A 57,360-nucleotide genomic window follows, 5' to 3' on the forward strand; every position below is an offset into this window, starting at 1 on the left:
TACTTTACAGTTGCACAGCCAAAGTACTCACACAATCGAGATTGAGAAATGAAAACTGGTAGGAATCCTACTACTGCTAGAGATGGAGACGTTACGTTCACTAACCTCAGCTCACTCACGACTCCAGAGCCTAGCTAGAGGGACAATCAGCTTGGGTTTTTGAAAAAGAAAAGGAAATATTTGCATGGTAGCATGTACTAGGGGTGTGTTTGGTTGGTTGTATCATTTGATTCATGTATGAAATGATTCAAAATAATAATGATCCTTTTGTTTGGTTGGGTGAATTGGACCAACTCATTCAGGATGAGACCATCCCACTTAATACATTATTCTATTAATTAGAGTGAACCATATGGTACAAGCAAATTGTTTGAACCACCCCATCCAGGATCATCCATACATGCATCATGTGGTGCATGCAACCAAACGCACCTAGGTGTCCCCTGGAGCCCAGACACTCCATCTCCAGTTGTCGAGCACGTTCGCGCACGCAGCTGGGAATCACACTGGCTGCCCTGCTGGCTGGTTGATCTGACCCTGACCGTGGTGGTCTCTGGCCGTAGCATCTAGGGCCATGTTTAGTTACTCCCAACTCCCAACTTTGACACTATGCAAAAAGAAGATTCCCCATCACATCAAACTTGCGGTACATGCATGGAGTACTAAATGTAGATGAAATTAAAAACTAATTGCACAGTTTTGTTGTACTTTGCGAGACGAATCTTTTGAGCCTAATTAGTCAATATTTGGACAATAATTCACAAATACAAACGAAACGCTACAGTGTGCTACAGTGCTGTAACAGTAATTTTGCACCTCCCAAATTCCCCAACTAAACACGGCCTAGCATGCATGCAATTCCACCTATCAACCTACCGATAGGACTAGGCATCTTTTCCTGCGGACGATATCCAGGCAGTCATTGGCCACGTCTCCCAGAATTTCCAGCCGTCGGATCTTGCATCTAAGGTGAAAACTGAAAAGGCCACCTTCTCCATGCTTCGGGCCGCGCGGCGGCGGCGTCCTCGTCGCGACTTCTTACCTCGCGGCGCGGCCGTTTCAGTTTCTCCTCGACGAAGATAGCTGCTGGTGTTGTGGTTGCTTGGCGTCGAGGAAGCCTGCTGACGTGATGCGTGCGCATGGCTATGGTTTGATGCTGTGGCTTTGACGGAGAAGGAAGGAGCGCTGCTGATCATGTACGTTAACGCTGGCGCCGCCGCCATAGCACCTTATGCTGCCGGCAGCCGTGCGCCCATTGAGAAATGAGAAGTCACGCATAAAAAGGACACATGGTGAACATCCAGTTCCAGAAGAAGGTGCAGCACTGCAGCTGCAGGTGCTTCCTTCACTACATATGCTGTTCACATTGGCTTGTTTGATTAGCTGGGTTCGAGATAAATTCACTCTGTTTTGCGCGGCAAGCCTTCAAACCAAAGCCCATAAAGAACAAATGGGATTCTCTCTATATTTATAAGGGTCACAAAAATGTTTCCAACTCCAGCAATAGTCCACATGGATATAAGGCTCCCTAGAGACCTCCCAGGAATGGAATGTGGAGGGAGAAATTTGGAGGCCTCCTCAAAATAGGGAGTCAAGTAGAGGGTCCGCTGGAGTACGTTTTTTTTACTTGACCCTCTAAATTTAGAGTAGGGGACTGTTTAGAGGGTCTGCTGGAGTTGCGAGAGCTAACCCCTTTTTGTTGACCGTGCAAAGCATGGCATCCCCTCTGCACCTCCGAAAGCTCTGATTGGGAATTCTCGGTTAAGCAGTGTTGTTAGTTGTTACACTTTGAATTGGTATGGTTATTTTCCTGACGTGCAAAATTCAGTTCTTTTCCCCAAATTGATTAAATATACATGAAAATACAAAAGTAATATCAGATGATATGCAACAGGGAAAGTTATTTTCAAGTGGATATAAAAACTGCGATCTTTAGTTATTTTAGCAAAACTTAATCCACATTATCCACATCTGACTTCAGATATTGCCCTAGGCATGACAATGACATAAGTTTGATTAATCTATTTTTCATTTCTTTTAGCTTATTCCGTACAAATGACAGTGTATCTACTTATACTGAGGATAAGCCACTCGTTCTTGCATACACCGGGATGGCCAAAATCTCTGAAGCAATCAGCCCTCTAGGAGCATATGGATGGGACATAGTTTCATAGTATAAACATAGGAGTCATCTGTTGGGAAATCAGTTCAATGCGTGTAGCAGCATACTCTAATTGCATATATCCTTTAAACGGCACAATGGAGCTCATCAACCTGGACGTGCTACTAGGCCGTGTTTGGCGCGGCAACGCCGCGCCCCCTATTTCTAGTACCATTCCATTTCCATGCGTGTATAGAGTACTCCAGTAAACGATCAAGGGAGAGGCCGGAACTGATGAGGAGGTGACAACCTACTACCATTTTTTTTTTCAAACGACGGATGAGATTCGAGTCTTTAATTTACCAATTTCCTGGAGTAGTTAACGCCACACAATTATATATTACCTAGGAATAATAAGAATAATCTAATAGGAGCATTACTAATCTTTATTTCTTCCGAGGCTCTTCTTCCTCGTCATGCATGTCGACCGGAGGAGGGAGCAGTTGATGATCTGATTGGTGAAATAGCTAGATATAATCTTGATTGAGCGCAATTAATATAGATTATAGATAATCTCCCCATCTCGATGTCTCAAATTCAAGTGGTTGCCCCGTCGCTATCGCAATTTTGCGCAGTTGCATCATCACATGGGGCGATTTTGCGGCCGTGCCAAAAAAGCTCTGTTTTGTCCATAGTACACACCACGCACATCTCGCTCTCTTCTTTCTCGGACGCTAATGACCTTAGGCCATGTTTAGTTCACCCCAAATTCCAACTTTGACACTATCACATCAAACTTGCCGTACATGCATGGAGTACTGAATATAGACGAAATCAAAAACTAATTGCACAATTTTGTTGTACTTTGCGAGACGAATCTTTTGAGCCTAATTAGTCAATATTTGGACAATAATTCACAATACAAACAAAACACTACAGTTGCGCTACAGTAATTTTAGTTGTCCAAAGTTGGACAACTAAACAAGTCCCTAGCTAGTTACTCCCATTCAAACATCAGCAATGGCTAGCGCGAGGTTATCATCAGCAACGTCCAGCTATTATTATAGGTAAAATAATTCTACCATCACCTACTCCTGGTTTGATTTCGTACTCGCTCGAAACTTTGCCCACGGGAAAACGGTATGGTTGTGTGTGAACATGTGCGTGGCCTTTGGGATTTGAGACGACCTTGTCCCTGCTGGCGGTTGAGAACAAACAAAACGAAACAAATTTAAATAGCACTACTACTAGTATACGGTGATAAAGACGGCGGCTGATCCCCTGATCCCTCCGATTATTCAAAAAGGCGAGATGGACGCCGGGGGGGAACCCGATTCACACGACGTCGTACGGACGTCTCTCCTCGGCGTCGCAGGCCATAAACGTCAGACCCGGTGACCCAAAAACAAATTTGAATTCAACTCGTTTTCGAATAAACAAACGCTTCGTTGAAAAAACCAGCAAGTTGCGCCCCTCTGGACTCCGTAGAGCCGTACGGTGGTGCGTGCGGCCGGGGGGATTTTTAAAAGGAGACGGATCGCGTGCCCACCTTGGACAACGTCGCGTCCGTCCGATGCCGCATCGGATGGCCACGCGGCACCTGAGACCGGGCCCCGCATGCCGAGGTAGGGACCCCACCTGTCATGGGGCGTGCACGCGGAGGTGGGCGCGAATAAAAGCCGGCTCGGTTGGCTGGGCTGCAACGAGGCCAAACCGGCAACGGGCCCCGCCTGGCTGACCCAACCACTGCCCGCCCCCCCCCTCGCTGCCTTTCCCCGCCCCGGCATTAATGGCTGCCTCTCTCCCTCCCTCCTCCCCTATCTCCCCTTCTAGAAGCGGAGCGGCGGCGGCGGCGGCAGGCAGTATCTGATCCCCACCCCACCCCACCCCCATCTCTACTACCTTTCTCGCCGCCTGCCTGTCTGTATCTCTCTCGCGCTCTCTCTCTCTGGAAACCGGCCGGGCGGGTGAGAAAGTTGAGCCCCCTTGGTTCGAGGCCAACGCGGGGGGCGTGAGCCGGAAAGGGATAGCCAGCTGCTGTCCATCCCCTTGCTTCGGTTGGTTGCTTCATCCGTCCGCGCAAAGCCGTCGCCTTTTCTGCCGGACACCCACCTCTCTCCTCTATCCCCTCCCTCTTTCTCTCTCTTCTCCCCCTCCCTCCTCTTGCGAGCTCAGTTAGGAGAGAGGGGACTGCGACTGCGAGCTCTGATTTGGTGCCGCCGATTCTTGGAGCCCGCCTGCAGTTTCCCGTTCCTCGGAGCGGCGCTTCCTCCGGCTCCGCGGCAGCTCCATCCATTTCCGAGCTCCGGGATCCGATCCGATTCCAGCCGGAAGCCGGCGCCTTCTCCACCGAGGCGATTGATTCCGCGTCGCCATGGGGAACTGCTGGGGCGCCAAGATCAGCTCCGACAGCCCTTCGCGCAGCGCCTTCTCCCCATCAGGTCAGCTCCCTCTCGACTACCTTCTCTAATCCTCTTCTTCTTCTTCTTCGGATCACTTATTTTTCTTCTTCAATCAATCATGGCTTCGTGTCGATCTTTTGCTCTTTCTTTTGTCCTCCACTGTTCTGTTCAATTGGAAACTAGCTAGCTACTGTCCCTGCTAGCTGATGCCGATCCCCTTCCACTAATTTTTTTTATTGTCTTAAGGCAGGAAGCAGGCTACATCGTTGTGTAGGATCGATCGATCGTGATCGCGTAGTTTGGCACCTAGCGCTGCCCCCCGCGTGCTCAAAAGAAAACCGCCAGTTTATTTTCAGCTTGGATCTTCCTCCTGGATCCTTCCACCTACAAAGGCCAAACCTTTCGTTTTCCATTTTAGGAGATGATTTTGTATCCAGTGTAAATGCTATTGCTAGTACAACCAACTTTATATGACTTGTCAAATGGTGAGCGCCAACTTCAATTTTGATGCAACTTTTTAGCTAAATCCCAGCGCCTTTTCAATGTTCTTGACTGCCGCGCTGAAAGTTCAGTTGTTCCTACGCCAAACTTAAAGGAAGTAAAGAGGAAAGCTCCCTTTTTGTGCGACCTTTGAACTGCAATTTCGCCCATGAACTTTTCTTTGCACCCTAAAACGTGGAAAGAAAACCAAATACTCCTAAATACTTAGTAATAAGATGCTTGGAACTTAATTACACACAGAAGTCTGAAACTCTTCTTCTTTTTTTTGAAAGAGGCTGAAACTCTATTCTTTCTTGATGATGAGCAGGGGCAACTTCCAAGTTTGCTAGTAGGAATGGGGTAGCCCTGAGCAGCTCCAGCAGCCATGCGTCGTCAGCATCAATGCTTCCAACCCCACGTAGCGAGGATGAAATCCTGGAGTCGGCAAACGTCAAGGCCTTCACCTTCAACGAGCTCAGGACTGCCACCAGAAACTTCAGACCGGACAGTGTGCTCGGCGAGGGTGGGTTTGGGTCGGTCTTCAAGGGATGGATCGATGAGAAGACACTCGCCCCAACTAGGCCAGGCACAGGGATGGTCATTGCTGTCAAGAGGCTGAACCAGGAAGGTTACCAGGGTCACAAGGAATGGCTGGTTAGTATCTACATTGAATTATTGTTTGGTGGGCAAAAGCCTCCTGTTGTTCCTTGCCATTTTTGCATCCTGTATGACATGCTGTTCCTTGATGTTCAGGCTGAAGTGAATTACCTTGGAACGTTATCGGACCCGTATCTAGTAAAGCTCGTTGGCTACTGTCTAGAAGATGAACAGCGTCTCCTTGTCTATGAGTTCATGCCGCGTGGGAGTTTAGAAAATCATCTGTTCAGAAGTAAGCATGTGGCCTTTTCTTCTCCTAGCTTCAAAATGCTATTTTCCAATTCTGAAGGAATCATGCTGTAATGTCGCAATATGCAGGGAGCTCCCATTTCCAGCCGCTGTCATGGAACCTACGAATGAAAATTGCCCTTGGAGCAGCTAAAGGTCTTGCCTTTCTCCACAGTGATAAGGCTAAAGTGATCTATCGTGATTTCAAGACCTCAAATATTCTTCTAGATGCGGTATGCAATATTCAATAGTCTTATCCTTTTGGACCAACATAATAGTTTACTTGTTGAGCTCATAGTGATAAATTTTCTGCAGAACTTCAATGCAAAGCTCTCTGATTTCGGGCTGGCGAAGGATGGTCCAACTGGTGACAAGAGTCATGTCTCCACCAGAGTGATGGGGACTCATGGGTATGCAGCTCCGGAATACCTTGCGACAGGTACTGCGGTTGTTCCAGTTTCCAAATCATCATATGCAACTTGTATCATGAGTTATCAATCACACTCAAATGGTTGAAATTGTATTGCCAAAATTTAAGCACACCTATCTGAAATATAATTGAATTGTGAGGATTGTAGAACGAATTTTACGGTCTCATTTCACACTTTGTCCACCGTTATACTGCTGCCATTCCCTATGGAGTATTCTAAAGCCAATCTTAGAGTAATTTGGAATCTAATTATAGAACCTTACTAACCAATTTCGTTTAACCTTGTGAAGGTCATCTGACAACCAAGAGTGACGTCTACAGCTTTGGAGTAGTACTCCTAGAAATGCTGTCAGGACGCCGCGCACTGGACAAGAATCGCCCAAACGGGGAGCACAACTTGGTGGAGTGGGCTAGGCCATACCTGAGAAGCAAGCGGCGCATATTTCGCATCCTGGACCCCCGTCTGGGCGGCCAGTATTCCCTTGCTAGGGCCCAGAAGGCTGCAGCACTGGCACTGCAATGCCTCTCAGTGGAGTCCAGGCAAAGGCCCAGCATGGATGAGGTGGTAACAGCGTTGGAACAGCTCCAGGACACCAAGGAGGGAGGGCACCATCACCTACAGAAGAGGCCAAGCAGTCGGAGCTTGGACAGCAATGGCGTGAAAGTGGCCATGAAGGGGAAGCCTGCCCCTTCTCCAAAACCAGTTTGAGTGGCTAGAGTATTTTATTTTTCTTTTGCAGGTGTAGGTGACATAATAGGCTCATAGAGGGATTTGTAAAGAGGCAAGAGTTCTGAATGTTTTGTGTTTATCATATAGTTTTTACATCTTTTCAAGTCTTTGTAAAGTACACTATGTAAATACATAATTACATCCAGTTCGGAGTTTTATGAAATTTTGTTCAAGCCAAAAGCTCAGTCACCGTTAAAACTCTGCGAGCTGCTTTGGTTCATCTTATTAATGTCAAATTCCAGCGTAAAACAGATGCTGTTGATCAAGTAAAGTGCTATCAGGCATCAACACAGGTTCCAGATTTGTCCTGTACAAATTAAGCTGAGAGCCCAATGACTAACCCTGAAAACTTCATATATGTACTTTTATAACGCTGATTGCATCTGAACAAGTATGCGTACATGTTGCGCTATCCAGAACAGATTAATTAACACACATCTTTGGTCAAATGATTAAACATGTTTGGTGCAGAGTTTCAGCCTTTCAGTGACCCTTCGTCCTGATAGCAAGGACAACTTCGTAGCCTCCTGAGTGGTGTTTATCATTGCAAAATGGGTTCATCTAAAACAGAAAAAAAGAAAAGAATACAATGCAACATGGGTTCATCTGCAGCATTTGGAAATCTCAGAAAGGAATGTATATGCTTTACAAAAATATTTGGCTTGATCAATCTTTCAATGGATTCGTACACAATAAGCCCTTCTGATCAAGAAGAGTGGCATCTGAAAAATGATTCAATTGATCAGAAGAGTGCTATCTCACAAGATGATCTTAACTTTCTTCAGCAGCTGCCATTGGAACTTTAGTCGTTTATCCACTTCCGTTTCCTAGGATGCCCTTGCTTCACTAGATAAACTCGGCCGTAGACCCAGGTTCTTCTAGGCCCTGACAACGATTTCTGCACAGCAACACCGCAAGGAAAACATATATATATATATTTGTTCTGTGATGCCAAAAAAATATAGGTCCACTAAATAGTTCAACTCCCAAACCTTAAGGAAATCTGGAACCAAAGCTCCTACACTAAGTTAAAGTTTTTATTGTATCTTCATTAGTGATTTAGTGTACCCATTTATCCATGTTAAATGTGCCAGAGAATTAAGGACCTGAAACCTCAGTACAGGAAGTATAAAAAGGAACAACATAATTTTGTGATGCTGCAAGAACTTGGTGCAGATTTCACAGTATTGTACCCTGACAAAGAATACTGTATTGTTTTGCATGCCATTGCACCCACATAACATAAATTCGTTCCCAAAGTTTCAAAGGTACACGACTATACATTTCAACACTGCAAAGCGGTATGGAAATGACCGGTCTTTGACATACCTCAATTTTGGTGCGGTACTCCAATGGGCATTCACAGACATGACATTCTGCTCTATGAGGTGCTCGAATGGATTTATCTGTCTTAACAAATGCAAATACCTGACAGCAACATGCTCAAGTTTCTCAGATTGCCAGACGATTATAGATAGATGATAAGCAGAATGATAATTGATTACTATCATTACTAGAACTAAAGCTGACCTGCTCACCACAATTCGGGCAGGAGCCTTTCAGTGCAACCAAATTGTTAGACAGTAAGCCTCGCAGTGCACCAACTGAAAAAACCAATCAGATGGTTCACCCATGTGTGGAAATTAAGATATCACATATGAAAGATGCCATATATCAGCATTCTCACCGGACGCAGATGCAATGGGATAACCAACCAGATAGCCCAATCCAACTAAAGCCAAGTCGTTAACTCTTGTTATCGCATCAAGGGACTCTGCACCGTACAAGAGGTGCCTTGCTCCGAATGCATCTCCAAACGCAAGGTTCAGGGTGTAGAGACTGGGAACAAGGAAGGCTGAGGTGCCAAACAGGAGTAGCAACATCCAGATGCTTGATAATGCCATAAACATTGATTGGTCCTCCTGCCCTATACCCAAAGGCCGAGCGAAACATCAAAGTGTAAGCCAATAGCCTTAGTTCTGACGGAACGGGAACACATTTTAAGCGTCAAAAAAATGTGAAAGTTTACCTCAGCATCGGCATACGTTGACTGCCTTATGAGGCTGCAACGGGGGTACTTTACAACGGATTTGGAGCCATAAAGCCGGAGCTTCAGCTGCAGGGTTCATTGGTTTGTCAGAACATAAGCTGAAGGCTTATTCGTGGAGAGGTAGCTATCACTTTAGCACAGGTGATTCGGACGGCTAAATTGATTTAGTGAGCTGAAGGTCTGAATTTACCTCAACTTTGTCAAACATGTCATCGACGATCAATGGCTGACCGCTGTAGTAGGAATCCCTGGCCTGCACAGTGTTGAAGATCTCGACATGTTAATGGAGACGGCTAATCCAATCCAATTGCGGAAGAACAATTGACATGTTGGGCTGGATGTTGTGATAATGAATGGGAAAAAAAATCTTCCTTTTCCTCTAGAATCCGACAGGCGAAATGACTAATCAAACGGAGCAATAATAACGAAGTAGTAACGCACCTGGTGGTAGAGCGCCTCGAGCTTCTCCTGGCTGGCGGTCTCGATTGGCCCCACGTAGAGGCAGGACGGCCCCTCCGCCGCCGCCACCACCGCCCCCGCGCCGCGCAGCCCCACCCGGGTCGGGCGCGGGCGCAGGCGGCTGACGCGACCGCTCCCGGGTGCCACCGGGGCGGCGGCGGCCATAGATCGAAGCTGAACGGCAGCGCCCGCTCTCTTCGTGGGCCTCTCCTGCTGGTGCTGGGGTGGGACGACGGGGGGAATGCGTGGGAAGGGAGCGCGGCGCAGAGTGAGCAGGAAGGCAAGCAAATCAGGCATCAACTGGCGGTCGTGTTCCGAGCAAGAAACCGAGGGAGTGGCGGTTGCGTGGAGGGCACATACCGGCCGCGCGCCGCGACGGAGAACTGGGGAAGGAACGTGTGGCTCCGCTCAACGGGACGACAGCGTCACACGGGCCAGATCTTTTGTGCAGCAGCAGGCGGTGGATGGCTGTCACCGCACAAGCCCGGGGTAGTAGCGGCCGATACGAGATTACGGGCGGGGGAGGGATCCTGGTGTGGCGAGTAGAGTGGCTTTCGTGTCCGTTTCTACGTGAAGTGATGACTAGTTGCCTACACCGGTGGCCATCAGTGGCTATGGCTGGTGTTGCTGCTCCTTGCAAACAACTGTTCTGCTCGTCTTGCTGTGTGTTTCCACTTTCCGTCTTTCCGCTATGGAAGATCAGTCATTCGATCTTATCTCATCCAAGTTCCAGTCTTTACCATCTGTTTAGCGACGGATATGGAAACTAGTGGTAGAAGTTGGCAGAGAAATTTCACTCGAATTTTGATTTGTAGTATCATTTTCTTGTTTGACTTAAGGAGAGAATTTTTCTTTCGAATCACAAAGCACAAAGACGCGGACACTCCTATATACGCACGTATACTCATCCCTATGAATACACGCGTGCAACCTTACCTCTACCTAGAGTACCTCCGAAAGAACGAGCTAAATTATAAAATAAATAAAAAAATAGCATCAGTGTCGAGTCCAGCGCTCGAATCCTGATAGATACATCCACTGCGAGAACTTCACCAGCCGAGACACGTTCGGCTCGCGACCTTAAGAGAGAACTCTGTGTGGTCAGTGCGGTGGCCTGGTGTATCCGGAGTTATGGACCTTAAACATGGGCCATCAGCCCATAAGTATAGGCCAACCATTGAGCCCAGCTCAATCAACTTCGGATCTCCTTGCCCCGGCCCGGCCCGACTCGCAAACCCCAATTCCAAAACTAAACCAAGAATTCCCTCTCTCTTCGCTCGCCGCCGCAAAGGCGCAAATCCGGAGGCACCGACCGGCCGCTGTCGTCGTCGGAGTGCGGGGCCCGGTTGAGTCGAGCAGCGGATGGCGTCGTCGGCCGAGCAGCAGCTGGCAGCCTCCCGCGAGCGGGTGGCCCCCATCGCCGCCGGGCCTGGAGGAGGCGAGGCGGGAGCGCTGGATCCGCGGTGGAAGAAGATGGCGGCGGCGCTGCGGGGGCGGATGGCGGCGAACCGCGAGTGGAAGGCGGAGTCCGCTGCCGTATCGTCGGCCCTCTCGCTCGCCCTCAAGACCTTCCCGCGCCAAGGCACCCGAGGTAACTGCCGCGTCGCCCTTCCTTCCCTCCCCGCTGCCCCTCATCCCCACCTCAGGCCCGCGAAAACCCCATTTCGAGTGATTCCTTTGTATGGTGCAGAGCAGCTAAAAGGACTCAAGGATCAGTTGCGCGACCTCCAATCTCAGCTCAGCGAAACTCTCTCCAGTACGTGAAGGCTTCTAGCTCCTTTCTCCGACACATTTTGGGCAGTTGATGCCCAAATGTAGTGTATTTCAGGACTGTACAGTTCAGTTCCTTCCCCTTCGGTTGCAATACTTAATTTCACGGCTGGGGGCCTGAAAATGCATACACACAACCCCCTATGTTATTCTGATGATGCGCACTATTTATGTCTTGTGTTGACCCCAAAACTGCTCCCATTGCATCATTAATCTTCATAGATGATTGTGCAATTGGTTGGTTCATGAGACCATGCTATGAAGACTGAAATCTGGTGTTTGTAAACTCCACTGGCCCTTTGCAGTTAAATCGTGCAAGGAATCAAAGGGCAAACTCACCACCGAGTCGATTTCAGATGCCACTGCTATGGTCGAGGGGCTCGGTAACTTGGTTGCAGATCTGAGGGACAAGAGGGATAAACGCACCGCAGTCATATCTGAGCAACTTCAAGGTACACCTTCTCTAGTCTTCCCATGCTACGTTCATCTTTTTGGTGGGGTTGTTGTGGCTGATCCTTCACAGAAGTCAACACAACTCACAAATACGTCAAGTAATATGCCAGTCCAGTGATATTCTTTATTTATGGCCTATGGCAGCACTTGAACCACTTGAAGCAAAGAGTAATGAAGATGCGGCACTGTGGGAGAAGATAGAAGAAGCTGTTCTATGGTATGGGAAGTTTCTTGGCTTCCAGATTGTTGGACGAGATGAAGGTAAGCAATAGACAAATTTCATGCTGCGCTTGGCTTCCAGGATTGTATAACAAGCATCTTGTTTTCTTCCTCAAGGTGTGAAGTTTGTTTTCAACAAGATTGACCCGCAAAGTCCAGAGAAGGAATACTCATTTTGCATAAATTTTGACAAAGATAGATATAACTGTGAGTTGAAGCTCCTTATGAGATTTGGTCAAGTGCCTTTGTTGATACCCGATTCTCCATTTTTCACATTTACAGTTTTCTTAAAGTTATTTTTTCTGTCACAGCAGTGCTTGAATGTGATCCGCACATCAAGGATGTTGAGGAACTGGTGAAGGATTTGAATTTGAGTGATCATGTAGTCAAGTTTCTAAGGATCATCAGAGAGAAATTCCAGTCTTCTGCCATGAATGGTACCAATAATTTATAGGAAAAAGTCCATTTTACTCCCCTCACCTATCCACTTTGTCCGCTTAACCCCCTGAACAAAGTTTTGGCTCACTTTACTCCCCTGAACTATTTCATTTGGCCCAATCTACCCCCTAATTAGATTTCTCTTTTTTGTTTCTTCGTGTATGAGTTGAATTTTGAGTTCAAATTTGGTGAGCATATACAAAACATGATGCCTTATGTTAGAAAATTATACTAAGAATTTTTCATGGTTATTTTCATAGGTTGGGAATATTTAATGTGAAATTGATCTTAGATATACAAAACTGTACGAAAAGTAATCATGAAAAAATTCTAATATATTTTTTTAACATGGAGCATCATGTTATAAGTCAACTGACAAAATCTGAAATTAAAATTCAATTTGTACGCGAAGAAACAAAAAAGAGAAATCTAATTAGGGGGTAGATTGGACCAAATGAAATAGTTTGGGGGAGTAAAATGTGCCTAAATTTTTCTTAGGGGGTTAAGTGGTCAAAATAAATAGGTGAGGGTAGTAAAATAGACTTTTTCCTAATTTATATCCTTGGTACAATAATGTGAACAAGTGTCAGATTCATAAACATCTTCTACAAGTACAATAAGTAGCATGAATTTCTGCCTTTTTTTTTTAACCAAATGCTAGTAAGGGGCAATGGGGTTAAGCAGAGCAGACCTGTTTTCTTCCCAAGTAAACATGTGACTTTGTCTCAAATACACCATTTATATGTACATAAATGAAACACTGCACTGTTAATTGCAGATATTCTATGGGTTGGTTTTTATGTAGTTTTGGTTCTGGTGGAATTTCCAAAGTATACTTTAATGTTACAAATAATACAGTGCATGATTTCCAATTTAAAAACCAGGTCTCACTTTTCTTTCCCATTATGGAATGAACTTCTGTACAACCCCAGATTAAAGTGCACGATTCTGTACTTTTTTCAAATTTATCTTTTAATTTCTGTCACTGCATTCCTCAGGGACTCTTCCTACATCTCCCATGGTGACTTCAGTTGACGGCAGAAGTGAGGATGTTCCCAATCAAAGCCATTCCCGAAGCAAGAACAAGAGGCAGTCTCTTCCCGCTAAGAGAGAAGCCACAGCCCTATCAGCAGCATCTCCTGGCAGTTTGCGCCGTTCCCTACGTTCCAGGGCAAATTGACTGTCTATCTCTAGACCGGCTAGTGAATATCCAGAGGTAAGCCAAAGCAGTATTGAGGCTTATGTTATGCGTTTGACATAAATTTCCCAAAAGGAAAAGGCATTTTGCCATTCTATTCTTGATCATTGATACTAGAGGGTAAAGGAAACCGCAGCTGTGTAGCCATTTCACGGTTTTTGCATTGTTTGTGCAGGGAGTGTGGTGAGCTGGCAAACGAAGCAGATTCTGACCTGGACAAGCTGATGAATCCTCCTCATCTTCTGCCTGTGATTTGGTACAAGCCTAGAAGGAACCGAGTGATTAGCTGATACCTGATATAGTGTGGTGATTCTGCCGTAGTGGATGAGTGGCTTGGTTGGCTGGGCAGAGTGGCTAACTCGGCCTGTAAATGTTTTCTTATACTCTGCTCTAGTGGATGAGTTCATGAGTTGTGTTCTGGTTAATGCTGTTTGTATATGGTAAATGTCATTGAGATTTACACAACCATGAGTAGAAAGCTACTCCTTGGTTTTCTGAATTTGCATGTGGGCGTTTCCTTGATTGTTTGATGATACTATAATAGTGTATCCCCAAGTACAACAGAGGGGCCTACTACTCATGCATGCCTAATTGCCCTAGTATGTGTTTGGGTGAGTATACACTTTGGCCACTCTATGTATAAGTGTGTTGCTCTAATCTACTATATTGAATGCACCAATGTGCTCTTCTTGTGCAAGGTTTATCTTATATAAGTAAGAGGTTGGTACCTTTTTTTAAAGTTAAAAAGGTTGGTACATAACATGTTCTTTTTTATGCTTTGATGATGACGTCAAACAAGCATCACCCAGTGAAAAGTAAACCCAATCAGTGTCTCCACCTCCAGCTAACTGTAGTACTGATTTTCGTTTTCACTCCCTCCAGGGGCATAAATGTAAATACAAAACGTTGCGGGGGGCGCAGCCGTAGAGAAAAAGAGGGAAAGGAAGGGAGCGCCGCCGCCCACCTCCAGCTTAACTGCCCAGCCTCGATTTGGAAGGGACTGCCCCGTGCACGTGCGCCGCCGCGATCCCATCTCCCACCTCGCCTCGGGCATCCCGCCGCCGCTCCATCTGCTTCCAGCGGAGAGAGCGATGGCCAAGGCCAGGTCGTCGGCGAAGCAGTCGCGCGCGCAGGCGCAGGCGCAGCAGCAGAACGGCGGCCACGCGCTCTCCTCTAAGCTCGCCAGGTACCTCGACCCGGAGGCCTCCTGGGACAAGGTACGCCCCGCCGCCCTGGCTCCCGATCTTGGCTCCTGCGTAGCTGCCCGCTGATGCTCTCGGCTCGGCTTTGCCAGGACCAACTGCTGGACGCGGTGCACTGGATCCGCCAGGCGGTGGGGCTCATCTGCGGCCTGCTCTGGGGAGCCGTCCCCCTCGTCGGCGCCGTCTGGATCGCGCTGTGAGTACCCCCCAACCTCTCCCTTATCTTCCCAAAGCTCCAGTCTTACACTGTAGATCTGTTAGCTTTCCCTCGGTTAATCTTAGATGCAATTCATGTACAATGGAGCGAACACGCGTGGATATGTGAAGTTAAGCTCTTTGTACGGTAGAATTATATATCAGGGGATGACTACCCTTGCTGGGGATTAAAATCAGATCAGTTTTAGATGTGTCAAGGACATTGCGACCGAGCACAATTAATGTTAAGCTGGCAGTGCTAAGACAATTGGAGTTTAGGAGAGTAATAATCCTCGGTTCCTCATGTTATTACTTCAGGGAGGGATGATTTCACCACCATCAGCAGTCATATGTGGGGTCAGATCTGTTGTTACCTCTTGTGTTTACTTGCCAATTGGGTTCTGATTGTCTGTACACTAGCAGAATTTGCCATTTACCTCTGTAGGATGCAGGGCCTTGGCTATTTTTCGCTTCTAATTCCTAAACGGCACTGACAAACAACTGTGTCTTTTCAGTCTGACCTTTTTTTGTACTTGGATACATATTCTTTGGCTCTTGACTATTTTCGGGTTGTAAATGCATGAGTTTTGATCAAGGGAGTCGTATGATACTTTTAATATGGCTTTAGCAACGGGAAAAGACACGCAGGACAGAGCAATGGTTGATTACCTGCTTTTAGTGTCGGATGCATGCTAAGCAATCAGAGTTGCTGATTGCCATAGCAAATGACTTTATTTCCATTACCTAAATGCAGTTATCTGTTGCTACTGTTTTTCACGCCTCTGTAAAAGTACGATGACTTTAGGGCTGATCTTTATTTGACACCAGCACGTGAGCTGTTACTATGGTTTTATCATAACATATTATGTGGCCTTTTACAGATTTATGGCTATTTCTACGGGCATTATTTATTGGTACTATGCATACGTGTTGAAGATTGATGAGGAAGAATATGGAGGCCATGGGGCACTACTTCAGGAGGGACTTTTTGCTTCTTTCACCCTTTTCCTGGTAACTATTCTACTTCATCAAAAGAAAAGGAACTAATCTCAATTTAGTCATTGACACCTCATTTTCCTTTTTGTTGCTTGCAGCTTTCATGGACTCTAGTATACAGTTTGGCTCACTTTTGAGAAGCTCCTTTGCTGCACATAGCATTCGACCTTTGCTCACCGTGCCAGCCAGAAGAGACTCACCAGAACAGTGTAGATTAAGGAGCATTTTAGAACAAGCATTGTATCAGTTCAGAGTTGTAATGTTATTTCCCAAACCCTAATTTTGGTACTATGGGTTTAGCTCAGTGCGAGGTAGAACACTGCCTATGGAATCTTTGATCGGAGGGGAAAATGAATTGATCTGAGTTTGCAGTAAAAAATATTCAATTGCATCAAGCTGTGAATTCGATGTACAACTTTTAATACATCAATTGTTCTGCGAACTGTCAGGCAGCTTATTTTGTCAAATGAATCATACTGTCTTGCAGAAATCTAAAGACACTGTATCGATTGGTGACATGCAGAATCTATACTGACGTATGTTTGAAACAATTGTGGAGGAAGCTTGAAATCATTAACTGCATGTTTCGACTGTATCAATATGCTTTTCCACTGGAGTTGGTGATAAGAGGACGTTTTGCCTTTGCATAGGTTCCAATCTGTTTGGTCAGAAGCATCATTCCTCAAACCCAATGCAAGAGCTCTGGTCTAATACATCCTGGGCTTCTTTTCCAAAGCGATGTTGAAGACTGCTGCATGATGAATATCTCCAATAAGGTAAGAATTGTAAAAGGAAAAATCTTCCGTGGAAAAGATTGCACCAGATGATGGAGGTATGCCTGGCTAACAGAGTGGCCAGCACCAAATGAAAATGTCTTTACAAAAGCCCCGATGGAGCACCAGGTTTGAACAACCTTGCAACATGATGAACAATTGAGAAGTGAATCTGCTTAGACAATTATGTAGATAGCATATACATCTGCATCTGTTTCATCGATGCCATTTCCAGTTTTTTTTTAAACTCTTTTGCTTTAGTAAAATCGATTGATTCTTCTTTCTTTGGAAGAAAAGGATGAGATATGATTTTTTATTGGTTCAACCGTCCCAACCTGGATGCATCTGTTTCTACTCTGCTTTTGGCACCATTAGCTGTACTTGCATCTTGTACCTATTGTCGCCGACAGTCGCTGCCAGTCCATCACTCTAGTTTTCATCATCATCGTAAGGAAAAGTTCATTTCTTCATGGTTTATGGACGCTGTTACGTAATATGTTGCGACTTCGTCTACTTTATCAAATATATATTTGTCTAGATGCCGAGTGCCTTGTAGTTTGCTACAGGTTGGTTGAAATCTGGAGGTCGCACAAAAGGTATATGCATCCGCTGTCCATCTACTGCACAGGGGAAAGTAGGCTGGTATCGTTAATCTTGGGCCATTATCTGATATTTCCTATATCCCACGAGTTGCAACTTAATTTCTACTTCTTTTTTTGGAACGGAGGGAGTACATAGTATCATTCTCAAGTATTGGGGCATTCTCAAGTCCTTCACATTTCTAAGTTCGATCTGCAAAGTTAGGAGCCATTTTTGTCATAATGCATGACTTCACCTATAGGGATAACAAGTTTTATAAGAACTAGCACGCCTATTGTCAGGATATAAACCCACGCTAGTTTGCTGGGCGGATGGTCTTGTCAAACTCCTGCAAGAGCACTGAATCCTAACCAGCTGGTCAATCGCTCTTGCTCTTTCCTCCCAATCTTCGCCTCTTATCGATCATTCAAACTGCAGCGGCTGAATTATAAAGAGGATGAGAAGACAATTTGTGCCTAATTTTTTACGCAAAGTGGTGACAACAATCTGGAGCATTCTCTGTCTCCATCCTGAATGTCTCCATCGAGAAGAACTTAAAGCTACAAGGAAACGCCAGAGAGGAGAGGACATGACAATTTTATTTAGTTTACATCGACACCACGGACTCTGTGATCAGTGTCGCAATACCATGGGACATCTCAAGTCTCAACCATGATCTCTATAAAGCCTGACTGCCTACACAGAACAAACATATGCCCTCTTCTCCCCGCCACCTTCTACGCAAGGACTTGGACATCGGTGCTGTTGCTGATTCGCGAAGGTATGTGCTTGACTGCAGAGTACTTTCAATGCTTGTTGTTCATGTCCAAAAGTTGGCATAAATGGATTCTGCAGTTCAAATAAAATTAGAAAAATCAAGATTCATCCTTTTGATGCAAGAAGTGCTATAAGTTGAGTTCTTACATTTGCAATTCAGTAACTGATGCTAACCACAAGATCTTTAACAGGTAGAGTTACACATGTTGCCCCACCATGGCATACTAAACAATTATCCATACTAATAATTAAAAAAACACCAGTTCCTTTCCTTTCCATATTAACCAATCATATTGTAACGGATCAGTTACATCCATTCGATCAACTGCATCCAATGGCTCCTATTCCTTTTGCATAAATCTATCCCTCCAACATATAAGAATATCAATGCTACCAATGTGGCCCATCATTACCAACACTTCAGTTAACTAATAACATCGGTACCACTAAGTGACCCCTAAGCACTATCACCTCAATTAACTAGAAGCACGCATTGGACTTACCGGTTGTGATTTAGTATAAGCAGCTGACCTAAATGACCTTTCTTGTAAAACCTTTTCTTCCCAAACCATTTAAACTACTTAGTGTTAGGTGCATGCAGTCTTCTGAGTTCTAGAAATTAGAGAAAATTCAAGTCTCATGCAAACTAGTTTTTTTTCTCTTCCCTGTTGCAGAGAAGAAGCTGGACATTAGTTGTGGGGTTCTGAACAATCATCTTTGTATAAAGGTTTGAAGGGAAAATCCTCCCTGTGTGGTGAATAAACTCTATGGTGATTGAACCTCTCTCTGATGACCTGCACACCATTACAACAACCGAACAACCATATGATGGCTCTTGCTCTTCTTCCCAACAGCAACTCATCACAACGCATAACTACAGACGGTCTGATCCCCAGTTCTTTCCCCAGCCAACCAATAATGAATCAAACACACAACTCTCCAACCTGGTCACCATCCCTGGAATGTATAATGTCAGTAGCAACCTCAGACAAAGCCAACTTCAGACTTCTGCAGGGTTTAACCCCGACTACCAAAGGATCAGATCAAACGATAACGCTCTTCACCACATAAGCCGGATGCTGATGGAGGATATCGATGAGAGGGTTGGCTTGCATGAAGGGGAGGCCGCCCTTCATGCTGCTGAGAAGACCTTCTATGATATTCTAGGGCAGGTATACCCGCCTTCATGGCCACCACTCTGTAGCAACAATGAAGTGGATGACCCAGATGAGAGTAGTAGTAGTAATTATCAAAAACGGCCTCGCAGAACTAGCTTCACTAGTGACATTTGCAGTCCTAGCATGCTACATGCATTGCCAGCCCCTTTGAGTCCATATAACTATGGCAGGAGTCTTTTTCGGCCATATCAGCCTTTGACAAGCACTGGTAGGGCCACTAGATTTGGTTTCCCTGCCTTGCAAATCATAAGAGGTCCTGAGGATGCAAAGGGGTTTGATAAATTGGTCATCTATTTGGACAGTGACAAGCTCTCCATCTGCAGACTGACTACAAAGGCAAAAGAAGTCGAGAAGAGCAAATGTGCAGTATTTCAGATCACAGACCACAGGAACAATCCATGTACCCAAAACTTGGGCACCAGGGAAGGGAGAAGCAGTAAACAACATGCAAATACGATTACTTGCGAAATAAGCCAAAACAGAAAGTTTGACAGACATCTGCTTTGGTATCGTCTCGATTGTTTTAACGAAACAAGAAGCCTACGAGAATTGATGGCAAAGCAAGCAAGTATGAATTCAACAAAAGGTCAAAGCAAAGGACCAACTCAACAGAAGTCGCGGGGTAAGAGGCAGATCAACAAAGAAGTGGTTGATCTCAGAACTCTCCTCATCCACTGTGCGCAGGCTGTAGCAGCTGACGACCGTCCGTTGGCCACTGAGCTAATCAAGAAGATAAGACAGCACTCCTCACCAGATGGAGATTGCATTCAGAGGCTGGCCTTTTACTTAGTGGATGGCCTTGAGGCACGCCTGGCTGGGATTGGGAGACAGGTGTACCTCAAGCTCTTGACGAAGCGAGTAACTGATGAAGAATTGTTTAAGATCTACAACCTTTCTCTTGCGGCTTTCCCTTTGCTCAGGGTATCATACACCTTCGCCAACCGAACTATTCTTGAAGCCTCCAGGGGGCAACCGAAGGTGCACATCGTCGATTTTGGCATGTGCTTTGGCTTACAATGGCCGTCACTGATCCAGAAGTTTTCTGAGCAAGGAGTGCCTCCAAAGCTCCGGATTACAGGTATAGATGTGTCTCGACCAGGTTTCGGCACCTTGGAGATCACCGAGCAGGCAGGGAAGCGGTTGGCTGATTATGCAAACATGTTTAAGGTACCTTTTCAATATCAGGGCATTTCCTCACGATATGAAAACATTCAGATTGAAGATCTCAACATTGAGGAGGGTGAAGTGCTCATAGTCAACAGTTTGTACCAGATGAAAACTCTGGGTGATGAGACAGTAGCCATGAATAGTGCAAGGGATAGGGTACTAAAAATCATGAGGAGGATGAACCCAAAGGTCTTTATTCTCGGCGTTGTGAATGGATCATACAGTTCTCCCTTCTTTATAACACGCTTCAAAGAGCTTCTGTTCCATTACTCCTCATTGTTCGACATGTTTGATACAAATATTCCACGGGATAATGAAGAAAGAAAGTTGATAGAGGGGAGATTGTTTGGGCGGGAAATGTTAAACATCATATCATGTGAGGGCGCAGAGAGGACTGAGAGGCCAGAAACTTACAAACAGTGGCAAGCAAGGTGCCTCAAGGCCGGGTTCGAGCAGCTTCCTGTCGATCCAGCTATCTTGAATTCAATACTAGATATGACGAAAGAGATTTATCATGAGGACTTTGTTGCTGATGAAGACAGCGGCTGGCTTCTACAAGGATGGAAAGGGAGAGTGATGCACGCAATATCCAAATGGAAGCCCAATGAATCATGTACTGATCAGTAAAAGATTCAAACAGTTCCCTTGTGCATTAGCATTATCTTGTTATTCACTCCTGAACACAATGTGTCCAGAGATGTAATTCTGATTTTGATACTCTGCATGTTTTATAACAAAGGAAATCCTGGAAAATAAATGAAAGAAGGTGGCTGTGATGCTTTGTTTTTGTCATTCTTTATATGTTCTTAACGGATTGTTCTTTTAAGTTCTATGAGCCTGTTTTCCTTTTGTTGAATACATACTTCAGCTTCACAGATAAATAAGTCCAGAAGCCACAGCGAAGAACCAAAACGGTCATCTTAAATACTCGCGTCTTATAATATGTATGCATTAGTTTTAGCTGCTAAACCTTGGAGCTTGACATTTTTACATGAAAAGTAGATCATGGCCCACTAGATGTAATTCTTCATCTATGGGAGACCCTGACTGTGAGATGTAATTTTCCATTGTGTATGCAGCAGATAAATCATGCATAGCTGCTCACAGTGAAAGTAAACAAAGTATTAAAAACAAAATGCCATATCTGCCCTGCAAAAGTAAATATTGTGTAGAAAGAACATCCGAATTTTATTATAAATAAACAATTATCTAAATACCAAGGAAGAAAGGTGACACAATCAATCAATAGATGGAGCCAGGAGTTATATAGTTCCCATGATGTCCTTGATCTACAATTGTTCCACCTCCAACCGTCTACTACTCCCTCAGTTTCATTTTTAGTAGTTATATTAAGATTTTTGAAAGTCTGGCGGTATATTTTAACCATCAATTCTCTTACAATATATCATCAATTGCTATAAAATCAATGCCGTATTGAAACATCTTTGAAATACAAATCTTATTCAACTAAGTTTAATACACTAAGCATACATATAATTTAACTTTTTAAAATCCTAACACGCCCACTCATTTCAAATGTAGGTAGTAGTAAATTATACTGTTGATGGTAATTTCTGTATTATCGATCACTTCGTCTGCATTCCCATAAGCTTCTGGTGGAAAAGGTACACTAAGTATATTTTCTGAGGTCTTTCATGAAGGGTTACTGTTGACCACACAAATGTGACACATAATTATACAATAATTTGTTGCTTTTGATTTCTAATCATCATTCCCCAAGCTGTAAGGAATATCTTTCTGTAATCTACGACCACATTCTGAGGCATCCAGGCACAATCCCTCCCCCCCCAGTCTGGCTGAATAATAATGCTGCCTAGGTTGTGACAGAAAGCGTTACCAGAAAACCATTTTTCTTGGATGCATATGAGAGAACAATCTTGTTACCTTCATGTCACAATCATGCTTTCTATGATCAGAAATAAGCCATGAAGAAGGTATACAAGAAATAAAAACCCTTCCATAAAACAGAAAGATGTTGAGAAAAAGGCAACAAGAAGCAAAGTCCAAGAACAGCACCACACAGTTTCCCAAATGCATCGACAAGAAAAGCTCACCCTATGCACAATGAGAAACCCAAGCCCCTTTCTTAAAGACCAGAAGACAGCCAATACTCTCCATGCCCGCAAAACATGTTTATGGTTTTTGGCCTTCCTCCATCATCGCCTTGGGGACATTGAAGAAAGCTACAGGTCCGTACTTGTGTAATTTTGCTTGTTGTTCACAGCAACCGACTAAGCAGCAGCATTTACTGTAAATGCACTTCTTTCTTATTATAGTTTGTTTGAATTTTATGTTTCTATGCGGCTTAAACATTCCATATGCTAAATTGTTGATACATCTACATTTTCCTTAACTAAGGTGCCATTCCAGAGTTCCAAGTATGTTTGCCAAAGGTATGACTTTGCATGGCAAGGAACTATAGAAGAAGATAGCCTTATTTTTGCTGGTCAGTTGATCTTGTGAAAACTATGTACACCTAGCTCCCCCACGTCCTGAGGACAGAAATTCTCGCTTAGCGCCCTGGGGAAGACTTCTAGACTGCTGTGAGAGCTCGAAGGAAGCAGAAGCAAAACCTGCTTTCTTTCTGTCCCAACCTCCATGGGTTCCTCCCTGTATGACATAGTCCATTGGATTGGGGCAATGGTACGCACCTATGTTTGGTGTCCCCTCTCTCACTTCCTCGTCAGATCCTGGTCCCAAAGGGCAATACATTGAGTTGGAAAGACGGGCTTTCGTAAATTCCATTCTGTAGCTGAACTAGCCCCTGAATCAGCTCTCATAGTGGGGGAATCAGAGTCAAGTTAGGCGCAAAAGAGGGGGTTGACATCATTCGTCGTGATTGGAATCAGCTGCCTCCAAACTTTTGGATTAGTTCTGGGATTGTTGCTCAAACATTTTTATCCTTTTTAGCAATTCATAAGGAATGCAAATTACTTTGGAACTAGCCAATGAGTGAGCATATTACGGCACCGCCTAGATCAAGGGTCCGAAAAGTAGGAGAATAAGGGCGATAGAGCAGGGCTTTCAGTTTTGTTCTGTTGACAGAAGAACTAACAGCATGGTTACACATTTATCAATTCTCAATTGCAGGTTCTACACAGGACTTCAGAAGGTACAAGTTTTGGGAAGGCAAATTTTCTTTTGCTTGGTCAAGAAACATTTACAAAACATTGGGTCCATCTTTGTAAAGCACAAACTGTTAGATTCAGCAAAGCTCTAGCCCAATGGACAGCTCTGAATACTGCGAGATCAACTCAAATATGACTCTCGAATATATAAATAGAATACTACTGGAGGAGGATATTGATGAGAAGCCCATCATATACCAAGAACGTGATGCACTTCAGGCCACGGAGAAGCCCTTCTACGACATTCTTGGACAGGTATATCCATCTCCAGCAAAGGAGATAGTGCTGAATAGCGATAGTCAAGGTCCCGATGATATTAGCAACAATTATCATGAAGGGGCATGCAGTGGAAGCTTGGACAATGATTTTCTAGGGGCACAGGGTATGCACCTGATAGCCAATGATTATGGTTCTGAAACTGACCATCTGTCTTTGCAATTTACAAAAGGTGCAGAGGAAGCAAATAAGTTTGTCCCCATTGTTGAGAAGTTGGTGGTTGATCTGGGTAGCAGTGAGCTCGCTGTCTCCAAACAAATGACACAGGCAACAGTTGGACAAAAGGGCAATCATGTAAACAAAATAAGGAGTCATCCACATGTGAACTTGGAGTTGCTGAACACGAAGAACAGTAAGCATTTGGCAATTTCAGGTAGTGAAACAATCCGGGATGAAACTTTTGATAGTGTTCTACTCTGCACTGGGCAACTATCACGTGATGCTGCCCACCTTAGAGAAATGAAAGCAAAAGAAGCACGTGATAGTTCACAGATTGCTCAAAGCAAAGAATATGGCAAAGGGAAAGTGAAATCACGTGCTAGGAAGCAACAGGAGGAGGCAATTGATCTCAGAGCTCTTCTCACCCAGTGTGCAGAAGCGATAGCATCAAATAACCAACCATTCGACAGAGAGCTAGTGACAAAGATAAGGGATCACTCTTCACCATATGGAGATGATTCTCATAGGCTGGCAATTTATTTTGTAGATGCTCTTGAGGCACGCATAGCTGGGACTGGAAGTCAAATGTATCAGAAGCTGATGGCGAGACGAACAAGCACCACAGATATGCTCAAGGCCTACCGCCTTTTTACTGCAGCATGCCCTTTCACTAAGGTAGCATACTACTACTCCAATCAAACCATTGTTGATGTATCGGTGGAGCGACCAAGGGTGCATATCATTGATTTCGGCATCGTATTCGGCTTTCAGTGGCCATCACTAATCCAGCGCTTTGCAAATCGACAAGGTGGCCCCCCAAACCTTCGTATCACAGGCATAGATGTACCCGAGCCAGGTTTTCGCCCCTGTAAAAAGATTGAGGAGACAGGAAAGCGGTTGGCTGAGTACGCAGAAATGTTCAATGTACCTTTTCAGTATCAATGTGTTGCCTCACGATGGGAAAATATATGCATCAAGGATCTCAACATTGACAAGGACGAGGTGCTCATAATCAACTGCTTGCACCAATTGAACAATCTCAGTGATGAGACAGAAGACATAGATAGTGCAAGGGATAGGGTATTGCGTATCATGATGAGGATGAACCCAGAGGTTCTCATAATTGGTGTCACGAATGGCTTGTACAATTCCCCATTCTTCCTACCGCGATTCAGAGAGGCTTTGTTTTATTACTCTTCACAGTTTGACATGCTAAATTCAACTGTCATACGGAGTCATGAGGCAAGGATACTGATAGAGAGGGATCTCCTTGGAGCAGATGTGTTCAATGTTGTAGCGTGTGAAGGTGCAGAGAGGATCGAGAAGCCAGAGACTTATAAACAGTGGCAAGTGAGAATCCTCAAAGCTGGGTTCAAGCAACTTCCTGTTAATCAAACCATTCTGAAGAGTTCAGTAGCGAGAAAGAAGGATCTTTATCATGAAGACTTCGTCGTTGACGAAGATAGTGGCTGGTTGCTGCAAGGGTGGAAAGGAAGGATACTGCATGCACTGTCTTCATGGAAACCTAAAGAATCATATACTAACCAGTAGGATCGAAGTAGATCTTTGTTTGGAAGTCAATTACACTTGTAATAATGTCGTGAGGAATTTTAGTTAATTTCAAAGCTCCAAGCTAGCTACGCAATCTTCAGCAGAAAGTCTCAAAGTAGCTCAAATTGCTTCTCCTGTTGGCTGAATTGATATTGAAATGATGATATAAGACGCTGGTTTTTGCTTAAGTAGTGGCAAGTAAAATGCCTAAAATCTTTGAGCAGTTTCCTATACAATCATCTTCCATTTTTTAGTGAGTGGGTTCTCAGTTGTTGTAGGTCCTATCGGATATGAAATTGGCAGACATAACATTTCTGAAAGCAGAATTTTCTGAAAAGGTAATTCGTTGGCTACCTCTCAATATTGATGGCATGGAAGTTCAGAGCAAATGTCACCTCTGGGCTCTGGTTAGAAGATGGAGTTGGTATTAACCAAAACAACATTCCTATGCATGTAAAGTGTTAGAAATGCACTTATTTTCATCATATTCCTTTTTAAAGAACAACGGCAGGAGCTATTTTTCTTCAATTAAAAATTGTCAAAAGGCAGCGTTGCACTGCAGTTGTTGTGACGACTTCTTGGTCACTGCTTGATGTCTTCTCAGATTTGGAATAGCCCAAATGGATACCCATCTATATTCCAGTGGAAATGGCAAGGGCCTATTTTTCTTTCTTTTTTTCTTATTTATGCTCCAGCCTCTTGCTTCACAGATGAGAAGGGTCCCGAAAACATATTAAGAATCATTAAAATCCTCTTAAAATCTTTATGACTCATAAGCCATGTTACTTGTGCATCTCTAGATGCTAGACATTGTAATTGGGCTTTTTTACATAATTGAAAAGCAGAAGGAAAATAGATCATGGCCCACTAGATTTAATTCTTATTTATGCAGGATAGTTTCTTACAGTACAAGCCAACAAAGTCCTAACAACTCAATGCCGTAGCTGAATCGCATAGATATATAATGTGTAAACATGAACATGTGAATGTAGAAGTAAAAGGAAAAAAATGTAAATAACAGGGAAGGACACAAGAAACCAAAAATGCAAGCAATCAAGAGCCGGAATTTCACATTAAAAAAAGAATCAATAGCTGGAATCGTATAGTTTAATTTGATAACGCAAATGTGACACACACTTATACAGTGTTTATCCTAATTTAATTTCTAATTATCATTTCCCAAGCTATAAAGAAAATATTTCTATGACATATTTCTATATCTTCAAATTCCGAGGCATCTGGGCAAGATTTTAAAAAACAAATAGCCAGTCTGGTTCAATAACAATGTTGCCTTGTTTGTGACAGAGAACATGTACCCAGAAGACATTTGGAAAACTGTCTGTTAGCTTCATGTCACAATCATATTTTTAATACACCAGAAAGCCAAGAATATGCTTACAAGAAATGAAACCCTTCCATATCAGAAACATGTTCAGAGAAAGATGACAAGAAGCACAGTCCAAGAGCAGCACTAAACAATGTTCTCAATTGCATCAACAAGAAAAGCTCATCCTCAGTAGAAGAAACCACAGCTCCTTTCATAAGGACCGGAGGACAGACCACAACCAATACTCTCTATGCCTGTAAAGTAGTCATGGCTTTGGACCTTTCTTCATCATCTCCTAGGGCTAAGAGACACTGAAAAGATAATCAGATGCTTTCTGAGGTAATTTTGTGCTATTCACAGCAATCAACTAAGCAGAAGTGTTCTTTATAATTACATCTTTTTCAGGCATCTTCTGTTTGAACTTTATTTTCCTATTTAACCTAAAATTTCATCCCCTAATTATAGATGTATCGACATTTTCTTCAGCAGAAGGTGCTCTTCCACAGTTCCCAGCTTATCTTTGCCAAAGTTATGACTTTACAAGCCAAGTAAGCAGGACATATTATCCTCAACATTATGTGGATCCAGATAACTACAATTTTTAGAAGAATTATTCTACACTTCATGCAAAAGATAAAGCTCCTTTTTTGCTCGTTATTTGTCTACCTGTGAAAAATTGGGATTACATCTGGGATTGTTGCTCAAGAGCTCAAGAGGAATTTCATGGTAGCCAAATTAATATATTTTTTCAATCAAATTTCTATGGGGTACAAATAGAAAACCTTGACCAAGTTAGGAGATTGGATGGTATTGTAAATGAATAAGAAGAAATAGGGACCCAAATTTGAGTCAAAGAGGGCGCAAATTATGGGGCGCAAAGTTTCAAGCTTGCTAATGAGTGAGCAGGACTTTCCTGTTCTGTTAACAGAAGAATTAGCCACATGCTGATCACTTTTTATCCTTTTTCCACTGCAGCTACTACACAGGACACCTTAGTTGTGAACTTCAGAAGGTACATTTTTGGCAATTAGGTTTTGGAAGGCAAATCCCTCTTCGCTTGGCCAAGAAACACTTGTGAAAGGGTGGAGTCTATCTTTTCTAAATCATAAACTTTAAAGAAAAGCTAGATCTAGTGGAGCTCTAGCGCAATGGAAAGTCCTGAGTACTGCGAGATAAACTCAAATATGACTCTCGACTACATAGACCAACTATTAATGGAGGACTCTGATGAGAAGGCCAGCATATATCAGCGACATGATGCACTTCAGGCCACAGAGAAGCCTTTTTATGACATTCTTGGACAGGCATATCCATCTTCACCTAAGGATACAAGGATCAGTACAGATAGTCAAATAGATTGTCTCCAAGATAGTAGCAGCAGTTATACTAAAGGGGCATGCAGTGGTAGATTTGTCAGTGATATTCTTGGGCCTCAGGGTATGCACCTGGTAGCCAATGATTGGGCTTCTGAATGTGATCATTTTTCTTTGCAATTTCAGAGAGCAGCGGAGGAAGCAAATAAGCTTGTTCCCAGTATTGAGAGGTTGATGGTTGATCTGGATAGTAATGGCCTTTCTGATTCCAATCAAATGATTGGGGAAGCAATTGGACAAAAGAGCAAGCATGTAGGCAAAATACGGAGTCATCCTCATGTGGACTTAGAGTTGTTGGAAGCGAGGAACAGTAAGCATTTGGCCATCTCGGCTAGTGAAACAACGCGGGATGAAATGTTCGATAGTGTTCTGCTCTGTGATTGGCAGCTTCATTGTGATGCTGCCCACCTTAGAGAAATGAAGGCAAAAGAAGAAAGCAACAGTCAACAGAATGTTCAAAGCAAAAGATATGGCCATGGGAAAGTGAAATCACGAAGTAAGAAGAAAGAGGAGGGGATTGACCTCAGGGCTCTTCTCATCCAGTGTGCACAAGCAATAGCAGTTAACAGCCTTCCGTTTGCTGGTGAGCTACTGAAGAAGATAAGGCATCACGCTTCACCATATGGAGATGGTTCTCAGAGGCTGGCGATTTACCTTGCAGATGGTCTTGAGGCACGGTTGGCCGGGACAGGGAGTAAAATGTATCAGAAACTGATGGAGAAACGAACAAGGGCCACAGACATGTTAAAAGCCTACCGCCTTTTCATTGCAGTGTGCCCTTTCACCAGAGTAGCATACTACTTCTCCAACCAAACAATTGCTGATGTATTGAATGGACGACCAAAGGTGCATATCATTGATTTTGGCATCACACTTGGCTTTCAGTGGCCATCACTAATTCAGCGCTTTGCAAAGCAAGAAGGTGGCCCCCCTAAGCTTCGTATCACAGGCATAGATGTACCCCAGTCAGGTTTTCGCCCCTGTGCAACGCTTGAATCAACAGGAAAGCGGTTGGCTGAATATGCAGAAATGTTCAATGTACCTTTTCAGTATCAAGGTATCACCTCACAATGGGAAAATATCTGCATTGACAATCTCAATATTGACAATGATGAGGTTCTTATAATCAACTGCATGTACCGAACGAAATATCTTGGTGATGAGTTAGAAGACATAGATTGTCCAAGGGATAGGGTACTGCGTATCATGAAGAGGATCAACCCAGAGGTTCTCATTCTTGGCATTTCGAATGGGTTGTACAGCTCCCCCTTCTTCCTGCCACGGTTCAGAGAGGTTTTGTTTCATTACTCTTCGCTGTTTGACATGCTCAATACAACTGTTCTCCAGAGTCACGAAGAAAGGATACGGATAGAGAGGGATCTGCTTGGGGCAGGCGCACTAAATGTTGTCGCATGTGAGGGTGCAGAAAGGATTGAGAGGCCAGAGACTTACAAACAGTGGCAAGTGAGAAGTCTAAAGGCTGGGTTCAAGCAACTTCCTATTAATCAAGCAATCCTGAAGAGATCAATAGATGAAAAAAACAAGCATTATCACAACGACTTTGTAATTGATGAAGATAGTGGCTGGCTGCTACAGGGATGGAAGGGGAGGGTAATGCATGCAGTGTCCTCATGGAAACCGAAAGAATCATATACTAATCAGAAAGATCGAAGTAGATCTTCGTGCACAAATCAGCTATACTAGTAATGTAATGATGTATGAGCAACTTTGGACAATCTTCAGCAGAAAATACCACAAATTACTTCCTATTTTGATTGGATATTTGAGACAATCTTGGACAAAGATATTTTACATTTTTGGCCTTTGTTTATCCTGTAGATTCTCATTTGAACAACTGTAAGTGCCACACTACACAAAGTGTAAATGAGATTTAAGGAGATGGTGGGTATATCTGTTGAACTACTGTAGCGAGTATGAGCACCCCGATCTATATTAGGTATATCCGAATGAACTACTATAGCAAGTATGAGCACCCTGATCTATATTGCTCCAGGTTGTCCTCACCAGCGTCCCTATCTTCGTTCTGATTGCAAGGCCAATGGATATCCCTAAGTGGGCAGTCTGGGCTATTGACAAGATTTCTTGAGCTTTTCATTGGAAAGGAAGGAAGGAGATCAATTAAGGTATTTGTCTTAATGCCTAGGAATTTGGAAAAAGTTGTATGTGCCACGAGAGCTCTGAGGCTTGGGTATTCATAACCATGAAAAACTTGGACGGGTTCCATGGATGCTCTGGTTGTGGCTCCAAAAAACACAACTTGATGAACCTTGGTGAGCTGCAGTTAACTATTCCTGCCTTCACTTCAGCCTTGTTTGCTTCCCAATTACCACTCAAGTGGGCAATGATCATAACGTACTGTTTTGGACTGATCATGGTCATTGCCTTGTAGAGCTGGTGCCTACCTTGGTTGCTAGATTCCGAGGAGGGCTCTCAATCAGACTGTTGTCCAAGCCCTAGAAGACTGAAGTTGGATCAGGGATATACAAGTTTGTTTATATATTGAAGTCCTGATTGAGTACCTACAAGGCTACAACTGTGGATGCCTTGGGAAAAGACATTGATTTACAACCATGTTCACAAGACCTTCACATTTGGAAACACTCAGCTTCTGGACAGTTCTCCACAAAGCCCTCTTACAAAACTTCATCAGTTCAGTTGGCTTTGAGCCATGGAAACGACTATGGAGATCATGGGATCCTTTTTTATGCTAGTTTTTCCTATGGCTTGACATCTGCAGTCCTTTCTGGACCTCGGAACGGTTAGCAACACGTGATCTTCCTCACACAGATCGCAGTCCATTATGTGATCAAGACAACGAGATGGCCCAGTACATCCTTTCCATTTGTGTTTTCGTAAGGGAGGTATGGTCACAGCCTCTATCACATCTTGACCTTTCTGCACTAGCTCCAAACCACGATGACGTGGTGTGTTTGCAGACTGGTGGCGCCAAGCGCATTGTAGAGTTGAGAAGAGGCACAAGGAAGGCTAATTCCCTTATAATTCTGTACACATGGTGGATCTGGAAACAATGGAATGCTTATTTCTTCAATGGAGTGCCTCAAAATGGTCAACGTGGTGGTATGGGAAATCACCGATGAGGCCAAGCTTTGGTGTCTGTTGAGAGCAAAAGGACTAAGCGCCTTATGGCTTGCTTAGTTCCTGATCATTTGGTCGTTCCTACTGTACTGTGTGGTGCTTGGTGTGTCTGAAGTAGTGTTTCTGATCATGTCTGAAGTAGGTATTTGGTCGTTCCTACTGTACTGTGTGGTGCGTGGTGCGTCTGAAGTAGTGTTTCTGATCATGTCTGAAGTAGGTCTGGACTTGGACCATCTTTTCTCTATTTGATACAAAGATACACAGCTCTCCTACGCGTTCAGGAAAAAAAGTATGGGCATGGATTTATCTTTTGAACATTTTGGATGACTCAGCAATCTGTAGTTGCTTCGCTTCTGTCTGCCATGAAATTAGCTTTAGCAGATCATTTTTTTCCTCAATGCAGTATTTGTAACAGCACTTCGTAGGTTGTGAAACTGCAGTACTTTTTCTAGCATAATTGGTGACATAAAAGTTAGGCAGATTTTACAGTAGAAACAATAATAAACAACAAGGCTTATATGGTGGAATGACCAATAATCTTATTTTATCTTGTTCTTTGTGTTGGACTCTTTGTGAATGTGTCCATTGAGTCACGGTCATGAATAGCTATACAAAAGGGCCTTGCGTTGCATAGCATATACCTCAGTTTATCTGAAATAACCTACTCAGTCTAAGTCAGAGAAGTAAATAAAAGCTCTCTTTGCAGCTTCAAATCAAAAGGATGCTATATTTTGGAACAAGTAAACTGGCTGACTTAGGTTATGCAGAAACCCATAAACCTGGTGGGCCCTCCTAGAAAAAACATCCAATCTACCCACAAAAAGTAGGGCCGTAATAGATACGTTTTAAAAGGGCAATGCTCCTAAAATCCATGGAGCAAAGTATACTACCCAAACATAATCCAGGAGCCTAATAAGTTGGCCTATAAATTTTATAAATTGGCATATGGATTAACTCAAAACTAGGCCAAGTAACTTAAGAACTTCATCGCAATTTGTCCTCTAGAGCACAAAAGCCCTAAATGATAATGCCATACATTCGTATAACCCTCAATCAACTAGGTAACAGAAAGCTCTTCAGCACTATGTGCAGGATCCACTGTCTATGACAGGAAATGAAGCCAAGAATGGCTACCGGGGGGTTGGGGGGGGGGGGGGGTGATGTTCTTGGCCAGAACAATCTTATCTTCTTAGAAGCGACTATTAACTTGTGCAAAAAGTGCCCTGAAATCTGTAGTCGGTGTTCCTTCACCTTCAGGTTTTGATGCCAGATCAAATGCCTTAAACTTTGCCTCATCAAATAGCAAGGCCTGCATAGGAAAGTCGCATGCTATTCAGCCAATAGAATTAGCACTTACCAGTTACCACAAAAGCTTCTCTACAGATAGATGCAATCATGCAAACACATGCAATGCATTATAAAGGTCAAAACTTGGCAAGATGCAAGCTTTACATTTGGAATTGGCAAAAAAACATTGAGAAATAGCTTATGTACCTGTATGCAAACTTCTGCAACATCTTCCCTGGCAATAGTTTTAGTTTCTGTTTTCAAGATCTCGTCATCCTTCCCAACAATCAACTCTCTCAAGCCACCATCTTTATCTTGTAAACCTCCAGCCCTGCAAGGAAAAGGAAAGAGTATATAATCAACACAGACATTCACAGTTGCAGCTTTAACATCTCTCTCCATGTTACAACCTTATGATTGTATAAGGCAGACCAGAGTCCGCTAGGTACTGTTCCGCCTTACGCTTCCATACCTGCGAGTTTAGATGAAAATTAATTGGGAGTTCCCAGGCAATGCAGTAATGCAGATGATATTCTTGTTCTGTTGTTCATAGGACACACAAACGTAGAGCAGAACAGAAGGGAAGAAAAGCATTGAATATGCTATGTACCAGTATATTCCCATTTCCTAATTTGTTTAATGGGTGATTGATGTCTGTTCCACCCATGGATCCCACCAAAACTATGTGCTTAACACCAATGCTCTTGGCTGCACAAAGATGGAAAAAAAAAGTTGAGAGACACAAAAGAGTAACTATGTTCACACACACAAAAACACATGCCACGGTACCAGCTTCACCGAACATTCATTTGAAATCAGTTGCCAAATGCATTAGCATAAAAACACAGGCTACATACTAACTGAACCTTTAAAGAACATATATGCAAGACGAGGGGTAACATTTACCAGCATCTATTTGATTCTTTTGGCCAATCCAATCCACCTTGAAATATTGACAAACAACACGGCACATTATTTCAAAGAGATACACAAGTTGGCAAGGCTAATGCGGTCGAGATATAAATGGTTTCAGTCACCTGCTCAGGATAACTCCCTTCTTCAAAGTAAAACTCTGGGCGCCCTCCCTTGCTAGGATCAAACCCCGGCTTCATCTTCGGCACCGCGCTGGTGAGGATGATGAGCGCGTCGATGCCCTCAATCGCAGAAGCAATGCTCTCAGGATCTCTTATATCGCCGATGAACACGTCGTCAGCGCCTCCGATTTTGCCTTTGCTCTCTTCGGTCCTGACCAGCCCTCGTCCCACAAACTGGCCCGCCCTCTCCTTCAACTTCTTGTACACAATTTGGCCTGAATTATCAAAGAGAAGCAATTTGAGGTGTGCAATCGGGAAGATCCATCAGGGTACGGTTACATAAACACAAGAATGGGTTGGATTCCAAGAAACCGCTCCGAAGGCGCGCCGCATTACAAATGCAACAAGCAAACGTGCACTGTGCGATTCTATTTACATTGAACTATTACAAGGGTTTTTACTTTTGAGAAACGCCAGGTGAGTGGGGAATTGAAGGAACACCTACCTGTTCGGCCGCCGGCGCCGGTGACGAGCACGGTGGGCGGCAACCCGCCGCCGGCCGCAGCCGCAGCCGCCGCCGAGACGGCCAGCCCAGCCCTCCTGGGCCCCCGCCTCGCAGCAATGACGTGGCAAGGAGGTCGGATAGGTGCGCCCGTGAACGGAGAAGCCACCCTCACGCACGCCGCCGCCGCCGTGGCCATGGTTCTCCGGCGAGAGCGGGCAGCAAGCAGCCAGTCAGTTTTACTCCTGAGTCCTTATCGCTTTTGTGCCGCGCTTGTTGTGACGAATGATGGATGATGGCCGTGTAGGCTTCTTGGGCCGCATGTGTGCGCGGGCCCCGCGCGTGAGCTTTGGACCGTTCTGAAATTGGGCCCGCTTCGTTGTAGATGCCTTCTAAAATTCACTTTTCTTTTCAAGGTGTGTGCACCATGGGGGCGTTTGGATCGATGCCAACACCAACCCTACCAATATTTTGGTCATTGGTTGGAGACTCGAGTACGTTTGGATCGACTGGCACGCCTACGTACACCACGCGCCTGCGCCCCAGTTATTTTTTTGTCCACCAACGCGCGGGCGAAATACGGGTTGGCGAATCGGTCGTCAATTGTTTGGCTCACCGACGGATTGGCGATCGGCAAAATCCAAATGAACCCCATGTCCTCTTGCGCCTAAAGCAGCGCGTGCCCCTCGATATCAAATCCCGCCTAGACGGCTCAGCTCCCGTCATCATAGCCTTTTCAAGAGCAGCACGCATGGAGTTGATCGAATGACGGCGATCGATCGTACATGGTATCATCCTTTCTTGTTTGGTTCGAGGGACCACCTGCTTCTTCGATCGACAGGATGGCTTGGCTTCACAACACGCGATGGATCAGTCGATGACAGTGCATTCAAATTTCTTTTCGAATCTTGCAGCAGACAGCCAGACACGAAGCCCTCACACTCCGGAACGGAAAGGGCGCCGGCGGTGTGTTGCCCTGCGCGGGCTTTTGTCTGCGCCCGGGCTGTTGAGTTCAGTTACTAGTCTCGCAGCATACGTCACGCAGTGCTAAGCTTTTTATACTCTCTCTAGTCTCTATAAAACCCCACACCGCCTCTCAGTCTCAGTGTCAGTCTCAGGTGTAGCCGTGTAGCTAGTGACGCGCGCGTCCCCGTGCCACTGCCAGGTGGGTCCCACCGGCCCCTCTCCGTGTTGGCGCCGGCTGCCGGAATGGCTGGACCGACGGCGATCTGCAACGCTCCGGCGTCCGCGCTCACCACAGACCCGACGTCGCTCACACTCTCAAACTCGAGATCACACAGAACTCACGGGCACGAGAGAATGGCGCTGCCAAAACGTTGCAGCTTTTCTGGTAGTGGTTGTTACTGTTTATTCGCAGTGATTACACGGTCTAAGACCAACGAACTCCCCGCCATGCGCGCTCACGCTGCGTCGTGCCCGCCTTGTGCGCGGGAACGGTTTCTGCGCAGCATGGCGGCGAGCGCTCCTGGCCGCACCGTGAACACAGCACGGTTCTGGCTTACATACACATGCAACTAGCTAGGAATGTAAACGTGCAACTAAAATGCATCACGTATTTGCAGAATGATTAAAGAATGCACGAGATTCAGTTCAACATTTCACCCCCTAATCTCGCTGCACCTCCACCACGCCTAGCTGCTGACGAAGCTCGACGAACCTGACACGCCCAAGCGCCTTTGTCAGTATGTCTGCAAGCTGTTCACCTGTGCTCACATGATCAATATCGACCTCTCCTCTATCAACACAATCTCGAACAAAATGATACTTAGTGTCGATATGTTTGCTTCTGTCATGATGTACTGGATTCTTGCTTAGAGCAATTGCCGATTTGTTGTCAACTAGTAGCCTCACCTTTGGTGCCTGAACTCCTAGCAATGCACCAAGAAGCCGACTGAGCCAAATGCCCTGACAAGCTGCATTTGCACTGGCAATATATTCAGCCTCGCAGGATGAGAGTGCCACAACTCTTTGTTTCTGTGACACCCAGGTCACCAGACTTGTCCCCAACAAAAACACCGAACCACTTGTGCTTTTTCTGTCATCGACATCACCGGCCAAGTCACTGTCACTGAATCCAACCAATTCAATTTCAGTATCACCCAGCCTCTTATACACACAGCCATAGTTCACTGTTCCTGCTAAGTATCTGAGAATCTGCTTGACTGCTGCCCAGTGACTTGCTCTCGGATCTTCCATGTATCTGCTAACAATCCCGACAGCAAAGGCGATGTCTGGCCTTGTATTCACCAAGTATCTCAGGCTTCCTATTATACTTCTGTATTTTGTCTTGTCAATAGGTGGTGACTGATCCTTCTTGCTCAATTTCAGTCTGTTTTCCATTGGAACACTGCAGGCATTGCACCCCTTCATCCCTGCTTGCTCCAAGATCTTCAGAGTGTATGAGCTCTGACATAATGTAGTCATCCCATCCTTTTGTTCTACCTGAATACCCAAATAGTAACTTAGCAGCCCTAGATCACTCATACTGAAGCTGCTCATCATCTCCTTCTTGAATGCATTAATGATTGCCTCACTTGACCCAGTGATTATTAGATCATCCACATAGACTCCCACTAGGAGCAGGCCTGTTTTATCTGACCTTCTATACACAGCATGTTCCAGTGGGTTTCTTTCAAAGCCAAGCTTCAACAATTCTTTATCCAGTCTTGCATTCCAAGCTCTAGGAGCCTGACGCAACCCATATAGTGCTTTCTTCAGTTTGAGCACCTTTCCACTGCCATTCTTGACAACAAATCCAGGAGGTTGCTGTACATACACCTCCTCACTCAGGTCACCATTCAGAAATGCCGATTTAACATCCATGTGATGCACTTGCCATCCTTTCTGTGCAGCTAAAGCAATCAACAGTCTAACTGTCTCTATTCTTGCCACTGGGGCAAAAACCTCTTCAAAATCCACCCCCTCACGCTGAGCATACCCCTTTGCAACTAACCGAGCTTTATGCTTAGAGATCTTGCCATCTGGATCTCTCTTTACTTTGAAGACCCATTTTAGGCCAATAGCTCGGTGGCCTGCTGGTAGTGCTGTCAGCTCCCAGGTCTTGTTGGTCTGAATTGAGTTCATCTCAGAGACCATAGCTTCCCTCCAACACTGCTCATTCAGTGCCTCTTCTACATTTCTAGGCTCCTCTGCAGCAAGGTAGCACAAACCACTATACTGAAACTCCTGGACTTCATCAGTAGTGTCATAGATACTTTCCAAAGTTCTGAATCTCGCTTGCCGATTTTCTGAGTTTCCTGAATCAGTAGGTGGTGTTGCAAACACAATCTCTTGCTCTGTAGGACTTCCTGGTGGTGTAGAATGATTGGAATCAGCACTAGTATCAGTATTGATATGCCACTGACCTTGGTTGGGTGAGTCAGGTTCAGACAGTGTATTATCTGCTGCTCCATCAGTTTCTGCTTCTGCACTTTCAGTTACTGTTCCCGGTCCGGTAACAGTGTAGAACTCCACATCAAACACAGGTGCAATTGGATCAGGCTGAGCTTCACTTTGCCACTTCCAAGCTCTAGCTTCTTCAAATATCACATCCCTTGATATGTGCAGTTTCTTGGCTACTGGATCATAAACTCGATAGCCCTTTGTTCCCTTTTCATAGCCGATGAACACCATTGGAGTTGATCTGTCAGACAACTTAGTGATGCCTGGCCCTACTTGCTTCACATGGGCTACACAACCAAAAGTCCGAAGATGATGTACCTTGGGCTTCTTTTTGTACCATGCTTCATAGGGTGTCCTGCCTTGAAGACTCTTTGTAGGGGCTCGGTTCAGCAGATACACAGCTGTGGTGACTGCTTCACCCCAAAACTCTCCTGGAACACTCTTGCTCTTGAGTAGGCACCTAGCCATTTCAACTACTGTCCGATTGCGGCGCTCCACCACTCCATTTTGCTGTGGTGTGTACGGCGTGGTGGTGAAGTGCTTGACTCCGTGCTCGTCACAGTATTCCTTGAACTCTATGGAGTTGAACTCGCCTCCACGATCACTGCGAAAAGCACGAAGTTTCCCACCACGCTCGGTTTCAGCTAGTGCCTTAACACGCTTGAAACACTTGAACGCTTCACCTTTGGTTGTCAAAAGTTCAATCCACATATACCGAGAATAATCATCCACTATGAGTAGGAAATAGCTCTTGCCCCCTGAAGTTTTTGGCTTAATCTGACCACAGAGATCAGTGTGGAATAAATCCAGAGGACTTTTAGCACGGTAGTTTGCCACTTGTGGGAACGGCTGTCGATGCTGCTTGCCAAGAGCACAGCCATCACAGAACTCCTCCACACGATCCAGCAGTGGCAGTCCCTCTACCATTCCCTTCACGCTGAGCTCTCGGAGCGCCCGGAAGTTGAGGTGGCCGTATCGGCCATGCCACAACCATGCCTTGTCATCCCCTTTGGCAACCAGACAGACAGGAGCAGCTAGCTGCACTTTCAGCAAATATAGACGATTCCCAACACGAGGTGCTCGAGCTAGTAGTGAACGCTCGACGTCGAACACACTGCAGAAACCATCTTCTAACACAACTTTGCAGCCTCCCTCCTCTAGTTGGCCAAGACTGACAATATTGCTCTTCAACTTGGGAATGTAATAAACTTCAGTCAATACCTTATGGCCGTTCTGCTTTGTTTGGAGCATCACTGATCCGATGCCCTCGATCGCGACGAATGATCCGTCACCGAACCGCACCATGCCGCCGACAGACACGTCCAGCGACACGAGCGCGTCACGCCGCCCGGTCATATGATTACTGGCCCCGGTGTCTAGGACCCAGACATCGTCGTCTTCTTCACGATCGGCAGGGAACACCTCCTTCTCGTTGAGATACACGACTTGTCGCATCACACTCACATCTGATGCCACAACATCGCGCGGCTGGACGCGCACAGCGTTCACCGTCGCCAGCAGCAGCGACGGCTGTTCGAACTCCGCCTGCACATAATGTGCCTCTTCCTTGCGCTCCTTCCGAAGCGGCTTCTTGCAGTCTTCCTTCCAGTGGCCGTAGATGCCACAGTTCCTGCAGCGCCCTTTCCGCCTCGGAGTGCCCTCAGATGTGAGCTTGATGACGGGCTCTTTTTTGTCGCAGCGCCCGCCGCTCTTGTTCTTGCCCGGAGTGTATCCGGACTTCTTCTCGCCTCCACCGGATGATGAGGATTCTGGGAGGAGACGATGGCGGTTCCTCGACACCCATTCCTCCTCCGTGAGCATGAGCCTACCGGCCTTGTCGGTGACGGACTCGGTCTCCATCCGATCCTCAGCCAACCTGAGACGACCGACAAGTTCCTCCAGCGACAGTTTCTTCAGATCGAGTAAAGTCTCGATCGAGATCGCGATCTGGTCGTAGCGTTGAGGTAGAACGCGCAGCATCTTCCTCACCACTTTGGTTTCCTCCATGGCCTCGCCGAGGGTACGCAGATCCGCCGCCAAGGCGTTAATACGCATCGCGAAGTCGTCCACGGACTCGCCCTCCTTGAAGGCGATGTTCTCGAAATCCTTCAGGAGACGCTGGGCGTTGGCCTCCTTCACACGGTCAGCCCCAACGCGCATGCTTTTCACCGTCCCCCACGCCTCCTTCACCGTCTTCTTGGCCCCGAGCATCTGCCACATCTCCTTCGGGACAGAGCGGAGGAGGCACCCCATAGCCTGCCTGTCGTGCGCTCTCCTGACATTGGCGCTGCCGGGCTCGATCACCTCCCATAGCTCCATCGCTTCAAAGTTACACTGCATCAACATGGCCCACTCGGTGTAGTTGGATCGGGTGAGCATTGGCCACATCAAGGAACTCTCCCTGACGTTGCCAGGTCCCACACTCGATGACGCGTCGTCACCGGCCATCTTCCTCGACTCCGGTGTTCTGCGTGGGATCACGCGTTTCTTCCTCGGCGGCTCCCGCGGTGGGCTCACGGAACCACCGTAGAACATACAACGCGGCTCTGATGCCAGATGTTGGCGCCGGCTGCCGGAATGGCTGGACCGACGGCGATCTGCAACGCTCCGGCGTCCGCGCTCACCACAGACCCGACGTCGCTCACACTCTCAAACTCGAGATCACACAGAACTCACGGGCACGAGAGAATGGCGCTGCCAAAACGTTGCAGCTTTTCTGGTAGTGGTTGTTACTGTTTATTCGCAGTGATTACACGGTCTAAGACCAACGAACTCCCCGCCATGCGCGCTCACGCTGCGTCGTGCCCGCCTTGTGCGCGGGAACGGTTTCTGCGCAGCATGGCGGCGAGCGCTCCTGGCCGCACCGTGAACACAGCACGGTTCTGGCTTACATACACATGCAACTAGCTAGGAATGTAAACGTGCAACTAAAATGCATCACGTATTTGCAGAATGATTAAAGAATGCACGAGATTCAGTTCAACACTCCGCTCCATCGTCGGTCGATCAGTCGAGATGGTCTCGTTCGTCACTCGCGACACTGAATTCGATCTCCGTCTATCTACGCAGGTGCAGCTGTACGGAGATGGAAGGAAGGGTGGAAGCATGCGAGGGGAGCGAGAAGGCGGCGGCGAAGCAGCAGCTGCTGGCGAGGAGCGGCAGCAGGAGCAGCCGGACGCCGGGCCGGAGGAGGTGGCGGTCCTCGTCGATGGACCTGGATAGCGAGGCGTCGAAGGTGGCCACGGGCGGCGGCGGCGGCGGCACCAGCGCCGCCGCTTCCGCGATGATGCTCACCCGGAGCTACTCCACCACCGCGGCCGTGGACGGCGGCGGCGGCGGCGGCGTGGGGCAGCAGCAAGCAGCGGAGGGGGAGCAGAGAAGGCTCGGGGCGGGCGCGCGGCTGGCCCGGAAGATCAAGGAGCAGCGGGCGCGCTTCTACATCGTGCGCCGCTGCGTCTCCATGCTCGTCTGCTGGCACGACGACGCCTAGCCGTCGTTCTTCATGCCTGCCTGCATGCAAGCTTCCCGACCTCCTCCGCCGGCGGCCATGGCATCTGCTTTGATTGCCCAGCCGGGACAGTAGTGTTGTTCGATCCCTTTGTTCATTCTCTCTTGTTCTTCTACTTAGTGTTCGATGAGACTGGAGTTCGATCGCGTCTTTCAATTGATCTCGCAGTTTTCGTGTTTAATTCTCGATCGAACAAGAAAGGTGGTGTTGATGAATGCAACAGCATAGTTATTGCTACTATATTGTCACTCGCATCAGAATTCAGCCACAAACAGGCCTGGCCTCGGATCCGCTCGAAAGGAATTGAAACTGATGCAGTGCCTTTCTCCTCGGATTCATGCTTTTTAATTTGGATGCATGCATTGTTGAACTGTGGGTGAATGGAAAGCAGCTGGCTTTGGCTAGCGTACGTCCATGTCCAACGGGCAGCGAGTTAGCAACTGATCGATCGATCGGCTGTATATGTGAGCACAAGTAAGTAACTGCATGCAGCTGTCTGCTGTGTGCAGTGAGTGATGTATCAGCTGGCTGCACTCAAAGTTGTGAGCACACTAGCTACAAGGTGCAGGCAGAAGAAAATTGGGTGCAAACCGGATGCAAAACGCATCCGGTGCACACCCGTCCGTACGGGCCGACGCGTGGACACCGATTCGAATCCGACGGACTGGGAAGGCAGGCGTCCAGCGGCTCGTCGCGCTCGGCTCGGCTCCAGGAACTGCGTAATCGCTCGCTCGGATTAACGGCTCTACCCGACGGCCCACTTGCTTCCGCCCGTCGACGATCCACGCCATCCGGCAGCTGGGGTCGGCATCGCCGACGGCGCGTGCGAGGAGCTTCCACACGTGCACGCACAGCGCCACGAACCGCGAGGTGCAGCCCGCTGCTGGGCGGGACGCCGCGGCTTGGAGCGTGGCGAGTGAAAGAGATAGGGATTGTGCAGGATATATTACTTTGGACTGATTGGACTAATTATATAGGAGTACATGGTTTTGAGTTTGGAGGGTAAGTAGCCTCTCCTAGAGATAAGGAAGGTTATCTTGGAATTACAATCAATCCTAAACTAACCATATCCGGAGTTGCCTAATATACTCTAACATCCCCCCACAGTCACAACGGAAGCGCGCAGACGATGAGACTGGAGAATAAGCCAAAGAGATAACTCCCCCCCCCCCCCCCGCCCCCGCAGTCGCAACCGTTGATACGCCGTAGATATTGTGGCTGGAATGGGAGCCGAAAAGGCTTGTCAAGCAAATGGTAGCCCCTTAGTGCGGTCGGCCGCCACGATGCGGTACAGGCACCGCCGGATAGCCGCGGTCAGGATAGGGTTGACCATGGTCTCCGGGGTGAAACGTGCGAACTCGGCGTCCAGCGATGCGCTGTACCACGGTAGCGACCGCGGCTTGAAGAGGGAGCGGTCGAACAGGGGCTCGCGGGAGAGGCTGCCGTCGCGGACCATCTCGGCGAGTGCGGTCAGCAGGACGGTGAACGCCCTGCCATCGGCGAGGAGGTGAGTCGTGCCAACCGTCAGCGCGAACCCCCGACAGGCGAACCGGACCAGTTGCAACGACATGGGGATGCTCACGTCGAAGGGAATCTGGATCAGTCCCAGCGAGCTATCGACCTCCATGAAGTCAACATCTGCGAGCGGTACGGAGGCGTCGACGACGACGAGCTCGGCACCGGCGTTATTGCACTGGACCTCAAGGATCTTTGTCTCCGGGTCCCGCACGATGCGACCAGCGAAGGGGAAGAAGCGAGCGATTACGCGGTTCCCAGAGCCGAGCCAAGTGCGATGAGCCACTGGACGCCTGCCTTCCCAGTCCGTTGGATTCGAATCGGTGTCCACGCATCGACCATGCGGACGGGTGTGCACCGGATGCGCATTGCATCCAGGCCACACCGAATTTGCTTCCGTGCAGGCGGCTAGCTATCACGATTTTTGAAGAGGCAACACGGGCACGACGAGAGGGTGAGAAGATATGATCGATCTAGGGTTGGGAGTTGTGTAAGGATCGGTGGTCCAAGAAGGAGGGTTGAATTGAAATTTTTTTAAAAAAAGTTCTAGAATGAGAAAAACAAACCTTAACCTAGATAACTAGTGATGCCCAAACTACAAGACCTATGAACTAAGCACACTATCAAGGATAAAATCTAGCAATGAGCACACTAAGATATATATTGCAACCTAGGCAAGACATGAGCAAAACAAACACAGCAAGAACAAGAGCAAAACAACAAGTAAATTCTAGGAAATAATGCTCCAAGGAAGTGCTGAAATATAAAGAGAGAGGACACGAGACAACCGGATTTTTTCCCGTGGTATCGAGAAGTTGACGCCCCCCCTAATCCACGTTGGAGCACCCACTAAGGGTTTCGTTCCCCCACCAAGACTTTAATGTTCACTAAGAATGTCCCTTCTCAATCTCCAAAACGGCGAACTTCAAACCGTATACAAGATCTTCCTCTTGAGGCTCCCACAATCTCCAAGAGCTCACCAAGAACCTCCAAATCATCAAGACCGTCTAGTTGACATCAACCACCAAGAGTAATAAGCATCAATGCTTCACTTGACCAGCACTAAGCTCAGCCACGAACTAGATGCACACTTATCACTCTCAAGCACTAAGAGAAGTCCTTAATCTTGCAAATCACAAATCACTTTTGGCTCTAGCACACTCTCACTTGCTCATGGGCTGCTTGAAGTCTTCAGGGTGTTAAGAGCAACTCAAATGACCCGGGGAAGGTGTATAAATAGGCTAGGCAACACTATCTAGCCGTTGGAAAAGTGTACACAGAAAAGCACACCATCGGATGATCCGATGGTTTCCATCCCTAGGGTGTCGGAACATCCGGTCACACGCAAGTCCAGATTGTGACCGTTAGAAAAGTAACAGTAAAAAGTATATCCAATAATTGCTCCTACAGTCTTGAGCTGAGAATCGGATCGTCCGGTGCTGAAGAGGGTTTGGCCAAAAACCTCTCTGGAAGTTTCAATTGAAAATATGCTTGCTTCGACGCATTCATTCGATGGTCATACGCAGGGCGTTGGATCAACCGGTGCTGAAGGCCCAAAACCCAAAACCTCTCTGGAAGTTGGAATTGTAAATATGCTTTGTCCGATGGTATGTACCAATTTGTCCGATGGTAACATCGGAACAAGTGATACCTTCCTCCAGAGAGTCCAGCCTTGAAAAATTCATTCGATGCAACTAAAAAATAGGGCGTCGGAACATCCAACGGTTCCCTCATCTTTATAACTCATCCAATTCAAATTCCTTTGATTTTTTGTTGATTTCTTCGCTTCTTAAGTACTTCCATGAGTTACTTGAGCTACTAAGTGCCAGAGTATACTAAGTGTGCACCATTTTCATGACTAGCCTTGTATGATCAAGATACTATCATTGAAACCCCTCTTAATAGTACGGTTTAAGAGCTAGAAAAATAGCAAACCCTATACTACACCAAGAATCCTTCATCTCCTTGTAACACTTGGCACTAGAAGAGTCCTTAGCCTTTGTCGCATTAGCCTTTTAGTCCGCTTGATAATTCAATTAAGGGTCCGCTCCAAAACACATGGGTCAATCACAAGTTATCATTTATCAACAAAACACACAAGTGCGTGTGGTGGGGCCTAGGTGCTTCAACTTGGGAGAAGATCGGCCGTTCCTTACTTGATCTTTCTTACCTAGTGGCTGTTAGGAACGGTCAGCCCATTCTATCGAGCGGCCCAAGTCACCAAAGCCCAGCTCAAGTATCTTCGTTACAAAAGGAGCAGCATAGCAGAAGGGGAGGCATCGAGGAAATTACCAAAACAAGTCTATCTCATGTTCTTCCTCATCTATACTACTCTTTCCTTCCCTGCAATCTGATCTTCTTCCTCCGGATCTCCCTGATGAATTTCTAGTCCTCTTCGATCCCCTTGCTTTTCTACCTATCCCAAACTCTATTTTCCTCATACTTGTATCAGCTACTATTGTATCAGATTGCCTGTGTTGTTTGTATTGTATTAAGGAAGGGGGTTGCTAACAGTGACCTGGCTCGGATGGGGGAGAGGATGATCGGAAAGTATTTCTACATGGCACCGGTCGGATTAGATCATCAGATCTTGATGACGGACAGCCAAAAAACGATCATTTTTTCACTAGGACATAAGCAACTGAATAGTAATTGAAGCTTTGAAATTAAAAAAATGCCAGCTTATGCATGCTTCATGCTTGATCTACTCCAGCTCTTAACAATTTATTATCAAGTGCAAGCTTATTATGTAAGTCCTGCACAATTTTTCTGAAATAAAATGCTTTGTGTGAAACCAATAAACCCATAGCATATATAGTTAGCAAAGACGGAGCTTAAATTCCATTTTGCAAGGCGGAAATAAAGGGTAATGCACGATGTTAAATTTAATCATTCCTTCCCTACAAATACATGTCACCTCATAATCGTCGGTGGCTTCACCGGGTCGGAGATCGCGCGTGTTATGTATGTGCTGTTTATTAGTTGTGATCAATTGGCCATTAGCTTGCCGTGGCTTGCAATTAAGCACCCATCATATATATATGTGATTCGTGTTAGTTAGCGATCAATTTATCACTAGTAGCGCTCAGTGATTTATGTTAGTTCTTGGATTCTGTCTTGAATTTGTAGGCATCACTTCAATGCTGGATTTTCAATTAACAAGATAAGATTGATGTAGAGGTATTACAAAGAGTAGTGCTTGTTATTGGATTACAAAGTGATCACCACATGCAACTACACACTTGCAGCGAGAGATTGATCATTAGAACAGAGGAACAGGTACTATAGCACATACAACACCGGGAGCAATAATTGTACACGCTAACGTCTCCTGACAGAAAACATTACATACCAAAGCAATACTCATTCAACATATATATACGTTCAGAACCTGTCAGAAAAGACTGATGGATGAGCACGTACACGGTACACATACATGAGTTGAAGAAAAACGAAAGGAGCAATAATCCGGCGGGGCATTCATCACATACATTGTCTAGTAGGGATTGAGGGAGGATGGGGATCAGGTGCATTCATTCACAGTAACATAGTGGCGGATCAGCAAGCTACTTGTCGATCTGGCCGAGCTTGCCGAGGCCGTTGCAGTTGGGGCAGACGATCTGGGCCTGGTCCTTCCTCGCCGCGTTCGCCCGCAGCGTCGAGCCCGCCTTGCGGATGAACCCGGCGCCGTCGCACTCCGGGCACCTGATGATGAATTGAAGGATCGAAAACATTGGCCATGGATCGACGACAGAAGAACATATGGGATCGATTTACTCACGTGTCCTTGCGCGAGAAGAGGATGGGGAAGGCCGTGCCGACGAGCGCGACGGCCACCGCGCCGGCGATGAGGTACGTGTTGCCCTCCGCCGCCACGTCGCCCACAGCGTTCACCGCCACCAGCCGCCCGCCCGCTCTTGACCTCGCCCTCATCATCATCGACGGCCGCGCCGCCACCGTGCAACAACCAGCTGGTGGCGCGTTCACGACGGCAGCCATTGTTGGTGGATGTGGATCGGATGCCTACTGATCAGTGTTCACTGAAGAGCAAGATGGAGCAAAGAATGGATGATCCAGCGAGCGAGCGAGAGGAAGCTGGTGTGAAGCTCGTGACGACGAGGGCTTAAAGCTGTGGAGGTAGTTGCGACGAGGATGAAGTGCGACCTCACAAACTGGATCGCGGATAGCGAGGGAGGGGGCGGGCACGTGCCACGTACTAGTAGTACGTCGCTGCTATGTCCCATGCTGACTGCTGTGACCTCGCCATCGTAGCAGATAACGTGGGCCAGCCTCTGAGTCAGCGAGTCCTCGTCAGCACGACATGCAGGAGTAAGGTTTGGGAACTGGGATGTTGCCGATAGCAAGCCAATGGGTGGGCCATGGTTTGCTGGGCCTATGGGGGCCGACGGCCTACTACCTTTTTTCGAAACATTGACGGCCTACTACCTACCACCAAATCCCCCAAACAAGAAAGCTGCTGGACTGAAGGCGAACGACCTTCCTTTTCGGCCCACGGGACCGCGCTCGGCTGTTCTCGTCGTTATTACCATCTGAGCAGGAAGAACTGCAACCAAAAAAAGTACGTATGGCAATTTCTCTTTATTCAATTTATTTTTATGCGATTGTATATAGCTATACATTGTATGCCGTGAATCATGACGAGTAGTAGTAGTAGTAGTTTCGTCGTCATGGAGCAACACACGGCCTAATTTAATCACATTAGCTAGGACGGTACAATACAGGACGGTACAATACGAGAGATCGTTTTAGCATCTTTTAAGTATAACTTTTGCTATGTACCTAGATAGTTTTATGAATCTAGAAATGCAAAATGACTTGCAACGGAGCCGGTACAAGCGACAGAGACTGCAGGCACGCATGAAACTGGTCCTGCCCGTGTAATGTGCTCCTCGCGGTCGCAGTCGCAGGCAGTCCACTCTGAGCGCAATGGTGAGTGCGCGCATACGCATCGCCATGTACGCGTACGTGGACGCCAGCAATTCGTCCTGTTAGCTTGCAATTGCGTAAACCAGCTAGCAGCGAGACATGGGAGCCATCAAGGACGTACCATGCTGTCTTTATTTCGCAGGTTGCATATATGCAGCCCAACCACCACGCCAGGCACATATAAATATAAATATATATATATATATGCCGTCCTACTGCTAGACTCGATCAATTGTTTTTCTTCTCAAGCCTAAAGCAATAGTGGCAGGTCAATTTTGTGATAATTAAGCAGGTGGAAGAATATGTATACATGCATACTAGTAGCTACTAAGTAGTTCATAAATAATTGCAGAGGCCAGAGCTCCAATAATGCAGAAGATGTATACTTATATACCAAGGCCAATAACTGAATATCTTTCCCTTTTTTTTTGGCAAAGGAATAACTGAATATCTCTCGATCGAGTAGATGGCTGCACAGACCATGCGAGAGGCACGCGTGGAGGAGGACCATCTCCAGCTAGGCCCGATCGGATTGCATGGATTCCTCCTCCACCACCACCGTCACCGGATCCACCAAGATACCATGGCGTCGATGATAAGTAGACAGAGATATCGATCGATGGCACATATGTCAAGAGGAAAAAGATCTAGAAGAAGGTAGTCGTCAGGCATTAAGATCATCAGCATGGGAGCCCTACTTCTCCTCGAACAGTTCCTTGAAGCAATGGGAAAGAAAGAAGAACCGGACACCACATGTGCTTTGCTCCTGCAACACATCGACAAGCAACTTGAACTTGCCCCGTGATCGAGCGAGCCCATAAGCAAGCAAGCATGGCCAACCTATCCATAGTGCGCAAACTCAGACAACAGGAAGCCTGTCCGTGTCAAGTTTATACCCTCTGACTCTGGTCGGCAATCATCTACCTTCTGCTCTCTCTCTCTTTTTAAAGAAAAACACCAACTCTACCATGTGTATATAGGGAAAAATGACGACCCCATGGAGTGAAAAAGTGAAAACCCTATCTGCAACTGTCTCTCGTTTCAGACCATAACCGGGACTGAAGACGAAAGAACCGAGGCTGTTAACCTGTCTGAAGACGAAGAGCAAATAGACACAATGATGGCATCAGAGATTTTGTGCTAATACCTGTCGATTCGTCCATGCAGACAAGCCCAACAGAAAAATTGGCACCCGTACCGCTACTTGCACGCACTAGCGTTGCGGTTGCCGTTGCAGCTCAGCTACCAAAACACACACCGGTGGCAGCATCTGCCGCACGGCTTAATCATCGCTGGACCTAGATGTGTAGAGTAGTATACAAAAGTCCTTTCGGTACACGAAGAAGGAAAAACAGGACAGCAGTTTCATCAGGTTTCAGTTCAGCAGTTGAATGATCCGTCGTACTGAGAAACCCTATCGCATGGACCATGCGATGCGATGCAACCCCCAAGTGAAGTGAAGGGAGCATGGCTTGGTTGGTGAATGGGGGATGGCCGTGGAGGTGGTATCCAATCGGCCAAATCCAATTCAGGTCAGATTATTGCAGTAGAGTAATAGAGCACTGCAAAGTCCAAGTCTGCAGCTGCATGCTAGGAGTAAAACAACAACAAGAGCAAAGCTTGCAGTTGCAGAGAAGCGCTTTCAGACAAAGGACTACTCTCTCCATGACCATGAGGGAAGGATACGGAAAACTTACTGCAAAAGGCAGTCAGCCATGAAGAGAATCTAGGAGCTCTTTTTACCTGTAGGCATGTATGGTACCATGGATATGCCGTGCAGGTCCTTTTCAGCTGCATAAAAGAGCCAGGTCAGACGGTGGTAAAAGGAGTGTAATTCATCCAGCTGCCGCTTTCTGTGCTTGCATCAGGACACTGGGACAGTGATTCCATTCGAGCAAGTACTCCAGCGCCATCGGTGTACGCTTGTTGCAATATCTTTGCTTCGGATATATAGGCAGGTCAGTAGTACACAAAAAAAGTAAAAATATCCCAAATCCTGAATATGACATACCATGCCATGTCTCCAGAACTCAAAATTTCGGTCGGGCAGTCTATTCACAGGAAACAAGTATAATGGATAACGATCTTGTTCTTTTTGGGCACATGGACTGAATGGAGGTGTTGACTTGAGACAAAGAAAACATGCATTGCAATTTGCAAGAACCCTGATTGATCACTAATCATAGAGATAAGGAACACAGAAACCATCCAGAAGCATGTCAAAGTCATCAGGAGTATGCATCTGCAAGACTGTAAAACGGACAAGAAACAGGAGACTGGACAAGAGAAATATCTTGTGCTGCAAAGATTCCTACTGAACCGTGCAACAGCCAGCGATGAAGCAAACATGGAAGAATCATTCATTGTGTTCTTACAAACGCAAAGAATGGTGCCACATTGGATGGAATCGAATGAAACCATCAATCATGCTAGCCATTTGCTACCAATAATGAAAGAACAATTTCATCACCTCCTAATGTACCAACCGAATGCTCATTTCAGGATCACCATTCGCGGTGAACAATAATTCCCCACCCCCACCTGCAAGCAAACACACCCATCATCTCTAAAGAGATGGGAATGAGATGCTGCTCTCCTATGTACAACACCAATAAGGGGGTGTTTGGGAAACCCCTGTTAAAGTTTAACACCTGTCACATCGGATGTTTGGATGCTAATTAGGAGTACTAAACATAAGCTAATTACAAAACTAATTGCACAGATGGAGTATAATTCGCGAGACGAATCTATTAAGCCTAATTAGTCCATGATTTGACAATGTGGTGCTACAGTAACCATTTGCTAATGATGGATTAATTAGGCTTAATAGATTCGTCTCGCGAATTAGCACAAGGTTCTGCAATTAGTTTTATAATTAGCTCATATTTAGTCCTCCTAATTAGCATCCGAACATCCGATGTGACACTGTTAAAGTTTAGCACCTCATATCCAAACAGCCCCTAAGTCGATTGCTCTGTTCTACAAATCCTTCGTGTTTCTTCTTCTTGTTCTAATTGCTACTAAGTTTTAAGTAAATACATGAATGAAACAACAAGCAAGCAACCAACAAGCTTTCTGCAGTAGTGGTTCTCATCTCTGCACCATGGCATCTGCGTGGCCGTCCTCGAGCCGCCAGCTCGTGCTCCGGCTCCTGGACCCATGGCTGAAAGCAGCGCTCCGGTCGGACGCCGCGTCGTTGAGCTCCGGCATCATCTGTGATTGGGAGGACGAGGCCCGCGAAGAAGAGTGACCGCGGCCGAAGCACGCGAAGACGCTGCGCAGGATGCGCCTGATGGCGCCCCTCTCCGTGGACGGGCTCTGCCTTGACCCCCAGGAGATCCTCCTGGGCGCGCCGCCGTTGTTGAAGCCGCCGTCCATCTCCGTGTAGACGACGGGGAGCTCCCTCTCCTCGGGCCTCCTCCCGCCGGCGAACCTGCCGACGGCAAAGCCGCCGCCGGGGAGCCTCCAGATGGTGAGGCCGACGGTGGCCTCCTCCTCGGCGGCGCCGTCGCCTGCGGCGGCCCGCGCCCCGCCGGCGCCGCGCGGCGCGTCGGTGGGCATCTCGTGGCGGCAGACTGGGCAGGAGTTGCGGAGCGCGAGCCAGGGGAGGATGCAGTCGGCGTGGTAGATGTGGGCGCAGGGCATCTCCCGGGCCTCGGCGCCGAGCTCGAAGGGCTCCTTGCAGACGGCGCAGTGGGATTCGGCGGCGACCCGGGCGGCGTCGACGGCGACGACGGGCATGGACTCGACGGCGGCCTTGGAGGCCGGCGGGTTGTCGCGGGCGCGGGCGAGGCCGCCGGCCTCGATCTGCGCGAGCTGGTCGAGGAGGCGCTCGAAGCCGGAGCCCATGAGGAAGTCGGACATGCTCTCGGGGAGCGGGCGGAGGCCCGAACCCGCGCCGTCGTCGTAGAAGAGCTCGAAGCTGCTAGCCGCGGCCGCTGCGTCTGCCGCGTCGGCGTCCCCGGCGGGGGAGCGGCGGAGCACGATGACGGGGTTGAAGGGCGAGGCGCGGGAGTCGGCGCCGGCGCCCCCCGAGGCTCCTCCGCGGCGGGCGCGGCGGAGACGCAGGTCGGCGGCGGCGGCGGCGTGGTGGTGGTGGTGGTGGTGGTGGTGCGCGCGCGGGCGGCGGAGGTAGGCGGCCCGGGGAGGGGGCGCGCCCATCTCCTCGAGGAAGCCGCCGCCGCAGGAGGGGCAGGCAACGGCGGCAGCGGCAGCGGCGGGCGGGGAGCTGCCGTCGCCGCCCTCCGCCGTGGCGCGGACGAAGCGGTCGCACTGGTAGCACCAGTAGGACGCCGCGGGGGCGGCCGTGGGCGAGGAGGCCATCGGAAAGGCGGGACCTTTGGACCTTTGTTGGGGCGAGGAGCTCAGATCTGGGCGGAAACCGCCGGCGCAGGAAGGGACTTGTTGAGGCTAGGCAGCCGATCCGGCGGCCGCACGGGTAAGGGAGGGGAAAGGGAAAGGCAGCTGATTGCTGGCTGCTGGTGGCTACCGGAGCCCGGAGAAGGGAGGAGGAAGAGCAGGGGATGCGGCGGCGGCGGCGGCGGAGCAGTAGAGAAAGAGGGGAAGAAGGGTTGGTGGTGGTGGGAGGGGATGGGAGGGGAGGGGAGGAGGCGACCGATTCCGATTCCCCCTTTGTGTTGCTCGATGATTGATTGATTGCGGGAGGTTTTTAACCGGCGGAGTGGAGTGGGGAGAGGAAATGCCAATGAAAAAAGCAAGCAGCAAGTGGCCTCCGCTCCGCTGCCCGGAAGGCGATGGGATCCCAGCTCGAAACCAAAACTGGCTGGGGACGACGCGCACGAAAGGTTGAAAGCGCGTTCAGACTCGAGGCGGCAGACGCGCCGCGTTGGGACGAGACGAAACGGCAACGAACCAAGCCACGGTCCCACGGAGGAGGATGCTGAAATTTTCTCTCGATCTCGTGTTCCTGCCGCGGCTGCTCCGGTCGTCCTCGGTCCTCGCCGGCTGCCGCGGCGTTACGAAAGTTCACGCCGGGTTCGATCCACACGCAATTGAAAAGGACCCTTTTTTTTTTCCCTTTTGCTTCAGTTCAGGCTTCTGTTTGGATGGATCATTTCACACGTGCTTTTTTCCCCTTTTGCTTCAGTTCAGGCTTCTGTTTGGATGGATCATTTCACACGTGCGATAGAGATCATCACAATTTGCAACAACAAAGTGGTAGCCACCACTCCGTGTCAACGTGTTATTATCGTGCCATCGTGCGTCGTCCACTGTCACTGTCACTGATTATATATGTGCGTCGTACGTATACTTCAATCAGCAGCTGTGCCTGAATATGCTTCAAAAGCGTCCAGGCATTACTTGACATATTAACAAGTCATTCCCGGCGATTCGATGAGAAATTTGGATTTTTGCTATCGCGAAGCTCAACGTTTGCGATGGTAAAAATCCAAATTTCTCTGATTTGACTGTGTTTCTTTTTCTCTAAAAATTTATTGTTTTCCAGCTAAACGGGCAGCACTGGAAGTATCGCTGCAGCTAGCAACAGGATTTGCTTCCTGGGAAAAGAAATTAAAAACGTAAAACACGGTTGCTACCTATATATTGACCAGGATTCCAGGAGAACGGAGGAGAAGAGCGCCACGGAGTTATCAAGGCAACTAACGACGCCACGCCAGCGATAGCTTGCCGGCCGGCCGGTCGCGGAGGGGGCAGAGGCGGCGGCCGGAGTCAGTCAACGCGCCCGCCCGCCGCAGTTCCGATCCCTTGACTACGGCGACGACGATGGCGACCGTGCTTCGGCCCGTCCTGATCGAGTGATCGAATGCATGCCTACCACTTCATTCGATGACCCACCACCAGTCAGAGCCACGCAGCCACCATCAGATTATCAGGCTTATTCCGGCTCAATCCGATTCGGCCGCACATGCATGGCGGATCGCCGCCGTCCGTCCGGCGTCGCCGCTGGTTTCCTCGGCCCACGCATGCAGGATCCAGTCCGTTGCAGGAAACAATCTGACCGAAATGCCCTTGGATTAGTCTAAATCTTCTCCCAGCGTCTTGCCTAACCACATACTGGTGCGCGACTGCCTCGCTGTTTGACAGTTCGCGTAGCGCGCCTGCCAGGCAGTTGACAAGAGCAACTATATACATGTGAGGGGGCATTTCCGTCACGCCTGGCCAGCCTTGATTCTCGCTCCCCTGACTAGAGCGAAATGGATAGTTGACTTTGCTTTTTTTTTAATACTCCATCCGTTCCAAATTACAGGTTATTTTAACTTTTCTAGGTACATAATTTTTATTATGCACTTAGATATACAAGTATATCTAGATGCATAATAATATCTATAAAAAAACTAAAATAGCCTACAATTTGTAACAGATGGGTAGAAGCCTTGCGCTTTGGAAGTTGACACGTGCGTATCATCTTCTAGCTAGGTCAAAGGCACAAATTTAAATGTTTTTTCATGCTTGCCTGTGTGAAAAATCACATCTTGATCTTATCAGCAGAAAAAAATGATGGTTAAAGCATTGCCTTTGTATACCGTGCCATCTTAGCTAGTTAAAGTTAAATCAAGCCAGGTTAAGCCTAATATACTCCTAGCACGTATATTATTATTATATTGATTAATTTGCGGGCAGTATTGCAAGAGACAAGGGCGGTTTGGCGCTCTAGGTCAAGGCTCAATGGTGCTTGGGCACAATAATCGCACTGACGACGACCGGCCCGTTCCGTGATTGGAGGTGCAGGACCCTTTTTTTTTAATCATTGTTATTTGGTTCGCACGCATGATGTCTACTTGCATGAAAGACGACGCATGTGCTGATGTGCATATGCTTAACCACTAAGCCTGGCGCGCATATATATGCTTTGTGGCCCTGCATCTGAATGCCATGTGGACCAAGCAAACATACACTTATTTTATTTTGATTTAATTTTTAGTGCATGTCCACTCCGATCCTCAGGTCCAGGTGTTAGTCTGTACATATAAGTCCAGGTTTTAGTTCGTGTGTATAATAATTTATTGTCGCTACTGTACCCTCCTCCTCCTCCGTTCTAGATTATATGTTATTTAATTTTATAATAAGTTGAAATTATTTAATTTTAACTAAATTTATAAAAAAACATATTAATATCTATAATATAAAATAAACACAAAAAAAAGATATCCTATTGTCTGTATATTGAAATTAGTTTGATGTTGCAGATATTTATGCATTTCTCTAAAAAATTAATTAAGACCAAAGAAGTTTGACTTAAGGTGGAACTAAAATGACCTATAATTTGGAACAAATGAACTACAGTGTAGCAATATTGTCTTAGTCTATATATGTTGCATACTAGCTTAATTTAGGAGCTTATCATTTTTTTGTTGTGTAATTTGTTTTAATTTGTGGCATGGTCTCTTAACTTGGATTCGATAGAGAAAGAAAAAGAGGCTCAGCTAGGATATCTAATGGTTACAAATTTTACCGACTACAAAATCTTAAGTATTTACATTACTGAAATAACAGTGCATATCCATTTGGACTACTTTTATATCTAAACAGATGCATATGGTTGTTGGAATAATGTCTCTTTATCTCGTCAAAACCTGTAAAGTTGCATTGGATTCTTTGAAAAGCGCGCGTGCATGCATCTTATAAATCTGGAAATGCGGAGTGCGCATTTTAGCTATCTAGTTAGCGTGGAATTCCCAAATGGGGCCTCATTCCAATTCCAATTCCTATAGCTATGGTGGTTGGTCCACTACGAAAGTTGCAATTAAATTAGAAAAAGGCATCTTATTTATATTGTCTCAAGCTGCTGATGCACTTTTTGCAGTGTTGATATATAACTCTCCTTGTCAGCTTAACATCAGACAAAAGGAGATTAAAAAAAAACCTACCGAAGCCAATTTTCACCACGCTTTAATTAACTCATTCACCGAGCACGTATATGTAGTTCAGGCTCATCATGTATTTTTGCCTACGCGTGATGGATGAGAGTGACGTGTATATACTCGATAAACTTTTTTTTGAAATTAAATACTCGATGAACTGTGGGGGTGTGCTCTGAAAGTTGATTCAGTCAAAGCTTGGTAGCTGCCAACTCTCGGTCGATGGGTCGCCGTCGTACACGCTATCATGTAGTCGTATGTACCATTGCATCAATCCCAGTGGCTGCCAACCGTGCGTGCAAAGGATATATATACTCATACACATCATCCATCCACGGTCCATGGTCCTAGTATAGCTAGCTAGCTACCGGCTGGATTGCTTGGTAGCACCAAGCAAGCAAGTCGTTGTTGGTCTTGGCCAAATCTTACTGTACCTTGACAGCGTCTTGACTCGATGGTGAATTGATCGACGATGACTATGACTTGTAGTGTTCAATTGATCGTACTCCTTCCTTCCTACCAAATTGTAAGTGATTTTAACTTTATTCTAAGTTGTTCTAAGTTGAACTTTCTAGTTTTGATACAGAAACATACATGTACATATCTAATAATATCACCCTACTTTCATTACATACACCATGAAATATATCTAGATAGTCCGTTTATCTTATCTAAAAGTTTTAATATATTCTTCTATAAATTCGATTAAAATTAAATAAATTTAATTTAGAGCAAAGCTAAAATCAGCTTACAATTTGGAACGGAGTGCGATCTCTGCATTGTTATCCCACGCGACTCAAAGATGTATCGTTAATCTTAATTAATTTGTCACACACGCCAAACATAGTCTTAGACAAAGCTAAAGTCAAAGAGCGGAGGCAATGCCGATAAGCAAATTAATTTTACAATACGGTATGCAGGTTTTTCTCATAAATGGAAGAAGCAAAAGGTGACGAGTTTTAGATGGTAGTACTCCACTAGTATAAGAGAAAGCAACTCTTGTCGGGCTCGAACTTGCTATTTGCGGCGGCGGTTATCCATTCCAGGGAAGCTGCGTGCAAACTGTCGCCGTCGTCAGCAACTGATCTGATCTGGGGGGTGTAATGCAGCGTAGATAGGCTGGTTTATTCCATTTTGTACAGTGAATACTACGATGGAGAGGTGACTGAAAATGTACGTGTGGGGAGCTATCATCCTGATTCTCTCTCTCTCTCTGACACTGCCATCACCCTGAATTCCTAATTGATCGATTGGACAGTAGAAATTCAGGAGACGACGCATGTTGGGCTGTTGAGATAGATGATACTGTTGGGCTGCAAACGGCAGATAGTGAATTTAGCCCATGTCACGTGCAGTCGCTTCTGCTGGGCCGGGATCCTGCTGAATGACTGAATGAGGTAGATGGATGGTGGGCTGCATCCACAAGATTGTCTCGTCGTCATCACCGCAACTAATAGTTCTAGGCCCGCTTTGTCGAAGCTTCGTGCGAGGGTCGGTCTATGATAATCACCATTAAGAAAACAATGGAGCGAAGACCGGTTGCTGTGTTAGGGATCTTTCTTTATCTTATTTTATTTTTTTTTCCTGAAAGGAGCTTGCCTTGGCCTCACTCCTTATTTTACTGCCCTAGCCTTTGGCCGGCTCATCGTCTCTGTCATTGATTAAGTCACATCCATACTAACCCTTTTCCTGTTTTGTGTTGTTATAAGTAAAATATGTTGACCATATTTTTTGTGTGTTCTTGAATAAAAGGTAGGATGAAAAAGAAACCCTAAATAGATGAGTGGACGAGAGAGGTTGGGAGGGCCTGAGTTTTCGTGGACTGACGGCCTCGAGATGCATGCATGGGCAGATGGGCTGTTGGTGTTT

The 57,360-nt window shown here is 46.5% G+C and overlaps 11 protein-coding genes across 14 annotated transcripts; 7 read left to right on the forward strand and 4 right to left on the reverse strand.

The window, feature by feature from the left end:
• The first annotated feature begins 3,956 nt into the window (after window positions 1–3,956).
• On the forward strand, window positions 3,957–7,217 carry LOC101774275 (receptor-like cytoplasmic kinase 176). Its single transcript, XM_004960468.4, has 6 exons — window positions 3,957–4,542; window positions 5,312–5,637; window positions 5,737–5,872; window positions 5,959–6,101; window positions 6,184–6,307; window positions 6,589–7,217. Exons 1-6 carry the CDS (start codon window positions 4,476–4,478, stop codon window positions 7,005–7,007), a joined length of 1,215 nt encoding a protein of 404 aa, XP_004960525.1. The 5' UTR covers window positions 3,957–4,475; the 3' UTR covers window positions 7,008–7,217.
• A 331-nt stretch (window positions 7,218–7,548) lies between these two features.
• On the reverse strand, window positions 7,549–9,959 carry LOC101774682 (PGR5-like protein 1B, chloroplastic). The gene is made up of 7 exons (XM_004960470.3): window positions 9,520–9,959; window positions 9,269–9,331; window positions 9,058–9,144; window positions 8,716–8,950; window positions 8,559–8,632; window positions 8,358–8,456; window positions 7,549–7,926 (listed from the first exon to the last, which is right to left on the reverse strand). The coding sequence occupies exons 1-7, from the start codon at window positions 9,832–9,834 to the stop codon at window positions 7,831–7,833; spliced, it is 969 nt and encodes a 322-aa protein (XP_004960527.1). The 5' UTR covers window positions 9,835–9,959; the 3' UTR covers window positions 7,549–7,830.
• Window positions 9,960–10,788: 829 nt separating this feature from the next.
• On the forward strand, window positions 10,789–14,281 carry LOC101775362 (kinetochore protein Spc25). Of its 2 annotated transcripts, none has more exons than XM_004960471.3 (8): window positions 10,789–11,128; window positions 11,228–11,293; window positions 11,613–11,759; window positions 11,905–12,021; window positions 12,097–12,186; window positions 12,291–12,416; window positions 13,416–13,633; window positions 13,791–14,281. In XM_004960471.3, exons 1-7 carry the CDS (start codon window positions 10,900–10,902, stop codon window positions 13,595–13,597), a joined length of 957 nt encoding a protein of 318 aa, XP_004960528.1. In that variant the 5' UTR covers window positions 10,789–10,899; the 3' UTR covers window positions 13,598–13,633; window positions 13,791–14,281. The 2 variants fall into 2 exon arrangements, with proteins under 2 accessions (XP_004960528.1, XP_004960529.1); XM_004960472.3 differs by having other exon boundaries at window positions 10,792–11,128; window positions 12,294–12,416.
• Window positions 14,282–14,561: 280 nt separating this feature from the next.
• On the forward strand, window positions 14,562–16,475 carry LOC101776038 (uncharacterized protein C20orf24 homolog). The gene is made up of 4 exons (XM_004960473.3): window positions 14,562–14,832; window positions 14,910–15,013; window positions 15,894–16,023; window positions 16,107–16,475. The coding sequence occupies exons 1-4, from the start codon at window positions 14,707–14,709 to the stop codon at window positions 16,143–16,145; spliced, it is 399 nt and encodes a 132-aa protein (XP_004960530.1). The 5' UTR covers window positions 14,562–14,706; the 3' UTR covers window positions 16,146–16,475.
• A 2,738-nt stretch (window positions 16,476–19,213) lies between these two features.
• LOC111256686 (scarecrow-like protein 9) lies at window positions 19,214–21,224 on the forward strand. The gene is made up of 2 exons (XM_022825062.1): window positions 19,214–19,309; window positions 19,508–21,224. Exons 1-2 carry the CDS (start codon window positions 19,214–19,216, stop codon window positions 21,107–21,109), a joined length of 1,698 nt encoding a protein of 565 aa, XP_022680797.1. The 3' UTR covers window positions 21,110–21,224.
• A 2,503-nt stretch (window positions 21,225–23,727) lies between these two features.
• Window positions 23,728–25,617, forward strand: LOC101786830 (scarecrow-like protein 9). The gene has a single exon (XM_022825063.1). It carries the CDS (start codon window positions 23,728–23,730, stop codon window positions 25,615–25,617), a length of 1,890 nt encoding a protein of 629 aa, XP_022680798.1.
• A 1,162-nt stretch (window positions 25,618–26,779) lies between these two features.
• On the forward strand, window positions 26,780–31,890 carry LOC101752683 (scarecrow-like protein 9). Of its 3 annotated transcripts, XR_002676800.1 has the most exons (4): window positions 26,780–27,283; window positions 27,410–27,492; window positions 27,920–30,608; window positions 30,728–31,890. XR_002676800.1 is itself a non-coding variant. In XM_022824953.1 (3 exons), exon 3 carries the CDS (start codon window positions 28,093–28,095, stop codon window positions 30,019–30,021), a length of 1,929 nt encoding a protein of 642 aa, XP_022680688.1. In that variant the 5' UTR covers window positions 26,780–27,283; window positions 27,410–27,492; window positions 27,920–28,092; the 3' UTR covers window positions 30,022–31,890. The 3 variants fall into 3 exon arrangements, 2 of the variants coding, with proteins under 2 accessions (XP_022680688.1, XP_022680689.1); XM_022824953.1 differs by having other exon boundaries at window positions 27,920–31,890; XM_022824954.1 differs by having other exon boundaries at window positions 27,410–31,890.
• A 461-nt stretch (window positions 31,891–32,351) lies between these two features.
• LOC101776439 (uncharacterized protein At5g02240) lies at window positions 32,352–34,537 on the reverse strand. The gene is made up of 7 exons (XM_004960474.2): window positions 34,261–34,537; window positions 33,759–34,030; window positions 33,628–33,664; window positions 33,332–33,429; window positions 33,132–33,193; window positions 32,929–33,052; window positions 32,352–32,743 (listed from the first exon to the last, which is right to left on the reverse strand). The coding sequence occupies exons 1-7, from the start codon at window positions 34,454–34,456 to the stop codon at window positions 32,624–32,626; spliced, it is 909 nt and encodes a 302-aa protein (XP_004960531.1). The 5' UTR covers window positions 34,457–34,537; the 3' UTR covers window positions 32,352–32,623.
• A 6,228-nt stretch (window positions 34,538–40,765) lies between these two features.
• LOC101753491 (Holliday junction resolvase MOC1, chloroplastic-like) lies at window positions 40,766–41,170 on the forward strand. Its single transcript, XM_004963395.1, has one exon. It carries the CDS (start codon window positions 40,766–40,768, stop codon window positions 41,168–41,170), a length of 405 nt encoding a protein of 134 aa, XP_004963452.1.
• Window positions 41,171–45,884: 4,714 nt separating this feature from the next.
• Window positions 45,885–46,902, reverse strand: LOC101776841. The gene is made up of 2 exons (XM_004960475.2): window positions 46,485–46,902; window positions 45,885–46,408 (listed from the first exon to the last, which is right to left on the reverse strand). Exons 1-2 carry the CDS (start codon window positions 46,700–46,702, stop codon window positions 46,270–46,272), a joined length of 357 nt encoding a protein of 118 aa, XP_004960532.1. The 5' UTR covers window positions 46,703–46,902; the 3' UTR covers window positions 45,885–46,269.
• Window positions 46,903–50,596: 3,694 nt separating this feature from the next.
• Window positions 50,597–52,384, reverse strand: LOC101777249 (E3 ubiquitin-protein ligase RDUF2-like). Its single transcript, XM_004960476.4, has one exon. The coding sequence runs from the start codon at window positions 51,971–51,973 to the stop codon at window positions 50,741–50,743; it is 1,233 nt and encodes a 410-aa protein (XP_004960533.1). The 5' UTR covers window positions 51,974–52,384; the 3' UTR covers window positions 50,597–50,740.
• Between the last annotated feature and the right edge of the window lie 4,976 nt (window positions 52,385–57,360).

This window comes from Setaria italica, chromosome III (assembly GCF_000263155.2).
Source record: "Setaria italica strain Yugu1 chromosome III, Setaria_italica_v2.0, whole genome shotgun sequence".
Taxonomy (NCBI): Eukaryota; Viridiplantae; Streptophyta; class Magnoliopsida; order Poales; family Poaceae; genus Setaria; species Setaria italica.

Bases quoted from the DNA above. Each gene is read 5' to 3' on its own strand.
- LOC101774275 (XM_004960468.4), top strand. From the start codon at position 4,476: ATGGGGAACTGCTGGGGCGCCAAGATCAGCTCCGACAGCCCTTCGCGC. The intron at 4,543-5,311 runs GTCAGCTCCCTC...GATGATGAGCAG, and splicing joins CAGCGCCTTCTCCCCATCAG to GGGCAACTTCCAAGTTTGCT. The intron at 5,873-5,958 runs GTAAGCATGTGG...CGCAATATGCAG, and splicing joins AGAAAATCATCTGTTCAGAA to GGAGCTCCCATTTCCAGCCG.
- LOC101774682 (XM_004960470.3), bottom strand. From the start codon at position 9,834: ATGCCTGATTTGCTTGCCTTCCTGCTCACTCTGCGCCGCGCTCCCTTC. The intron at 9,145-9,268 runs GTAAATTCAGAC...TGAACCCTGCAG, and splicing joins ACATGTTTGACAAAGTTGAG to CTGAAGCTCCGGCTTTATGG. The intron at 7,927-8,357 runs GTATGTCAAAGA...GTTGCTGTGCAG, and splicing joins AGTACCGCACCAAAATTGAG to AAATCGTTGTCAGGGCCTAG.
- LOC101775362 (XM_004960471.3), top strand. From the start codon at position 10,900: ATGGCGTCGTCGGCCGAGCAGCAGCTGGCAGCCTCCCGCGAGCGGGTG. The intron at 11,760-11,904 runs GTACACCTTCTC...GGCCTATGGCAG, and splicing joins CATATCTGAGCAACTTCAAG to CACTTGAACCACTTGAAGCA. The intron at 12,187-12,290 runs GTGAGTTGAAGC...TTTCTGTCACAG, and splicing joins TGACAAAGATAGATATAACT to CAGTGCTTGAATGTGATCCG.
- LOC101776038 (XM_004960473.3), top strand. From the start codon at position 14,707: ATGGCCAAGGCCAGGTCGTCGGCGAAGCAGTCGCGCGCGCAGGCGCAG. The intron at 15,014-15,893 runs GTGAGTACCCCC...GGCCTTTTACAG, and splicing joins GGCGCCGTCTGGATCGCGCT to ATTTATGGCTATTTCTACGG. The intron at 16,024-16,106 runs GTAACTATTCTA...TGTTGCTTGCAG, and splicing joins CTTCTTTCACCCTTTTCCTG to CTTTCATGGACTCTAGTATA.
- LOC111256686 (XM_022825062.1), top strand. From the start codon at position 19,214: ATGCTGATGGAGGATATCGATGAGAGGGTTGGCTTGCATGAAGGGGAG. The intron at 19,310-19,507 runs GTATACCCGCCT...CGGCCATATCAG, and splicing joins TCTATGATATTCTAGGGCAG to CCTTTGACAAGCACTGGTAG.
- LOC101786830 (XM_022825063.1), top strand. From the start codon at position 23,728: ATGGACAGCTCTGAATACTGCGAGATCAACTCAAATATGACTCTCGAA.
- LOC101752683 (XM_022824954.1), top strand. From the start codon at position 28,093: ATGGAAAGTCCTGAGTACTGCGAGATAAACTCAAATATGACTCTCGAC.
- LOC101776439 (XM_004960474.2), bottom strand. From the start codon at position 34,456: ATGGCCACGGCGGCGGCGGCGTGCGTGAGGGTGGCTTCTCCGTTCACG. The intron at 34,031-34,260 runs GTAGGTGTTCCT...TTGATAATTCAG, and splicing joins CGGCGCCGGCGGCCGAACAG to GCCAAATTGTGTACAAGAAG. The intron at 33,430-33,627 runs GTAAATGTTACC...ATCTTTGTGCAG, and splicing joins AAAGAATCAAATAGATGCTG to CCAAGAGCATTGGTGTTAAG.
- LOC101753491 (XM_004963395.1), top strand. From the start codon at position 40,766: ATGGAAGGAAGGGTGGAAGCATGCGAGGGGAGCGAGAAGGCGGCGGCG.
- LOC101776841 (XM_004960475.2), bottom strand. From the start codon at position 46,702: ATGGCTGCCGTCGTGAACGCGCCACCAGCTGGTTGTTGCACGGTGGCG. The intron at 46,409-46,484 runs GTGAGTAAATCG...ATTCATCATCAG, and splicing joins CTCTTCTCGCGCAAGGACAC to GTGCCCGGAGTGCGACGGCG.
- LOC101777249 (XM_004960476.4), bottom strand. From the start codon at position 51,973: ATGGCCTCCTCGCCCACGGCCGCCCCCGCGGCGTCCTACTGGTGCTAC.